Consider the following 72,089-nt stretch of genomic DNA (forward strand, 5'->3'; position numbering starts at 1 on the left):
AAATGAAGGCAAAAATAAAATGTTACGTTAGAGAGAAAAGAAAAAGAAATAAATTCTGAAAGTGTTGCAAATCTAAATGCCACTACTTTTACTTTAATTCAATTTGAAAATAATAGTTATGTGCAGTTTCTTTAAATGCCACACTAGTTTATTTAATCCAATTATATTGTTTAATCATAATTGGATTTGTTTTAAATTGATTGTCATAGGTAGAAAATAAAATTGGCTCAACAGTTTAATCTGAGCCAATGGAGAAATAAGGTATAGAAGTAGATTTTTTATAAAAAGAAATATTGGGTTGCTAGCTCAAATGCACTCTGAAAGGATAAGTGAAAATGTTAGGAGTAAAAGGGTAGGTAGAAATGTGAAAATTTGGAATATCGGGTGATTATTTCCTAAAGTTCAAAACATTGGGAAAAACATTTTGGTGACGGACTTCAAATAACCAAATTTTTCATAAGCCAACATTATTTCATATATATATATATATATATCTATCTATATATATATATATATATATATATATATATATATATATATATATATATATATATATATATATATATATATATATATATATATCGTCCATTTAATAAAATCTCATACCCACAGCCGTCACATTCGCCTATGATATTGTGACCCCACCATCATTCCCTCTCACATGTTAAAAACCCCCCATCTCACCTCTCATCCCACATACTCTTCCACAATTTGATGGCCCGCAACCCTCCTTGGCCCTCATTCACCGTATGAAGTTTATCGGCGGGGGGGCGAAATGGACAGTTTTCAATACCACCCACCAAAACATCTTTTTGTGCCTTTTAGTGTTTCGGGACTTAAAATCCTGAGACCACTTACCGCTCCATCTTACCCCCGAATGCGGTATGTCACATAACTGTTTACCACCACCCACATCATGCTCCATGTCACATTCCATCTCACATCTCCCATCCAATCAACTACTACCTAGTCGTTTCCCATTCATTTCCACTCCCGCACATTTATAACTCATACATTCGTTAATTAATCTGTTGGGTAATTAATGAAAATTCAAACATTCAGCACCACCCCCGCTCCACATTTTTGTTCATAAACATTGTATTATTCATCAAAAAGGTTACACAGTCAACCTCTATGACCAGATTAATCTTTCAAGCTTACCTGCTCAACAGCTCAGCCACTGTCCAACATCAAAGCAACCATTCATCCTGTTCGCAAACACATCATCCAGGTTCACTTGTCAGTTATCTGTTTTCACTGTGGTAACTCTTTTCACACCAATTCTTGTCATTTACAGTCTACATTTTGTTTGATAAAATTCCTCCCAGGGGAAAAGCAATTGCAGAGGTCCCAAATCCTTTAATTCACCCACAGTTCGACTTCCATCATGTCCCATTGGTCGACAAAGAATGTAAAATCGTTGAGACTTCTTCTCAATTCGATTTATTTGAAATCTATTGCTGGTGGGAAGATCGGCTAATAGACCAGACTGATTAAATTGGGCTCTGGGAATCTCAATTACCTCATTACATTTTTCCACAAATACACAGAGCACCAAAATTTGTAGGAAAATGCCATGAGTCTTATGATCCCAACCAGAGAGCAATTATCTCACCCACAGGAGAAATCCTCTGTCCCATTAATTCTAATTCCTTTGAGAAAATGTTGTAGGCCCTTGCCACTACACCAACCCATCCTTTTTCCCATGAAAACCTAATGGAAGCTTATCAGAAACTTGACTTTACCAAAAGATCCTAGACCCTGGAACTGTTTTTAGCAATTGGTAATCCTCTACCAAAAATAAATCCTCCTTATGATTCATCCATGTTTCCTGATAGAACCAAGCATATTACCACTATTCTCTCCTATTTGCTTGGTTAGAACTCTGATCATTTTGTCAATGAAGCCATCCTTAGTTTCTTATCCATGTTTTCTACTGATTCTAAGCCTACTATTATTTATGATTTCAGTCATTTCATAGCTGAAGCCATACATGAACAATTTGTCAAATTTAATACTGAAGAAGTATTCAAGTATGCTTCAGTACTTGTTTATCTTTTTGTATATTTTCAGGGAGACAAATTCCCATTTTCTTTATAGAAGCTTGATGAAGAAGGAAAACAACAATCAGTGATATTTTGGACCTCAATGGGGATGAAGGAGAAAGAAGAGTTCACATATAAGCAGTTCATAGAACTGTTTATTCATCCATCTATCAACCTTATGAGCAGCACTCCAGTAACAAGGATCAGTGAGGAGATTTTCAAAGAATTACAGTTCATAGATCAAGTTGCAATAGGGGATTGGTATTGTTACCAAAACTACATAGAAATCAGGGTTTATGGCTGTGAGCTTCCACCCTACAAACTGCCAAAGTACCTCCCTGTTAGAATCTTTGCACTGGAGTACTTAAGGCAAAGGTTAAATGCAAATGAAGTACACTTTGTGGCTACCAAGAAGAAGTCACAATTCAAGCTCAAAGCACAAGTTGGTCCATTCATTTGTAATACCAGGGCAGCAGGGGAGGAAGGAGACAAATTGTTAAAGGAGATGAAGTTTTCTCTCAGTTTCTCTTGGTCATATGACCCATTGGGAATCATCTCCAAATGCAATGTGGAGAATAAATTTACACCATATCATCATACATCCAAGCCTGAGATAGAACAGTATAAAAATCAGTTGGAATGGATAGAAAACACCCTCCAAGAGGCTGAGGAGCAGGCAGTTTCTGCATCGAATGTGCAATCTCCACTTGCACAGGAAAAGACAGCCAAGAAAGGGAGGGAAGAATAATCCTCACCTGCAACAGACACAACAAGCTATGGCATTAAGGTTTTTCACAAGAAAAAGAGACCAAGGATCTCTGTGACTGTTGGTGCACATTCTGGTGGACAGTTTACACAATCTCCAACTCATTCCACTACTTCTCATGAACAACAGATAGTTCAAACTAATAGAGGCATTCCAGAGAATAAGGAGGAAGACATTTTCCATGTCTTCAGTGAAATCAAAAGAAAGAATGAAGAATTGAAATTAAATACCTACACCTAGTTCTGGAAGCATTCTTCTAGATCTCAAGCTAGGCTTCTTTCAATCTTCAATTCTGAGAAGGGAAAGATGCAGATGGCTTTCTTACAGGCCCAAGTTCCTCAGCCTAGGACTACTGCACAATATCAAAAACACACTTCTTTTGAGTTCAATGTCAAGGATGTGCATCCAATTGACCAAATTGATATGCACAAAGAAACTGGGAAGATGATTGCTTCAACCTTCACAAACATTGTTATGAGTTTGTCAAAAATGCATGTTACATTGGCCAACACTCAGTCACAGCTAAAGTTGGAGAAGGTCTCCTCGTTATCAAAGGATACCAAGATTCAAACCTTGGAAAATCTAGTGCTCAAGATGGGATATGATCCCTCAAACATAAACGTTGTAGAGGAGCTCATTAAGAAAAAGAACACTGAAGTTGCAGCATTAAAGAAACAATTGAAATTTCCAGCCTTTGAGGATCCAATGGCCAAAGAAATCAAAAAGATAGAGACTCAAAAGTCTGATATGATGAAGCTCATCATAGAGCAGAATTTGCAAATTAAACAAATGGTGGAGCAGATGGAGAAATTGGTCAAGGAAAAGGAGGAAGTTGTCAAGAAGACTCAAACTTCAATGGATGTAGTCTCTCTTGCAGCAATTCTTGTCACAAAGGCTTCTACATCAACAACAGGTATAACAGAAGGAGCTGAACAACTTACTGAAGTTGTTCAAAACTTGTCTATCCAGACAAGAGAAATTAATAAACTAAAGGATGAACTCAAACAATTATAGCTTATGAAGTCCATAGAAGACAATTCACATGTAACTGAAACAAACAGACTTAAAGGCTAGGTGGAAGTATTACAGAGAGAACTCAAAGAGTCCTTCTTAGGAAACAAATTGGGTTTAGAAAAAGAGATTATGTGGGAAGTGTTAGTTTCAGTCTTTCCAGCCTTCCTCCAGTGATCAAATATGCTCTTACAAAGTGATTTTAAAGTTTCAAGGTCAAATTTTGTCATTTCAGTGAGTCTTCAAGCAAAATTTGGTCAGTAGACATTAGGTCTAGGGTTTGTTTTCACTCTTTTCAAAGTTGTCCAAATGTCGGTCCATGTCATCATTCAGCTGAGTCTATCATCATTCATAGGGTTTTCATTATCATGTCAGTGTCCAATGAGTCATTTTACACCTTGTTCATGCTTCAGTTGAGCCTAGGTAAGGTCATTTCCCTCTCCTAGGGTTTTGAAGGCAATTTCTCTTGGACAGTCAAATCATCAGCAAAACTTATATCCTGATGTTCATACACCTTCCCCTATCATTAAAGTACCATATCAAACACTTCCCATCTCTGAGATCCCGCAAATTCCTCATTTTCGCACAAACCCTAGTTTCTTGCTACAACCTGGCAATTTTCTAGGTTGGGCCTGTGTTTTTCCCTTTTGGACCCCTTCCCCTCACTCAATCTCTGATATTCCACTTTCCCCTACTTCCTAACATCCCTCCCTACTCCCAAAAATTTCCTCAAGAATTTAGAAGCCCCTTATCCCCTTCATTTCGCTTCATTTCGACAAAATCCCTTGTTCCACACATCGGGATAAGTCGCACTCAAATGATGTTTCAGAGCAATAAAAGATGAATTTGGAAAAACTGAGAACGGTTTTTGTCCCAAACAAGCCAAGGAAGAAAAACCTCCTTCACGTTTTACACAGGTGTCATGGTTTTAGAGAAATGTCAAAAATATTGTTGCCTCAGGAGAATCGAATGCACCTCTGAAGTGACCTTGGGAAAATCAAGTTTTCTCCTATCTTGGTTGGCCAAATGACTTTCTTGATGATTCAAATGATAACTAGACACCAAGAGCTTTCCAATGAGCTATCATGAGCTCAATTTTGAGTTGAGGAAAGCATTCAAAAGTTGGCTGCAACAGCACTCTGCCTTGAGGCAGCCTCATTTGGCACATTTTGACCAGTCTTGGGAGAGTTGATTTTTGACAGGGCAAATGAACTCCAAATTGAAAAATTCCAGTTGTGTTGGAAATTAGACTCAAATACATTTCCAACGAGCTATCCTACGCCCAATTTGGACACCGGGAAGGCCTCCAAAAAGCATCTGAAAGTCGCGCTACGCGTAGGGCTCAGGCGCGCTACCCTTAAGTTGGGGAGGTCCATTTCAGGAAAACTCAGCATTTTTGGATTTTTCATGACAAATTACACTTTCTCAGCCACTGCCAAGAAATTTCATGAAGATTTGAGCCCCCAAAAGGTCAAAAAACATGCAAAAAATGACCTTCTGCCACTTTTTGGACACACAGGAAGCAGTCTTGGGAGATTGCAATTTTGGAGGGGCAAATGGCCACCAAATTGAGAAATTCCACTTGGGCTGGAGAGTAGACATCCAGACCTTTCCCGCAAGCCCACTTGTGCCTCATTTGGATGCCAGGAAGTGCCTCAAAAGTGGGCTGAAAGGCGCACTACGCGTTGGGAAAATTTGCCAGTTTTGCACCTTCAACTCAGGAATTCGCCCAGCTTTGACCAGTTTTGACTTGTGATGAGATTTTTCACCCTCCTTGATGTAATTGATGTAATTTCATGTTGACATGACACTTTTTTACCTATTCTAGAAGATTCATTCATAAAATAGCAAACATTTAATGAATGAATTGGTTTCCTAGCTTATAGAGGCAAGTTGTTTTGATTGCCTAGATTGTAGTGCTTTGTTTAGAATTGGTTGAAACAACTCCTAGGATGATGAGCTCGACCCCTAGAGGCAAGGAAATGTGTTAGCTTGCCTATATTATGTATTTTCTCAATCATTTTCAGGGGTTGGAGAGGTTGGACTCTTGAGGGATAAGCTTAGACTGTTTTATACTTTGTATCTCTGCAATTTTGGCAAAGGAAAGACCAGGGTTTTGCAGCACTATTTGGGATTCCTGTGGTTATTTGTGTTGATGGTGTGTTTCTCTCATGTACTTGTAAGTTTTTTATGTGCATCATTTTCTTACTATTCTCTTCTGCAAATTAAGTAAATGAAGTGTTAAGGTAGAATTCATGGTTTCTATGCTCTGCCTTTAAGTTTGCTTAATATCAATGTTTTCATCTGTTTAAGGAGAACTCTCGATGGTTTCTTGCTCTCCTTAGCTCCTCACTGGTCATATCCATCCATTCACTTATTTCAAAGGCATCAAGACAATCTCTTACCTTGCCCCAAAAAGACCTCTGCAAAAACTGTGTCTCATCCCCCCACCCAAAATTGTTGTGCTCAATTTTCCAACAAAACCCTAAAAAATTAAAATCAAACTCCCTATCAGTTTACTAGCCTAAAATCAGCATTCTTTATTGGTCATCTCAGCCCTTTGAAGACCTTTTGCCGAGATAGACCTGGAGAGAGCCCTCTCCTGTCCCCGTAGGGCTAGCTACGAGGCTAAGTGGTTTGATGTTGCCTTGGATTTTGCCTTCTTCAGCCTGAGGCAAATTCGAGCGCTAACAGGAAGAAATCATATAAGCAATCAAGGAGATTTGACCCTGCATCAAGATAGTATTTAATCAAAAAGATCTCTTAGAAAAGGCTCAGGAAGCAGTGGAAACCATAACTAAGCAGCTGGAGGATATGCTAGAGACTACCTCTGATATAATCAAATTCCTAAATTCCAAGGATGACTATGAGATTGAGGAATTAAGAATAAGTGATAGAATTGCAATGATATTATAGGTAAAGAAGATTAGCACCAAGAAAAATCTCACCCTCTAGCTACAAGAAAAGTGCAGTAATGTCAACTCAATAGTTCAGATGTTTTTTAATAGGATAGAACCCTTGGTCAGCAAGGGCTTACCTTCTATGATGGTTATTAATGATAAATTAATTCCAATCAAAGATTATGTTAAGAAGCTAACAAATGTGGGCACCAATGCAGCTTCAATTTCAAATATCAGAGGGTCAGCGACACCAGCACTCATAGAAAAGGCACCCAGGGATACTTTTTTCATCCTAGATGAAATTAAACATATATTTTTAGTAAAACCTACTTTTACTAAATATACAAAGATGGATGAAATCTATAGGAGGGTAACCAAGATTTCTATCCCAGATAAGAAACGCTGGGAAGAATTGACAGATTTACTTGATTGAGGAATAATCGAACATCATTCAGCTTTTGAAGGGATAGTCAACCAACTTCAACCATTTCAACTTTTTCAACAATAATCATCAACAACCCAGCACCAAAATAGTGCCAGATCAACAAGCAATTTTTATTTTGATTTTGTAATAATCTATTTTTGTAAAAGCAGTTTAGGATATTTTCTCGTTCTACTGTTGTATAAATAACTCTCTTCACGAGTTATTAAGGGTTGCACCCTTGAAGAAGCATTTCTAGACATTTGATGTACTTAATTTTTCTGGATCATTAATGCAAAGCAAAGGATTCTGAATTCTGTTTTATACAGTTTGTGTTTCCTGTAAGTTTTTCCAGTGTTGCTCATTATGTTTTTCTTCATATACTTATGTCTTACAGAGATAATTAGGTAGGAATAATTGGATTTCAATCTATTCCTATAAACTTCTGAAGTGATAATCTATAAAGAGAATGAATTAATGGACTGTTTGTTTAATTAATTCCCTCTAAATTAATAAATCATCAGCATCTTTTGTAAGCTTAAGCATATTTTCTTAAACCTTTAAACATAGTTTAAAGGTTTTCATACTTGTGGTTATTTAATTTTTCAATTTGAAAACTGTGATAATCATATTGCTTTTCTGTTTCTTCTCACCATCATACAAGCTATATCATTGTGTAAATATTTATAGCAGCCCTCTACTGAGATATTAATATTATTCAAAAGGTTAGGGATTTCAGTTCTACATATGTTTCATCTATTGGTCCTCCAAATTAAAACAAAACCCCCCAAAACAATTATCTTAGATGCTCTGGCATAATAGCTGACCATTATTATCTCAGAGATACAACAGAAACAATTAATATCTATCAGTCTCCACTAGGAAATATAGAATTCTCTTTTCCTTCTAACATTCTGAATGATGTCTTTGAAGAGTTATGGCACTCATGCTCAACTACTTCTTGAATTTTATTTCTAAGTGTCGAACACAATGACTGAACAATCTATTTGCCTTCACCCCAAATTTACCACCATGAACATTTAAGAATGGAGATGTCGAAGGTGCCTCCACCTAAGTTGTAGTGGTGGGTTTGTTAATAATTTTCATTACACTAATACCAACAACATTTGTCGCATCTTTGGTACCTTGTAGTATAACATAATTGTACTATTGTAACCTCGTAGTATAACATAATTCAGATGTCATTAACTTAGTAATAATCAAGCTCACACATGTGATTATTACTTGAAGCAATATGAACTATAATATAGTCAGAGACAACTTTCTCCTATAATACAGCCTTATCACAGTGCCCTGAAATCAGTAGTTGTGATATATCTCCTAGATCTGGGTTATAATTTGACAAGAACCTTGCATAGAAGTAATGTTGACAAGGTTAAGTCTTTAGCACAGTAAACCCTGTAGCTGCTGGTATATGATGTAAATATAAATGGCACAATCCTGAGGGTGATGATAAATGATAGAAGTGTTCAGAAAATCATATAGGGTTTAAGTTGATCACACCCTTGCATTGTGTCAATCTTTGAAGATCTAATTCTATTAGTTGAAATACCTCTGTGGCTAAAATATGAATAATATAAGCTAAGGCAGTCCGTCAAAATATTTACACCTTGCGGAGATCACCCTTGGAACACTATGATGATTACATTGTTCGCTTGATCATTCATTGGTGGCTTACTACTATTGAATCTTGCTATATCCCTTCTGGACATTAAAATATTAAGTCACTCTGTAAAGAAATAGCTTGAAAGGTTACTTCAATTGCTTCTCCAGATATTCTATTCACAACACTTTCATATAGTTACATTTGTTGAGAGTAGGTGTTGTATGCCTTTTGCAAAGGCTAGGAATTGTGGAAGACTTGACATTGAGATATATCATAATCACTATACATGAGTCAATACTATTAAATACACAATTGTGAAATAATGATTGCAAGGTAGTATAATGCACATCAAGTTTGAGAGTCGATGTTCTTGGTGTTGCCTAGGATTTGACTTTGAGCAAGATTTGTCAAAATTCTGTATAGATGATTTACAATGTTGATAATTCATATGGCAAGATGCATGTGGAAAAATATGAAAGATGGAAGACTTGTTTATTAGGAGTTCGAAGGCTTAGTTGATAGCTTAAGCAAAGCCACTAAGGTTTTCAAAGTATTTTCCATATGTATACATTTGTACAGAATATTGTTTCTTTGATATCCTAGGAAGTCAGAATATGTTATTATTAGTATGATTATGGATGGCAATCAGGGTACATCTTGATGATGTGAGGGCTTCAGTTTTCTACGAGTACGGTACCTTCATCTGGCATATTGAACCTTGAATAAAATCTATTATTGAGATTCAAAATCTATTGAGCACTCAATATATCTCAGCGTCTATATTTGATGATAGGTTAATGTGATTTTAGCATACTTGCTCGGATAAATGATGTGTGCTAGGATTTGTTGAAGACCTGGGTTATATAACTGGGTTTTTGAACTAATAGTATGGAAAATGGTAAAAGCACATCTATATTTCTTAAGGTCCACCTTTATCTATAAATCAAAAGAATGAAGCTTGTTTTCTCAAAGTAATAAGCTTATCTTCTATGAAGCCATTTCAATTAGTTCTTCAGTAAGAAAAGAGTAGGCTTTAGAGAATTCGCTGAGAAAGTATTGTTGATGATTCTCACTATCTTATGGAAAGATACATTCCCTAACTAAGGCATATTTTGGTAGTGTTGTCTGAAGCTATACTTACGTGGCAATATTTATACACATTTTATGGCTCTTAAGGTTCAAATCAAGGTATAATTGTGTCAAGCCTTCAAACAAACTATTGTGGTCGATCTGAGGGTTTCATTTTCCAGGTCTCTAGCATAAGTGCAACCTTTTTTTTGGAAGGATTTCATCCTTCTTGCATCTAAATAAGGAAAAAATTCATAGTATATATGTTATAAGCCTCCTTGGATCTATACGTACAAATTTGAACTAAATTTGTTGTATGATTTTTCAACCCTCTTAAAAGTAGCATATTTTGGGACATATCTTGGTATTTTGGAGCAGACCATTGATAAAGAAAATTGTGCATATTTGGGAACTTAAAGAGAGGAATTATTTCTAAAGTGTTTTTCTGTCAGATTGCCTATGTAATCTAAGATCTAATCTAAGCCCTAATAAGAAATACAGTTACAATTTGGACACTTTGGTTTCCATCATCAGTGAATTTCAGCGACTCTTATATTTAATTGTGATTGATTTGATAATATGGACAATGAGAGTCTCATACCTGTAATGTGATTTTCTAAACAACAACAAAAAGTAGAAGGAATTAGTAGCAAATAAGTGGCATATTTGACATTAGCTCAGGTACAACAACAACACTCTATGTTCCATTATACTTAAGGTACTTTTAATTTGCTTTTGAGATGAGATTTGATGTAGAGGATATAGAGGAATGTGTCTAGGATTTTCCAGAATTGTTTGAGCTTGTGTGGGCATGTAGTTGAATTAAATTGATACTAGCATAATCTAGAAAGATTGTGCATGATCAAGAGTTCCTCTTGATACAAAAGCTATACATATATTGTTACAGAGCATTCAAAGAAGTAGAGTGACAACTAATGCAACTCACCAACCTCGATCCCACCTAATGCAAGACCATGGTGTTATTGGTGAAACCTATGCCTCTGTGACTACTGGCGTTAGATCAATTGATGAATCATAGCTATTGGTGCTGCAATGAAGGTTCAAAAATGAGCCATGGTCTAGACAAATGGAGATGTTATAGCCCTACTACCCTGGTGCTATTGGTGAAGCCTCTGCCTCTGTGACTACTGGCACTGCCTCTGCCTCTGCAACTACATCAACTATATCTATTACTACTAGAACCAAGGCTTGAAAACGAGTCACGACTTGCAACAATGGAATATGATTCTCTTGCAACGAGTCACAAACTGAGGAATGGAGACTATAAAATTTATACAGGCGAATCTCTGAATTCAACCTTGCCCTCGATTTTCAAACCAGGAAATCAGGGTGATTGCAACCAAATCCAACCTCCCAAACCAAAAAATCAGGCGATTGCAAGAAAATCTAACCTCCCAAACTAGAAAATTGGGCAACTGCAAGAAAATCTAACCTCCCAAACCAGAAAATCGGGCAACTGCAAGAAAATCTAACCTCCCAAACCAGGCGAATCAGGCTTTTCATTGTTTATCTGCCTTTTTTTTATGGCTAAAATGTAATAAATAATTATTTTTTAAATAAATGTTGGGCTAACTATAGAAAATGGGTGTATTATAAAAAAATCGCCCCTCCAAAATATAAAACCCCTTAAATTTCGCCCTTGGGCTAAGATTCGCCCCTAAAATTTTCTATGCTTATCATCATTAACAATACAAGTATGTAAAAATGGATGCTCCCAAAATAGCTTAAAAAGGGTGAATCAAATTATCTTCTTTCCTTTCAGGAACAAGTTGAGATAGGAAAAACACGATAAAACAACCACAAGGACAATACTAAGTCCACATATGGTGACACACAATTGAATCCCATGAAGACCTCTTTTCAAAAAGGAAGCCAAAAGACATTATGTTTTCTTTAGCACTTCCAATCAAAGTTAGAATTTCAAAACAAACTCACCTATCAAATTTGATGATTTTCACACCTCCCCTACACATTTCCATAGTTTCAAACAAGGGTCTTGACAATTTTGTACAATTTTTAAACTGTATTGACAAACAAATCATGTCGTCCAAATTCGATGCCTACTTCCAATCACCTAAATTAAATATGAAGATAATCAAGGCTTAATTCAATGCAAACACTGTCTTTGGAAAAGAGAGCCAAAAATATTTATGATATCTTTATCACTTCGAATCAACAAAGAGAAAGGTGATTTGAATCAAACACTTGGGAAAGGGATATTTGTAACAGTTATACCTAGAAACTACTTGAGAAAATTGATCATCCCAAATATTAGCAAATAGTGTTTAGCAACAAGAATGATAAATTGTGTATGGAGGTAGCCATCATGCCATATTTAAATATGTGGACCAAAATCAACACCTTGGCGAGCCCCAAACAAGTAACCAAACATATGAATCGATAATTACAAGTGTAATACAAATGGTTCCAACACCAAAACCATAGTGAAAATCTATACATGACTAATAACACAGTTATTCCTCAAGTGAAAATGAGATTTGTCCACTTGATAAAAAATCATTCGTGTAAATTAATCTTCATAAAAAATTGCACAAGAAAATAATAGTATCATATCCTTAAATGTTTCAAAAATGTGAATTGATATTCTCAAATGTTTCAAAATGAGGAATGTTTCAAATCTCCAAGCATCTTATAGGCCTTGAACAATCAATCTCGCATGAGATATGACAAATGAAATGAGAAAAAAAAAATTGTCAAAATTGGTTATCATTGGTTCCCAAATGTTTGAGCTCAATCAAACCGCACCTGTATTTCAAAGGGGTAGGCCAGTAAGTTGTTTTCATGGGGGGGTCTAAAATTGTCATGGAACCACCATTTCATAAAACATTTTTCTCCAGGTAGCTTATTTTAGACCTCCCCACCCAGTGCCATAAATATTAGATGTACAAGGGGGCCTGAAACCAAGTTTTTGCCCTTGATTTGACTGCATTGATATTCAGTGACCGTTCAAAGACGCACATGTGTTAAATGAATGTTTTATCCACAATTAAAATATGTTTTTCTAAATAAAACATTATATAAACAAAGCGACAGGGACTCGCTACTACATAGCGCTTATTAATATTACATCATGTGTAATTCATTTTATGCTCGATCGATATGTATATTTAACACAAAAAGTTATTAGCAACAAAAATACATTTCAATTTCATCCATAAATAAAATGGATATGTAACATATGGAGTTGATATGTAACATCTAAAAATATTAATAATTAAAGAAAGTTTAATGTGAAATATAAATCAAATATTTCAATATGCATGTTGAGTAAAAGATTTTAACATTAAATATATAGAGAGGAGGAGTGAGAGTTATTCTTCCATTAAGAGGTTCTTTCTAATTCAAGATATCAATGTGATTTTTAATTATTTTAATGTTTAATATGAATTGACATGTAACATCTTAAAAAATATTAATAAAAAAAATAAGTCGATATGCATATGAAAAATATTGACCTCAGTCTATGGCTAGTAGTGATTTGAACTATGTTCTCTACTTAAGAATATGAGGGGCATGTATTAACATTTTAATGTCAAGAATGTGAAACATAAATAAAATATTTCAATATAAACTATGTAAATATTATATAAAATAAGTCAAAAAAAAATCTGATAATGAAAATATGTTCCTAATGTGTTACTCAAAACAAACAAAGATATATCTTAATTCCATATCTAATAAGAGTCAAGAGGAATCAAATCTCTCGAGGTGCAATCCTTTCCTCAAAGTTTTCATTAAAAAAATGTTTGTATCTTGAGAGATTTGATCTCTTTTGAGACTTAGTAGATCTGGAGTTAAGATGAATCTATGTTGAACAACGTAAACTTTGAAACGGGAACTGATACTGTTATCCATTTTGTAGAGATAGCAAAAAAATGACCCGATTTTGAAAAGGGGTGATGCAGAATGCACATGTTTTTTTTAACGCATAGTTTTTGGCACTATAATTTTTTTTATGTACATTGTGTTTTAGAATGGTATTGATTTTTGATGTTGATTTTAAAAAGTTGTAATTCTACACCATGCCCTTTCGTGAAAAGGCTTTTTTTTTTTTTTACTTTTAATTTTATAATGTATGAAATGTAAATAATTATTTTGTAAATTTAATAATTTTGGAAGTGGTCTTCTTCTTCATATTTTCTTGTTTTTTTTTTTTTTTTTTTGTAGTGAGGTTTTTATTGTTTCGCATATTTAAAGAAGAAGGTCGATATTTTGCATTTTCGATATTCTACATATTTATACATCGTTAATTAAATTTTCAATCCACATGACATAATTGTCTCTAAAAAACATATATAAAAGAAACAAAAATAAAAAATCTTAAAAGAAATTATCTCATAAACCATAAAAGAATTTGAAAAAAAACACAAAATTAAAAAAGAAATATATATATATATATATATATATATATATTAAAAAAAAACAAAAATAAACTCAAATTAATTAATTAATTAATTAATTAATTTTATATATATATATATATATATATATATATATATATATATATATGAAAATTATTAAAAAAACCAAAAAAATTTAAATTTTTTTTTTTTTAAACAAGTATTTTTTTTATTAAAAAAAAATTATTATTACTATTTTTTTTTAAACAATATATATATTTTTTTATTTAAAAAAAAATCGTTATATTTTTTATAAAGAATTTCATATTTTAATTTAAAATTTTAAAAAATCATTTTAAAAAAATAATTAAAAGTTTTTAAATGTTTTTTATTGTATTTAAAATTTAAAAAATTTTAAAAATCATTTTAAAAAATATTTAAGTTTTAAATGCTTTTTATTGTTTTTCTTTTTTTATTAAAAAAAATTGCATGGTCGTCGCTCCCTTGCCGCCCGTGGTGGCACAACCGTGGGTGGAGGGACCTACACATAGGCCCTCCGCCCACGGCCGCGCCACCACGAGCGGCCGAGGGGCAGTGGGACAATTCCCAGAATCGGCCCACTGCCCCCCAGTCGCTCGTGGTGGCACGGCTGTGGGCGGAGGGTCCTGCACGACTGCGGGCAGGCCTCTCCGCCCACGACCGCGCCACCGCGGGGGGTGGGGAAGCGGCGACCATGCAAATTTTTTTTTTATAATAAAATAAAAAACATTTAAAAATTTTTAATTTTTTTTTTAAATAATTTTTTAAAGTTTTAAATTAAAATATGAAATTCATTAAAAAAAAAAATTATTGTTTTAAAAAAGATACTAATAATAATTTTTTTTTAATAAAAAAAAATAAAAATAAAAATTGTTTAAAAAACAAATTTAAATTTTAAAATTTGTTTGGTTTTTTTAATATTTTCATATTTTTTTGGTTTTTTTAATAATTTTGTTTTGTGTTTTTTCATTGTTTTATTTTTATTTTTATTTTTTTTAATGTTTTTCAGGGTCATGATAAAATATTCTAGGCAATTATTTTGAAATGTTGAAATTTTACTTTTGAAAAAAAAAAGCATTTTCCGAGCGTTAACACTTTTCGTTTTGAGGGTGTTTTCTGGACAATTTTTGTGCAAAAAAATGGTTTTCACTGCCATTTTTAAAACATGTTGAAAATTTACCCAAGAAGAAAAGATGTTATTCCTGTATCAACACTTTTCGTTTTTAGCACTGCTTTTGATGTTTTTCCAGGTTTTTTGGCCAGAGTTCCCGTTTTGAGTTTATAATTCCCGTTTCAAAGTTTACATTGTTGTTGATTATATATATATATATATACCATAAAAATATAAATGATAGTTATTTTCATTTATATTTTTATGGTAATAAAAATATTATAAAAAAATTTCAAATACGATTGTCTCTCTCTCACTCACATACACACACATATTTTTATTTCAAATAAAATTATTATTTATATGTAAAGATTACTGGTGGGAAACTCCATGGGAAAAAATCCAGCAATGCTAACAGTTGGTGTGGCCCAAGCTGGGTGCGATCCTCAAGCAATTTTTATGGCTTAGATGCCCTTGGGTCATGGCTACTCAAGCGACAAGTTAGGCATGGCAATCATATTTAGACTCACATTACCTAACAAACAAAAAAATACTACCTATCTAAATATTATTAAATTACAATTAATAACTATAATATTTCGTATATTTTTATTTTCAAATATAACTAATATATATATATATATATATATATATAAAACTCTCATTTGCATATGATTTATAATATTATAATATTATATTATAAAGCATATTTCAAAATAAACACACATCTATCTAATTAAAAATACTACCTATCAAAATATAATTAAATTATAATATTTTATATATTTTTAATTTAATATTATACTTTTCATTTCATTTATATTTTTATAAATGAAAAATATAACTCTCATTTATATAATATGATTTATAATAAGCCCCAAGGGTTAGCTCAACTGGTCAAATAAGTGCTTCACCGTTCGGGAGGTCACAGGGTCAATTCTCCCTGAAGCCCTTGGGGTCGGGAGGTCACAGGGTCAATTCTCCCTGAAGCCCTTGGGGTTAGGCCTAGCTATTGGCCGCGGGGCTTGATACCCTAGATCAAGCTTAGATATTTTTGTGGACGTAGCAGCCACCTAGTGACTGTGGGTGTCTGTGAACCACATGTGAAAAAAAAAATATGATTTATAATATAATTACGTCGTAAGGTGTTCCTCTAAGAAAAACTCTCCTAGGTTTCCACTCTACATTGTTGGACATCATTGGATTGAATGTTAGACGATTGAAAAATATTTGACCGTAATATCTCTCCACCAAATCTTACTTAACTTTCAACCAGTTCCCTCTGATGCATTCAATCCCAACTGACTCCTACATAACTGCCAACCGACTCAGTAGGTTTCTATTAAGAGAAATGTTATCAAAATTGTTCATACACAAATTTTGGATGACCACTCTCTGCTTATACAACTTGTAGTTGTATTTAATATAATGGTTATTAATTATGGTCTCAGTAGCGTGCTTTTATTTTTGTTGCATGAACTCGAGGGTTTCTATGTGAAAAGTTCTCTCAAATAAGAGACCAGTGGAAAACAAGGTGGAGGTCACCGATGTGCTTTGAATTAAATGCATACTCCAAAAAGGATGGAAGTGCCAACATGGGGATGCAGCAAAGGACGAGGGTAGGAGTCTCACAAATTAAATGCCCAAATAATATCAGATTATATCATGTTTTATTAGACATTTAATCAATTTAAAAACCCTATGAAGTTTAATCAGTTTAAAATCCCTATGCAGTTTATGGTTCATTTTAGACTGGGAGATAAAGGAGGTATGTTGTGTTCTCTCTTGTCCCATCTTAGTAAGTTACAGTCTCTAAAATTTGATTTATTTCACTTCCCCAACTCCTCAGTGGTGTCATCCATTTCATCTGTCTGTTTCAAATATTTAATATCATGAAGGACGTAGTGATAAACTAAATCCTAATGTGATTAGTGTATATATGCATGTATATTCTTTCATAGTGTGTGTGTGTGTGTGTGTGTGTGTGTAATCTGCCATTGTTTTTTTCACAAGCCTCACTTATCTCAGAACCTTAGATATTACTGGCATGGCGTATGGGAAAAATAATGTTTTTGTATTTTTTTTAAGAACTTTTGTGTCTCTGTTTTCAATGAATTTTTGTGTTTCTACATTCAATGAGACAAACTGTCCAGTTTTTGTGCAGTTCAATTGGAAATTCAGTAAACCCTTTACTTTTATTTTTCCATTTCACAGAAATTTGAAAAAAGGGTTGGGAATATGACTATTAAAAATGGGCATTTGTCCAAATAATATGTCTTGTACCCTCCTGCTCAACCATCTCTAGAGAATGACTTACTTTTATGGTTAGAAGAGGAGGAGAAATATGAAGTCTGCTCTTCACCAATCTGTACCCTAGATGCTACTATAGGACGGGGGCAACCTGATGAAGACGACCTAATTGAGAAAATCCTACAGAATCATCCCCCCAACACCATGTCTCTTGAGGAGTTAGTAAAGAAAGTTGAAGATAACCTATGGATTGATTTGTGCCTAACTAACTCAAATCATACTCATGTCAGGATGAAAGAATTTTGTCCAGAAAGAACATTGACATTCAAACCCTCTCTTTGCACATCAAGAAAAGGAGTTATGTGACATGTTAAGAGAGCATCTGGATGACTTTTCCTGTAGTTATAAGGAAATAAAGGGAGTGTACCCCTTGGTGTGTACTCACCACATTTACATCAAGGAAGGTTGTAAGCTAGTGTGGCAACCTCAGAGGAGAATGAACCCAGCCCTCAAAGATATAGTTAAAGAAGAACTGCAGAATTTGTTGGATGCATGGTTCATTTACCCCATCTCAGATAGTGAGTGGGTGTCTCCTCTGGTTTTGGTCCCAAAGAAGAATGGGAAATGGAGGATCTATGTGGACTACTGGGAGCTAAACAAAGCCACAAAAAAAGAGCATTTATTTTATGCAACCAACTCACAAAATAGAAGAAAGAGATATATCAACAAATTCAGAAGTTGCATCTTCAAGGGGGAAAGCTCCTTTACATTACACAAATGAGTAATTCTTAGATGATACAAATGACAAGACCTCCTTTCTATATATAGGAGTCTAAGGGTTCACAATATAATCAGAGCCGACATAAAAATAATAATGTAAGGGCACAACAATAACAATAGTGGGCTTCTATGCAGCACAATAATAACAATAGTGGGACAACATGAGCACAACAATAACAATAAAGGGTTACAATGACAATAATAATAAGGGAATACACTAGTATTATTGGGACCTAACATGCCCCTCTCCTTCAAAAAAGTGTTCTCCTCGACGCTTGAGTAGTTATGGATGATTCTGTATAAAATTTTCATCCTCCCATGTGGAATCTTCAGTGGGTAAGTTCTTCCACTTGATGAGATACTTTGAAATTGATAGATTTTGTAGTTGTCAATTTCTTGTTTTTATGACTACTTCAGGTTCCAATATGATTTTTCCTTCCTCGTCAAGTTCTAGAAATATTGTTTGAACTAGTAGCTTATCACCTATAACCTTTTTTAAGAATGAAATATGGAAAACTGGGTGCACTCGGGAAGATACAAGAAGTTCCAATTTGAATGCCATAGTACCAATCTTTTGCAACACCTTGTATGGACCGTAATACTTTGGTGATAATTTATTATCCTTCTTAGCTTGCTTGAGGGACATTTTTTTGAATGGTTGTAGTCGTATAAATACCGAGTCACCTACATCAAAACTTCTTTCACTGCAATGTTGATCTGCCCGTTGTTTCATTCTATTCTACACCAAAGTGAGGTTATCCTTTAAGAGTTGGAGAAATTTTTGTTGATGCTTGATGTGATGTTCCACTACTTGAACCTTAGAATTTTCTCTTAAATATGATGTGATGGATGGTGGATGATATCCATAAAATTCCATAACTGGGGTCATTTTTGTTGTAGTATGGAAGGAAGTGTTATACCACCATTCAGCCAGAGGCAACCATTTGACCCATTGTGTCTATTTATCAGATACAAAGAAACGAATATATCCTTCCAAACATTTGTTCACTATCTAAGTTTTCCCATCAGATTGAGAATGATAAGATGAGATATGAGCTAACTGAGTACCCGGACAAGAAAATAATTATGTCCAAAAATTTCCAGTGAAAAGAGGATCTCTGTCACTTAAAATAATCTTTGGGTTTCCATGTAGTTTTTGAATTGTTTCCATAAATGCAGTAGCAATTGTACTGGCTTTAAATGGATGAGATAATGCACAAAAGTGTGCATACTTGGTAATTCTATCAATTACCACCATGATGACACTCTTTCCTTCGGACTTGGGTAAACTTATGATAAAATCCATTGAAACCTCCTCCCAACGTTGACTTGCAATGGATAAAGGTTGTCATAGACTTGGGATCTTAATTTTCTCAACTTTATTTTGTTGGCAAACCAAACATTCCACCACAAACTTTTGAATATTAGATTTAAGGTCATCCTAGAAAAATCCTTCTTAACCCTGTGGTAAGTTTCTAAAAATCTTCAATGCCCTCCAAAGGGAGAGGTGTGAAAATCCAGAAGAATCTTTTGTTTGAGTTGGGAATTCTTACAGAGGTATAAGCAATCTTTGTAACAAAACGAATCATTTTTCCAGCTAAATGTATCAGATGTACTGGGATCTTGCTGCAAATTTTCAATGAGTGCCCACACTTCTTCGTCATTCTTCCATTCATCACTTGCTTCATTTATCCAATCTGGTTGGATAATAGAAATGGCACAAAACAATTCTTCCACATCCTCATCCTTTCTTGAGAGTGCATCTGCAACAACATTTTGCTTCCATTTTTTGTAGATGATTTCAAAGTCCTAACCCAACATCTTTGTGACCCATTTTTGCTGATCTTCTGAAGATAATATTTTTTCTAAAAAGTATATAAGACTATCATGATCCTTTTTTACCTTGAAGTGTCTTCCCATTATGTAAGGTCGCCATTTCTTAAGTGCATGTAGTATTGCCAACATTTCCTTCTCATAAATAGCTTTGTGCAAATACTTTCCCTTGATTGGACAACTTCTGAAAGAAATGGGTCTTTCTTCTTGCATTAAAACAACACCAATTCCATTTCCTGAGGCATCACATTCCATGATAAAGTTTTTTGTGAAGTTTGGCATAACTAAGACCGGTGCCTGGCACATTTCCTCTTTAATATGTTCGAAGGCCTTCATTGCTTTTAGAGTCCAAGAAAATGCATCTTTATTCAGTAATATTGTTATAGGTGCTGCTATTCTCCCATAATTCTTAACAAACTTGCGATAATACCTTGTCAACTCGAGAAATCCTCGCAGATGCTTTATGGATGTGGGGATTTTCCATTCATTAATGGTTGTAATTTTGCTAGGGTCTACCTTAACACCTTCATGAGATATAATATGACCCAAATATTCCACCTCTCGTACTCCAAAGAAACATTTGGAGCTTTTTGCATATAATTGTTTCTCCCCCAATAGTTTGAGCAATCTGTCAACATGTTGAACATGATCCTTACAAGGCTTGTTGTAGGTTAGTATTACATCAAAAAACAATAACACAAACTTTCTAAGGAAGGGTTTGAAAATGGAATTCATCAAACCTTGAAATGTAGAAGGTGCATTTGTAAAGCCAAAATGCATGACCAAAAATTCACAATGACCCTCATGAGTTCTAAATGTTGTTTTCAAAATGTCTTTAATATTCATTCTAATTTGATGATATCCTGAATGAAGGTCCAACTTGGGGAAGTAAATTTCTCCATGCAATTCATCAAATAATTCATCAATGATAGGAATGGGAAATTTATCTTTAATAGTGAGCTTGTTGAGCTTCCTATAATCTGGACACATGCGCCATGATCCATCCTTCTTGTGCACCAATAATACTAGATCAGAGAAAGAACTTTGACTAGGTTGAATTATACCAGCCTCTAGCATTTTTGCAACCCGTTGTAGTGGCTACAACCACCCTCCAGAATTTTTCCTTAGCTTTGTTTTGGAGCCTCCCTTCCAACTTTTCATAGCAACTTGCCTTACTTCATCAAGTTCACAAGCTCCAGTGTTTTGTTTACACAAAGGCAGCATGTTGATCATAGCTCGATGTGTTATCCTCACACGCTGATCACCCAGACTTGGTCTAGCTGCAAGCTGAGCAGCTCCCCCAAGAAATTGTGTAATTCTAGAGGGAAACTAGCATTCCCTCCAAAAATTGCACAATCCTGACTGGCAGCCTACTGGGCTCCAGTATTGCGCAATTCTAGTAGTCAAAACTCACAGTGAAAGTTGCACAATTTTCTCTAGAAGGGTTGCTCAGCCTAGAATTTGTGCAAATCTGGGTAGAAATTAGCTACTCTGCTAAGAAATTGCGCAAATCCCCTGGGAAACCAACCCAGCTCCTATCCAGAAATGTGCATTTTCTCCCAACGGTTGAGCAACCTCTTACATGTGCATTTGAGTTGATCAGTTCCATTCGGGACCGAGAAAAACTGACTTGCATGCATGAGTTGCTTCTCCCAAGGCAGCATGTAAAGGCATCCCTTGACTCAAGGATCTATTTTTGGCAGTTGGGTGTTACATGCAAGGATCATTTCAGAAACCTCCCACTGAGTGTCGCTTCCCTTAGATTTGTGGCATGCACGTCACAACCCCGATGTTATCAAAACTCATCAACTGGACACTGTAGAGCTCAATTCTCACATCAATATTGTATCTCTGACATCCCACATCACATATAGGAGTTGTCGACACATTTAGCTCAATTGTTTTGGGGTAAGCTCGATTTCCATGACTTATGTTGCATTTCTGTCGCTTTTTGTGTTTTCGCTTGTATGAGTATTTTTTACTTGTTTTCTTTGAATGCTTGCTTTCGTTTACATGTATATTAGCTTTTCCTAGCACTATCTCAGTTTTCGTTGCTATCTCACTGTTATCACATGCATGAAACTATTTTTCACGAACAGTCGTCGATTCAGTGAATCACTTCACCCCCATGCATGCTGATCTATTTACAAAATCTTTCATTCATGTTTGCATGCACTATCAATCACTTCTACTTTCACTAAGTTTCCTCATGCATCCACTGTCATATTTGCTTTCAGTTGCCCGTCGGCGAGTCAGACCAACCTTGGTCCGGACTCTGCCTTCATTGAGACAACATTGTGCAATATGGGGAAGGAAGGCTCTATCTTCCTCTCCAAAAATGTGCATTTCTGCCCAGGCATAGTCCTCCAGGAATGTTTTGCGCATTTCCGAGGGACAATGACTGTTGGTCCAGAAAATTGCACAATGCAGTCACTGAGCTTGCAACCATTGCCAACTAAGATTGTGCATTGCGTAATTCCAGCAGTCAGTATCCAGAATGGACTATGAATTGCGCAATTCCAGTAGTCATCCAGTCTCCTAGCAAGCTAGACTATGCCTTTCACAATCTTGGCAGTCAGTCTCCCGACCTCCCGGCCGAAATTGTGCAACCATCATGATCAGTCACACAGGTATGTTGAAAGTCAGTTCTCAAGTTCATTTTGGTTTTCGACTAACATATTGCTTGCCATGAGTGTTTCCATGTCTCAAGGTATTGTAGGTGTACATCTGCCTCTCAGTAGTGCAGGTACAATGGTTTCCAAGAGGGCAGAGTTGAAGACATCGTTTAGAGCACACATAGAGATACAGTCGCTCAAATATCTATGAGCTTGCCTCCTCACGAAGATATCAAGTTGTTCATAGACAAGAACATAAAGATATCACAGTAAGTAGCATCATGAATAATAGCTGAAGTCAACATACCAAATGCAGTGAACACAATGAATGCAGCAAATACAACGAACGCATTGAATGCAACAAACACAACGAATGCAATGAATGTAAGAGGAAAGTTGTTGACAACACAGAGGCGAAACAAAGTTGCAAGATCAAGAAGATCCACTGATGATGAAAGCAACTTTGGAGACTCAGGATATGAGGTGATAGCGCGACATGAAGATCGCACGAAGAGAGAGAATGGAACAAAGAAGGAGTTGCATGTGTTGAAGCAACAACTCAAGGAAGAACATGAAGCTACATAGACAAACGAATGAGTTGCAGTAGGAACAGGAACAAAAGTGGGTGCAACATGCACTCACGAATGAAACTGTGCCTGTACAAGTTAAAGATCCATCCTAGAAGCTGGAACGGAGCAGACATAGTGAGAAGTTTTGTTGATCGCATGCAAGGGATTCAGCAGCATGCATGTCATTGTGCACACACATGCAATCTAACCCATTCAGCACACTCACCAAGGCGAATACAAAAAGCAAGTCCAACTGGAGTTGAACACGTACTTCAACAAGTTGATGCGCATGACCACCAGCACACTGTTATGAAACCAAGTCACCAAAAGATAGAAAGGAGAGATCAACGCCTTAGAATTCAGCCTCTTCGAGGGGGCAACCTCCTTTACATTACATAAATGAAAATTCTTGGATGATTCAAATGACAAAACCTCCTTTCTATATATAGGAGTCTAAGGAGTCACAATATAACCCAGCCGACCTAACAATAATAATATAAAGCCACAAAAATAACAATAGAGGGATTCTATGGGGCACAGTAATAACAATATGGGGACAATAGGGGCACAACAATATTAATAAGGGATATAACTACAATAGTAATGGGGTAATCACTAGTATTATAGGGACCCAACATGCCCCTCTCCTTCAAAAAAGTGTTGTCCTCAATGCTTGAGTAGTTCTGGATGCTTCTGTATAAAATTCTCATCCTCCCATGTGGAATCTTCAGCGGATAAGTTCTTCCACTTGATAAGATACTCTGAAATTGATCGATTTCGTAGCTGTCGAGTTCTTGTTTCTGTGACTGCTTCTGGTTCCAATATAATTTTTCCTTCCTCGTCAAGTTCTGGAAATATTGTTTGAACTGGGAGCTTGTCGCCTATAACCTTCTTTAAACATGAAACATGGAAAACTGGGTGCAATCGAGAAGCTGCAGGAAGCTCCAATTTGTATGCCATAGTACCAATCTTTTGCAACACCTTGTACGGACCATAATACTTTGGTGATAATTTATTATCCTTCTTAGCTTGCTTGAGGGACATTTTCTTATATGGTTGTAGCCGTAGGAATACCCAATCACCTACATCAAAACTTCTTTCACTGCGATGTTGATCTGCCTGTTGTTTCATTCTATTTTGTGCCAACACGAGGTTATCCTTTAAGAGTTGGAGGACTTGTTGTTGATGTTCGATGTGATGTTCCACTGCTTGAACCTTAGAATTTTCTCTTAAATATGATGTGATGGATGGTGGTTGATATCCATAAAGTGCCATAAATGGGGTCATTTTTGTTGCTGTATGGAAGGAAGTGTTATACCACCATTCAGCCAGAGGCAACCATTTGACCCATTGTGTCTGTTTATCAGATACAAAGCAACGAAGATATCCTTCCAAACATTTGTTTACTATCTCAGTTTTCCCATCAGATTGAGGATGATAAGATGAGCTATGAGCTAACTGAGTACCAAGACAAGAAAATAATTCTGTCCAAAAATTTCCAGTGAAAATGGGATCTCTGTCACTTACAATAATCTTTGGGTTTCCATGTAGCTTTTGAATTGTTTCCATAAATGCAGTAGAAACTGTACTGGCTTTAAATGGATGTGATAATGCACAAAAGTGTGCATACTTGGTAAGTCTGTCAACTACCACCATGATGACACTCTTTCCCTCAGACTTGGGTAAACCTGTGATAAAATCCATTGAAACCTCCTCCCAACGTTGGCTTGGAATGGATAAAGGTTGTAATAGACCCGGTGTCTTAATTGTTTCAACTTTATTTTGTTGGCAAACCAAACATTCCGCCACAAACTTTTGAATATCTGATTTAAGGCCATCCCAAAAAAATTCCTTCTTAACCCTGTGGTAAGTTTTTAAAAATCCTGAGTGCCCTCCTAAGGGAGAAGTGTGCAATTCCATAAGAATCTTTTGTTTTAGCTGGGAATTCTTACAGAGGTATAAGCGATCTTTGTACCATAACGAATCATTTTGCCAGCTAAATGTATCAGACGTACTGGAATCTTGTTGTAACTTTCGAATAAGTGCCCACACTTCTTCATCATTCTTCCATTCCTCCCTTGCTTCGTTTATCCAATCTGGTTGGATAATAGAAATGGCGCACAACAATGCTTCCACATCCTCATCCTTTCTTGAGAGTGCATCTGCCACCACATTTTGCTTCCCTTTTTTGTAGATGATTTCAAAGTCATAAACCAACATCTTTGTGACCCACTTTTGTTGCTCTTCAGAGGATAATCTTTGTTCTAAAAAGTATTTAAGGCTATCATGATCTGTTTTTACCTTGAAGTGTCTTCCCATTAGGTAGGGTCGCCATTTCTTAAGTGCATGGAGTATTGCCAACATTTCCTTCTCATAAATAGCTTTGTGTAAAAACTTTCCCTTGATTGGACGACTTTCAAAAGCAATGGGTCTTTCATCTTGCATTAAAACAACACCAATTCCATTTCCTGAAGCATCACATTCCACAATAAAGGTTTTTGTGAAGTCTGGTGTAGCTAAGACCGGTGCTTGGCACATTGCCTCTTTAAGATGTTCGAAGGCCTTTGTTGCTTCCGGAGTCCATGAAAATGCATCTTTCTTCAATAATGTTGTTAGAGGTGCTGCTATTCTCCCATAATTCTTAACAAACTTGCGATAATACCCTGTCAACCCGAGAAATCCTCGCAGATGCTTTATGGATGTGGGGATTTTCCATTCCTTAATGGCTTTAATTTTGCTAGGGTCTACCTTAACTCCTTCATGAGATACAATATGACCCAGATATTCCACCTCTTGTACTCCAAAGAAACATTTGGATCTTTTTGCATATAATTGTTTCTCCTCCAATAGTTGTAGCACCCTGTCAACATGTTCAACATGATCCTTCCAAGACTTGCTGTAGATTAGTATATCATCAAAAAATACTAACACAAATTTTCTAAGGAATGGTTTGAAAATGGAATTCATCAAACCTTGAAATGTTGAAGGTGCATTGGTAAGGCCAAAAGGCATGACCAAAAATTCATAATGACCCTCATGAGTTCTAAATGTTGTTTTTGGAATGTCTTCAGTCTTCATTCTGATTTGATGATATCCTGAACGAAGATCCAACTTGGTGAAGTAAATTGATCCATGCAATTCATCCAGTAATTCATCAATGACAGGAATGGGAAACTTATCTTTAATAGTGAGCTTGTTGAGCTCCCTATAATCCGGACACATGCGCCATGATCCATCCTTCTTGTGCACCAATACTACTGGAGCAGAGAAAGAACTTTGACTCGGTTGAATTATACCAGCCTCTAGCATTTCTGCAACCATACGTTCAATTTCACTCTTTTGGGCATAGGGATATCTGTACGGCCTGATGTTTGGAGGAACACTTCCTGGAATCAGATGAATAGCATGATCATGATCACGAATAGGTGGGAGACCTTTGGGAGTCTCAAATACCTTGGAATGATTGTCCAAGACTTTTTGGAGATCTGGAGAAATAGATGATTCCAATGTGGAAACATCTAGCGAACATAATTGTGCAATTACACCTCTTTGTTCCTTTTTTAGAAGCTTTGTCATACCATTAGAGCTGATTATCTTTCCTGGTTTCCCTGCAATACCCCTTAATTCAACTTCCTTTCCTTCCACAGAAAATTTCATGAAAAGTTCTTGAAAATTAAAAGCTATTGTACCCAAGGATTGTAGCCATTGGACTCCTAGTACAACATCAGCACCTCCCATTGATATTATGGCACTTTCCAGAGCAATTTATTGTTCCTCCATTTGCAATCCATCACTTGACACTCTGGTGCTGGATATAGAAGCAATTCAATTCTTTTGCTACCTTACAATGAATAAAATTGTGGGTACTTCCTGAATCAATCAACACTATTACCTTTTTCTTCTTGATTTGTCCTTCTATCTTGATGGTTTGAGGAGTGGTAATTCCCGCCAATGCATTACAAGATATGGTCGGATTCATTTCTTCTTTATCTAGGCTTTGTTCCTGGAGTATATCCTCTTCTTTTGACCTTTCTTGCTCCTTTTCTTCTTCCTCTTCACAATCTATGTAGAATAATTTCTTCTCAGCACACTTATGACCTTTAGTGTATTTGCTATCACAACTGTAACAAAGCCCTTTTGCTCTTTTTTCTTCCAATTTTTGTGGTGTCAACCTTATAGGTTGTGGAAGACTAGGGGCAACAACACTTCCATCTTTATAGTTGTGAGTGGTATGCTTCCTGGTTGCCATAATTTTGCTTTCCATTTTTCTTGCTAACCTGAATGCCTTCTCTAATGAATCAGGTTCCCAAAGGCGAACATCATGTTGGATATTATCCTTTAAAGTCCCTATGAACACATCAATCCTATGCTCCTCTGGAATATTTTTTACCCTTATGTTCAATTTTTGGAACTCCTCAATGTGCTCCATTATTGAACCCTTTTGTTTGAGACTTATCAATTGGCTAAAAAAAGTGTTGCTTTTTGTATCCTCATAATGTGCTGTCAATTTTTCCGTAAAAATTGCCCAAGTGATAATTTTTTTACGAGAGAAAAGCCATTGATACCATACAAACTGATTTGGTTCCAAATATAAAGTTGCAATACATACCTTTTGTGTGTTTTGCACATTATTGAGATCGAAAATTGCTCCATCTGTAATATCCATGTTGCGGGATCCTTGCCATCAAACTTCCTCATATCGATTTTTGGAATATGGTGGGTCTTCGATCCAACATTAGAGTCTATGGAATCATGATTAACATTTCTTTTGTTCTCATCATGAGTTTCCTTTACTACCCTTTCACCATTAGTGACCATTTCTTGTAGCAACTTATTCATATTTATCTTCAATTCTTCCATCTTATCATCCATGCCATCAATTTTAGTGTCCATGCCATTCATCTTAGCTTCCATGCCATCCATCTTAGCTTCTACACCTTTCTTTAAACAATCTATCTTAGCTTCTACACCTTTCTTTAAACCATCCATCTTAGCTTCTTCATCTTTTCTTAAACCATCCATCTTAGATTCTGTTTCTTTTTGTGCAAGTGACACTTGTTGCACTTGGTCTCATAATTTTGATATATCATGTTGCATTTCTTCCTCTTCTTCATGAGTCATGCTAGAGATTTCAGGTTGCTTACTAGGTGTTTGCATTTTCTTTCCTCGGGGCATCAATTACTGATTCAAACTAATTTTTCAAACCAAGCTTATGCAAAAATTTTAAAAAAACTACACACCTTTTTTTCACTTTGTAGAAGCTTGATATTGAATCTGATGTATCTCTGCAATTTCAGATCATCCAGTTCTGAAATTGCGACCTGTAGTAGCCCTCTATGTCCTCTTTCCAATGCCACTAGTCTGATCCAAATTGGATTCTCCAAGGAAGAGTTATGCACAATCTCCCAAGATGACTTGATTATAGACTAGTTTAGTAGAGCGAACTTGTATGACGTGCCACGAGTCACTGTTTCAACCTTTGGCTCTAAAAAATATATACAAAAAACTACAGTCCATCCTCTTTCTGTATCTTCTTACAAAATTTCAATCTGATGCTCAGAGAGAAAGTTATGACGATTTTCCCTAGGTCACCTGTTTGGAATGTAATTCAAGAGTCTGCAAAAAGACCAACTTCCTCAGATCATATCTTCGCAAATATAGAGCGAAAACCACTGAAATTTGGACCCGAGATTTAACGCAATTTATTCTAAAATGGGTTTTTTTTAACTTCTGAAACGTCGCAAAAAAAAGTTATAGTGAAAATGCCACGATGAGCTGTTTGGAGTAGCGAAACCCTAGAATCCAAAGCTCTGATACCAAATGTTATGAAACCAGCTCACGAAAAGATAGAAAAGAGAGATCAACGCCTTAGAACTCAGCCTCTTCGAGGGGGCAACCTCCTTTACATTACACAAATGAGAAATTCTTGGATGATTCAAATGAAAAAACCTCCTTTCTATATATAGGAGTCTAAGGAGTCACAATATAACCCAGCTGGCCTAACAATAATAATATAAAGCCACAAAAATAACAATAGAGGGATTCTATGGGGCACAGTGATAACAATATGGGGACAATAGGGGCACAACAATATTAATAATGTATACAACTACAATAGTAATGGGGTAATCACTAGCATTATAGGGACCCAACACACACACTATACATCAGTGTGTTTCTAGTTCAGTCACACCCAAGAAGACCATGCGCATGTTAGCAAATGAGTTGGATGAAGGAGCCGAACCAATGCGCCAATTTCAAAGAAGGAAAGAGTTCTCTTTAGAAAGATGTCACCAGGAGGTGCATGCACACCATCATAGACAACCAAGCTTGGCATCAGCTCGCCACCTTCACCATCACAAGCATGCCAAAGAGTTGGTCTCATCACAACGGACCAAGTGTCAATGATGTCTTTTATGGCTTGCTCAAGCCATGTTGTCTCATATGAGTACATGTGCATTGTAATGTAACATCATTTCAAGTGTAAGTCAAGTGTTAATAGTTGGATGTAACAGTCATAGAGTACATGAAGAGTCATGAGGGTAGATGAACTGTCACAAAGGGGAATGTCCATGGTCACCCCACCCTTTGCTATAAATAGTCCTGCATAACTCATTGTATAGGATCTTGGTCAGCCAAGCTTCTGATAAGACTATCTTGGAGAGAGCTTGGACAATGTTGTAACACACCTTGGCTTCTCCACTGCACAGAGCTAGTACATCTCTTTGGAGGAGCAGGCGGATGTGGCTGTAACATTCCACTGTTGGGGCTAGCGGTTTTACATAGATGTTTTACATGATTGGAACTTACACTTCTTTATATAATAAGAGCCAGCACGTTTTCATGCATATGTTGTTATTGTAGTTGGACTATTCCGGTTGTTGTAGTAATGTATGTTGTTTAACTTACGTAGTTGTGAATGAAGTGTTTTATATGCAATTATATGAATCTTGTTGTAGATGTGTTGTTGGTTTAACCATCACTTTGGATTGTTGGCTGACCTACTTTCTAGCTTGTGATGCATCTTCACTCGTGTGTTCCCTTTCCAGCTGAGTACTATTACAGGTTTCCAAGGGGGGCACACTCATCTCAACCCCCATGTGTTAGGACCTCTCATACACCTTCCTTGACTCACTACAGCGGTCACACCCTTGCTACTGACATAGTTATCTTACTTGCCTCTGTGCGACATCACAGTCAAGGAATTGCTTTACGACCCACTGTTCGGAATCCTACACCAAATGGTCTGATGTCTAATTGGGCCTTCTTATCAGGGAGATCCCTTACATGTTGGTGTGTCTAGCATTGTCAACACAACCATACATTCAACTTCACTCTTTTGGGCATAGGGATATTTGTAAGGGCTGATGTTTGGAGGAACAATTCCTGGAATCAAATTAATAGCATGATCGTGATCACAAATAGGTGGGAGGCCTTTGGGAGTCTCAAATACGTAGGAATGGTTGTCCAAGACTTTTTGGAGATCTGGAGAAATAGATGATTTCGATGTGGGAACCTCTAGCAAACATAATTGTGCAATTACACCTCATTATTCTTTCTTTAGAAGCTTTGTCATGCTGTTAGAGCTGATTATATTTCCCACTTTCCTTGTGATACCCCTTAATTCAACTTCCTTTCCTTCCGAAAAAAAATAAAAAATAAAAATAAAAATAAAAATAAAAATAAATAAATAAATAAATCATGAAAAGTTCTTGAAAATTAAAAGTTATCGTACCCAAATATTGTAGCCATTGGACTCCTAGTACAACATCAGCACCACCCATTGGAATGGAAAGCATTGGAATATTCAACACATATTATCCCATGGATAGCTTGATATTATGGCACTTTCTAGAGCAATTTATGGTTCCTCCATTTGCAAACATCACTTGACACTCTAGTGCTGGATATAGGAAGCAATTCAATTCCTTGGCTATCTTACAATGAATAAAATTATGGGTACTGCCCGAATCAATCAACACTATTATTATCTTGATAGTTTGAGGAGTGGTAATTATGGCCAATGCATTACAAGATATGGTCAGATTCATTTCTTCTTTCTCTAGGGTTTGTTCCTGGTGTGCGTCCTATTCTTTTGATGATTCTTGTTCCTTTTCTTCCTCCTCTTCACAATCTATGTAAAATAATTTATTCTTAGCACACTTATGACCTTTAGCGTATTTTCTATCAGAACTGTAACAAATCCCTTTTTTTCTTTTTTCTTCCAATTTTTGTGGTGTCAACCTTGTAGGTTGTGGAAGGCTAGGAGTAACAACACTTCCATATTTATAGTTGTGAGTGGTAAGCTTCCTTGTTGCCATAATTTTGCTTTCAATTTTTCTTGCCAACTTGAATTCCTTATCCAATGAATCAAGTTCCCAAAAGTGAACCTCATGTTGGATGTTATCCTTTAAAGTTCCTATGAACACATCAATCCTATGCTCCTCTAAAATATATTTTACCCTTATATTTAATTTTTGGAAGTCCTCAATGTGCTCCATGATTGAACCATTTTGTTTGATATTTATCAATTGGACAAAGAAGTGTTTATTTTTGTATCCTCATAATGTGATATCATTTCTTCCATAAAAACTCCCAAGTGACAATTTGTTTACGAGATAAAAGTCATTGATACCATACAAACTAATTGGATTCCAAATATAGAGTTGCAATGCATACCTTTTGTGTGTTTTTCACGTTATGGAGATCAAAATATTGCTCCATCTATAGTATCCATGTTACGGGATCCATGCCATCAAAATTCCTCATATCGATCTTTGTAACATGGTGGACCTTCAATCCAACGTTAGAGTCTATGAAATCGTGACTAAAATTTCTTTTGTTCTCATCACGAGTTTTCTTTACTACCCTTTCACCATTAGTAAGCATTTCTTGTAGTGACTTTGTCAATTCTATCTTCAAATATTCCGTGTTGCCTTTAAGTTTTTCTTCTATATCATCCATCTTGGTTTCCATGCCATCCATATTGTTAGTGTTGGTATCTTCATCCTTCCGTCAGAGATCAAATCCTCTTGTTGCATTTCATATTAGGTGTCCTGCCCAGTCATTTGCATTCCATTAGGTGCATGGATTTTCTGAAGGTAGTGGCTTTCCTACAGTTTCCCTCATGTCATTTACCTTCTGGTTCATGTCTGTTCATTAAAAAGCATATACAGCCTTCTTTTTATCTTAAAGATCGCAAAGGTTGTCTTTAGGGTTTTATTGTCAATTAGGTCTAGGGTTTCATTAGGTTTTCGTCAAAAAATGTTTCAAAGTGTCTAATAACAACCAGCAGGCCATGAGGAGGTTTCAGCATCAATAAATTTCATCACCAAGTGTTCGAAAATGTGTTTTTCCTCAAAACTCTGTTTTGAGGAAAAAACAGAGTATTTTTGCTTTTATTGTACAAAAATCATGAAATTTTGTTTTCTTCATCGTGTATCACTCCATCTGCAACCCTGGTTTCTTTCCTTAGCCACAGTAGCTCCAACACCTGTAAAACAAGTAGAGCTCACGTCATTTAATTCATCACAAAGCTCAAATGAAGTGAAAAAGTCCAAAAAACAGAGTTTGAAAATAAAGTCATTTTCAAAACATTATGAAAATGGGTTTTATGAGCCAAAAATTTAAAAGCTCCTTGTTTATAAGCCATTTCTTCATTTCAAGAGTTCATTTGCAAAATAGAAGCAAGGCAAAGTGATTTTGGTGAGAAAGTGAGGATATTTGGTGAAAATTGCTCCAAGTCACAAGCGTGGCGCATTGGGCAGGAGGCGCAGCACACATATCAGGCGTGACACACTAGGCCTCAGACTCCATTTCTATTTTTCACGGGCGAGGCACATTGGGTTGGATGTGCGGCGCACATAGCCAACAAGCCTGTAAATTGCCAAAGCTCGCTCCAAATCGCCCAAAACGCACGGATTTGTCTTGGTACGAGTAGGTAGAGCCTCCATCTTTGTTTTTTATCCAGGTTTGGTGCTTGTTTCATGGTGGTTGATGAATGGTGATTGTTTAAAGAAATCAAACCCTACTTCTTCAAAATTTCCAAAGCAACAGTGCTAGGGTTTTGATTGACTGTTTTGCTACCAAGTCTATCCTTTAAATTCCTCCATCACTCCCTTATCCCATTTGTCCATTGATTTCCTTATTCCCTAAGTTCTCCTACCCCCTAAATTCACTAATCCCATAATCCCCTATCCCAAGTTCCCTTTCCCAAAATCCCAAATGCAAATTCCCAAACCCTAGTCTCATTCCCTGTTCCCTAATTCCCTATTCCCTTAACTAACCCTACCCCCCTATTTCCCTAAATTACCCCTCCACATTCCCCCATTTCACTATCTTCCCTTGGTGGCAGAGGTCAAACACACCATCAAGACAGTTCAAGACATCACAGCTCACCTATTTCTCATCAAGGCAGCTCCAAGACAGTTTATCCACCAATAGACATGGCATATGATCCTTCATATGATTATGAAGAGGAGACCCACAGTGACTCACCAACAAAGGGACATGCACCCAGGAGGCCTCATAGAGGTGGCAAACATATTAGAGAAGAACCAACCACTCTTGCTGAATTACAGGCTTGCCCTCTTGCCATCTTTTGTTTCCAACATCAGTCATGTTATGAATTTTGTGAGAAAGTTGCTAGCATTCAGTTTCATCATGAGTTGGCTCGTTTGTTTATACTGCATTTACATGGTGATCAAGCCACTCTAGCTGGTGTCACTTTCACATTAACACCAGAATCCATTTCACTAGCAACCGGTATTCCCAACATTGGAGAGCAATGGAACAAGAGGCAGAAAATTGATCGGTAGCATTATGAACCGTACATCAAGCCCAGCTTTTTGAGATAGCTCAAGAGAGTGTTTCCTTTTCGGTACCTTAAAGATGAATATGCTCCTTTAATGAAACTGATCATGAAGTATTTCAGCTGTGAGGGCCGGTTCTCCCATCTATATGCTTATCATATCAGGCTGCTGATGCATTTTACCTGGGTACGGATGATGAACATCCCTTACTTCATGTACCGAAACATAGAGAAGATGACCACCGTAGTATAGTGCGAGACTCCTCAGCAGCAGTTCAACAGTATTTACCATTTTGCTCTCATCAAAATTGTGTTCATTCATCAGCTTGGCTTACAGGGCATCACTTGGGAGGACTTCATCTCTCGTGAGTTTTTCAGAGCTCAACAAGGACCTTCAGAGGCTTTGCATGAGACAGGTGGACCTTCTTATCAGCATGAGGGCCATGAGACACAGACCGCTAGTGTGCCGGTGTTCATCACCTATCAGAAGGGCACTAGACAGTTGTTTGCAGCAGCAAAGCGAGTGTTATCTCCACCCAGGGTGGAAGGGGCCTCGCTTCCATCATCAGCACAGCAGGTTTAGGACTGAGGCAAGAGGCCACTACAGGAGGAAGGACCATCAGGTGAGCGGGAGACTGATTTCATTCTCATTGAGGGTGATGATGTTGATATGGGCCCGCAAAGCACCAATCTTAGGGAAATCATTCAGGAGCAGCAGGTGGACATTGATGCCTTGTCTACCAACTTGGATAGAGCCCAATGGACAATACAGTACCTAGAGCAAAGGAATAAGCAACTTGAGGACCAACAAGTGATTATGGAGTTGCAAAACGTCAGGGAGAATCGCCAAGCTGCCTAAAGGAGGAGGGTGGAGTTCACTCCATTGGAGAAATAGATCAATGCAGATAGGGAGTCATGGCTTGAAAGAGCCAATATCCACTTGGAGAGGAAGCTAGAAAAGGCCAATAAGGAGAAAAACTTGTTGAGACACATGGTTGTTCATTACATGGTGAGGAACAAAGTTTGCAAGGCGAGAATCAAGAATTTGAAAGCAAAATTGAAGAAGGCATCTAAGAGGCAAAAGGAGCATGATTGACTTCAGATATTGGTCGAGGCTTCCTTGGCTCAACATAGCTCTTGATAGAGAAGACTCAGCCCAAATTTCAAAAAATTTGGAGCAATTTTTTCATTTTGGAAATTTTTTGGCACAAAAATAGGATTTTTTTCCCTATGCGCCGCGCCACATGGCGCTCGCTTTTGCTAGGAGCCTCCAAATCACAAAAACTCAGCATTTTTGGATTTGGCATGAAAAATTATGCTTGCCTACCTATGGCCAAGAAATTTGGGCAGGTTTTGAGCCCTCAAAAAGGTCAAAAACACTCAAAAAATGACCTCATTGCCCTTATTTTGACACACAGGAAGCAGTGTTGGGAGAATGGACTTTTGGAGGGGCAAATGGAGACAAAATTGAAAAATTCCACTTGTGTTGGAAAGTAGACAAGTAGACTTTTCCAGCAAACACACCTAGAGCTCATTTGGACACCATAAGGCCTCCAAAAGTGGGTCCAAACAGGAACGACGCATAGAGAATCAGGCGCGGCGCATAGAGGAAAAATTGCCAGTTTGACCAAGTTTTGCTCTGTTTTTCACCCAGCTTTGGCTAGTTTCATTTTTTCACTTTCCTAATGGAAAATTTGTGATGTAATTTGATGAAAATTGATGGATCATGATGTAAATATGTTAAATTTTCACTTGTAGAGGTAGATTCATCAGTTTAAAGGCTATTTGAAACTGAATGAATCAGTTCCCTTGTTTCTAGAGGCATGTTGTTATGTTGCCTAATTTCTAGTTCTCAGTTTAGAATCAGTTGGATCAGCTCCTAAACATGTGAGCTCGACCCCTAGAGGCAGGGATGAGCTATTTTTGTCTATATTATGTTGTTTTTCAGTCATTACCATGGTGGGACTTTTGAGAAAGCCTTGAGCTTCATTGTACACTCATATCAACATTTTGGCTAAGGAATTGAGACCAGGGTTTGCAGCACTCTTTGGGATTCATGTGGCAATTTGTCTTGGTAAAGTGCTTTCTTTTGTAATTGTGAATTTGCTTATGTATTATGTATGCCATTTTCTATCTTGTTTCTTCTTAACTAAACAAACAAGAGTGTAAGTAGAATCCATTTAAATTGCAGTGCTTTACTTGAAGTTTGCTTTAATTGCTTGATGTTTTTTTCTTTTTGGAGAGGATCCATGACTTTCCTTGCCCTCTTCAACTCCTCACCTGTCTAATCCCTCCATCACATTCAATTTGAAGTGCAAAAATCAATTACCTACCTTGCCCCATTGAGACCTCTGCAAGACTGAGCCTCAATCCCCGCACCCAAAATCAACCTTTCCATCTGAGCCAACAAAAACATCATTTGATTCAATCAAACACTTTTGCACATATACCTAGCCTAAGATTAGTATTTCTATCAGTCATCTCAAGCCCTCATCGATCATAATTTGCTGAGATTGACCCGGAGAGAGCCCTCTCCCGACTTGGTAGGGCTAACTACTAGGTTAAGCGTGGTTTGATGTTGGCCCTGAATCCTACCTTTCTCAGCCTAAGGTAAATCTAGGCACCAACATAGTGGCGACCATATTGGGGATAAATTGTTTGTTTGTTAGTGTTCTTCATTTTATAAACTACAGACAGATCCTGAAGATTAGCTAGGTAGCCTTCGAAACACTTTTTCTTTGCATTCGCGCAAGTAGATAAACGATACTTCAGTCAATCTCTGGTCTAGTCTTATAAACAGAGTATCTAACTTGCAGATCACCCTAGTACATCTAATAATTCTAAGCTTTTGGATGATAAGTTTAGGATTTGATAGGCTGAACAAGTTGTTAATGTCCATTTGATTTCTTGGAAATAATAGCACACTAGCTTCCAGAAGACATACCAGAGCAAATTCGGATCCTGATCCCCCTCCTGTCTACGAAAATCCCAATCTTATTCCAAGAATCCTTTGCCAAGGAAGTTCTATCATTCCCGTGTTCAAAGCTCAATCGTGTCCTGTTGGTTTTGAGTATCTCGAAGATCTTGAGTTTGATGAGCAGTTTGAGTTGTCTTTGTTTGAAACCAAATCTGAAAGTGCAGTTGCTTCAACTGCCTTAAATCCTGAGTTTGTTAGAAATCTTGAAACTGAAAGGGCTAATAAATCTATTGATGATTATATCTAGAATCAGCTCCAGACTTCAATTGTGGCTTCTAATATTGCTGATTTCTTAGAGACTGCTTCTACAACCCTTGGGTCATCTACAATTGCATCTATTTCAAGAATTCCCACCGAACCTCCTTTCATTCCTACCATTCATGTGCAGCCTACTATTTCTAATCCAAAATCTGCAGGAGTGTCGCCTCCATCTACTCCTACTCCTAAAACATCCAAGATTGCTTCGCCTCTGCATACACCTCCTCATACCCCTCATACATCAGCTCCACCCACTCCCCCAACATCCCCAAGACCGATTGCAAATCCACCAAGAGCAATGGCTGCTCGTTTTGCACCTCTTGCACTGCCTCAAAATTTGGATGATATGCCCGCCAACTATCAAAGCAAAATTCCTTTGTTTGATGGCACTCCTCATAGTGTTACAGCTCAGCAACATGTGGACAGAATGACGGATTTCTTCGATCTCCATGAGATTGATGCAGAAAATGTAACCATGAGACTCTTTGTACAAACATTTGGTGGTGAAGTAAGGAAATGGTTCAAGGCCTTGCCAGCTACAAGCATCACTACATTGGCCAATCTACAGAGACAATTCTTAGACCGCTAGGAAGTGAAGAAAAATCCCCTTCAGATCCTTTCCGAATATAAGCACATCAAGCGAAATGCTGGTGAGTCTGTTCAAGATTCCTGTATTAGGTTCAATTCAGTTTACAATGAAATACCTGATCATATAAAGCCACCCATGGGTCTAGCCTTGATTAAGTTTCCGGACGGTTTTGATACTAATATGGCTTATCAATTAATAGAGAGAGAACCGGCTACTTTGGAAGACATACAGAAGATTTCCATCAGCGTTGAAGCAAATTTGCTTGCCAAGAGAGCTAAAGCAAGAGCTGAGAAGAAAGTCACAATAAAAGAAGAGTCTTCCTCGTCAGATCAAGTGCTTCAAAAGGTGGAGCAGATGCTTGATAGAATGAAACTTGACAAGTCTGAACCACAAGTCAGAAATCTTAACTTTCGTGGCCAGCAGCAGCCCCAATATAGGATCAAACAAAGAGAGCAGTGAGCCTAAGATCAAGCAGCAGCAAGTGCAGACACCCCTACAACAGAATTTTTTACATGGCCCGGAATCAGAAGAGGAGGAGAATGTGATTAGGGAAGAAAATCATTTCTTTACGCCGGATGACATGCCAATTTTCATCACAGAAGATGAGGAGTACTCTGAGAATCCAGCTGAATGAAGGGATGAAAAATTTATTTTGGCAAATGAGACAGTTCTTGAGGAAAAGTCCAATGAATACCAAAGAGGATACATGAATTCTTTGTCAACTCAGCAGCAGCAATATTCACTTCGAAATAGAGATGTGCCTGTGAATCCAATTCAGAAAAGGAAGGAGGCAACAGTGTCAAAGAATGATCATCCTAACGTGCATAAAAAGGGAAAAGAGACAGCTAATCCTAGCACCAGCAAAATGACATCAGCAAGTGAAAGACCAAATCAACCAAATGTGTCAAAGGAGAAAACGAAAAAGAAGGATGTTCCAGCGAAAGAGGTAGAAAAAGTTTTAGTTTTTAACTTAGAAAATGAAATTGCTAAGTTGAAAATATCCATTCCTTTGACTGAGTTGATGAAGAACAACAATTATAAAAATCAGGTGTCTAAAATTTTGAGTTTAGATCCATCATCTGACATGGTAAATGTGGAGGATGACAGTCCCGAGCTGATCTTTGGGCTAGCATTGGAAGGTCAGTCCCAAGATAGTGATGTCACTCCTTTCTATATCAGTCTCAGGGTGCATGACTTTGTATTACATAATGCTATGTTTGATTCCGGAGCCTCTCATAATCTCATGCCGAAAGCCATCATGGAGAAATTGGGATTGGACATCACTAGAAAATCCCATGACCTTTACTCTTTCGATTCGGGTCGAGTAAGGTACATTGGTCTCATCAAGGATTTGGTGGTCAGTTTGGATCAGATTCTGGCCAAAAATGTTTTGATGGACATGGTGGTCACGGATATACCTCCTAGATTTGGCATGCTTCTTTCCAGATCTTGGGGAGCAAAGTTTAAAGGGACAATGCAACTTGATTTCTCCTATGCTACCATTCCCGTGTTCGGTCAGATGAGGAAACTATACCGGGAACAGAAAATGAAGTACATGATCACTAGCAAGGAGAAACCGGTAAATCATCCGATCAACTATGTACATACTGATCTAGAGTCATTTGTTTTGTATTCAGATAGTTTTAATGATGTAAATAGCCAAATAGTTGAAGTAGAAGACATTCCCGAGATCACTGAAAATTTCAGAGACGTCTTAAGACAAGAACAGAAATACTTGATGGTACTCCTGAGAAATTAGCTGTCTGACAGTAGCAACATATTGATGGACAGCAAGAAAAAGAAAAAGAGTTTCAGCATTTGGAAGAGGATGAAACAGGTCTATGGAGCATGGACTTTGATGGTGCGGTAGGAAGGGAAGGTGCTGGAATTGGTATTTGGATACGCAGCCCTGTTTTCGCCCCAAACAAAGTGCCAAGCAATGTAAGGGTCTGCTCTTATAAACTAGCTTTTGACTGTTCAAACAATGAGGCTGAATATGAAGCTTTGATTGTTGGTTTGAAAGTTCTTAGAAAATTGAATGCTAAAAGGATTTCAGTGTATGGCGACTCCGAGCTAGTTATCAAGCAAGTGAAAGGTGAATACCAAGCTAAGAATCCTCGAATGTGGGCCTACCGCAATGTGGTGTTGGATATCTTGAAAGTATTTTCTAATTATACTATAACTTGTGTGCCCCATGCTCAAACTGTCATTGCAGATTCACTTGCAACAGCAGCAAGTAATTTGAAAATTTCAATGACTTCAAACAACAAGTTTGAGATTCACATGAAGCATCGCCCAATTGTCCCTGACAATCAAAGGTATTGGCAAGTGTTCCAAGATGATGATGAGATCGATGAATTTCTGCAAAATAAAGGTAAATTCAAGGACACTTCTATTGATGTGGAGTATGATGATGGTGATGAGGATATGGAAGTCAATCAGATGGAAGTTTTGCAGCTCAAAGACAACATCATTCCTAAAGGTCTAATACCTTTAGAGGAGCTCTTCGATCAGGATGATGTGGCTAGAAAACTGAGCTTGCTGCCAACCGAAAAAGGAGTTGAGGATGTGAACATTGGATCAGCTGAAAATCCCAAGATGGTGAAATTATCAAAGGCGTTGCCCCCACAGGTAAAAGAAAAGTATATCAGTTTGTTATCCTCTTTTACTGATGTATTTGCTTGGGATTATTCAGATTTGAAGGCATATGACACGAGCATAATTCAGCATGTGATCCCGATCAAGCCAAATCAAAAGCTTTTTCACTAAAAGCTAAGAAATCTGGTTATGCATTGATTTTAGAAATCTAAACAAAGTTTCCTTGAAAGACAATTATCCATTGCCCAAGATGGATCACATACTTCAGAGAGTAGTGGGAGTATCACGGATGTCACTACTTGATGGTTATTCGACTTATAACCAAATTTTGGTCCATGAGAATGATTGTGACAAAACAGCTTTCACCACTCTGTGGGGAACTTTTCATTATGCAAAGATTCCATTTGGATTGAAAAATGCTGGTGCAACCTTTCAACGGGCGATGGATATAGCATTTGCCAATGAAAAGGATGTTTTTATTGTTGTTTATCTTGATGGCTTAACAATTTTCTCTAATACAGATGAAGAGCACCTCTATCATTTGAAGATTATTTTTCAGCGGTGTAGGAAGTATGGCATCTCGCTCAATCCAAAGAAAAGCTTGTTTGCCATGGATGAAGGTAAGCTTCTCGGGCATATTATCTCAAAGGAGGGAATCCACATCGATCCAGCTCAGGTGGAGGCCATTCAAAAGATTGATTTCCCACAAAGTAAGAAAGAAATCCAATCCTGCATTGGTAAAATAAATTTCTTACGTCGCTTTGTGCCCAATCTTGCAGAACACTTAAGAGAAATCACAAACATGCTGAAAAAGGATAGTGTAGTAAGGTGGACAGAGGAAGCAGTTAAGTCTTTTAATTTGGTGAAATTAGCTCTTTCTTCAGCTCCAGTTTTGATCAGCCCGGACTATACTCAGGATTTTATTTTGTTTTCATTTGCCTCGGATCATACTATGGCAGCGGTCTTGATGCAGAAAAGAGACCAGCTCGAGAAACCAATTGCATTCTTCAGCAAAACCATAAGGGATGCGGCATTGAAGTATAATATTATTGAAAAATAGGCCCTTTTGTTGGTAAAAGCATTGAAGGATGTCCCTAATGTTGTTGTCAAGGATGTCTTAGTGCAAACAGATCCGGAGGGAAGAAGAGGCAAATGGATTGCCACTTTGCTGGAATATGACGTGGAAATCAAGCTGACAAAGCTCATTAAAGGACAGGGGTTGGCTAAACTAATGGCTGAGTCAAATCTACATGCCTTGTACATTAATCTAATTATTGCTATGTCCGAGGAAGATGAAGAAAATCTACCCATTCACATATCAGAAATCTTCCTCCTCTCTCCTTAGTATTCGGACATTGTTTATGTACTCCAAAATCTGTCATCACCACCTGGAATGGCCAAGAACAAAAGTAGAACACTGAAATTGAAGCTACAAAATTTTGTATCATGAATGGTGCACTTTATTGGAAAGATCCAGATGGTGTCTCGCTGAATTGTTTAGTAGAAGAAGAGGCAAAACAAGTTATGGAAGATATTCACAAGGGAGATTGCAAAGGCCATCTTTTTTGGAAAACAACAGCCAATAAAATCTTGAGAGCGGGGTATTATTGGCCAAGTCTATTTTCTGATGTGTACAAAACAGTGGCCAACTATCACAAATGTCAAAATTTTCAAGGTAAGCGGAAGTTGCAGCCTTTACCACTCAAGCCCATTGAAGTAAGCGCTCCATTTCAGCAGTGGGGTTTGGATTTTATTGGTGAGATTCATCCTTCTTCTTCAGCATAGCATAAGTGGATCCTCACAGTGACAGATTATTTCACCAAATGGATTGAGGTAATTCCTACAAGGCAGGCCACCGATTCGATAATTATCTCATTTCTTGAAAACAACATTTTGTCTCATTTTGGATGTCCAAATAAGTTGATCACTGACAATGCAGCAGCCTTTAAATCGAAAAGAATGATTGACTTTTGTCATAAGTATCAAATCACTTTGGAGCATTCAACTGCCTGTTACCCACAAGGTAATGGTTTGGCAGAATCCTCAAACAAATCTCTTGTCAACATTATCAAAAAGTTGCTGGAAACTAACAAGAAGAGTTGGCATAAAAAGCTGGTCAATGCACTTTGGGCAGACAGGGTAAGTCAAAACAAATCTATCGGAATGTCTCCTTTTGAGCTTGTGTATGGTGTGGACATAGTCTTCCCGACCTCTTTGGCAATCCCGGTGGTAAAACTGTTGCAAGAAGCTGGTAGCAAAGATGATAGTTTGCAGCAGAGGATTAATCAAATGATACATTTACAGCAAACTAGACAGGAGGTATTTCAGAACACTTCTAAGCTACAGGAAAGAATTAAGAGGATATATGACCGGAAAGCAAAGGCGGATAGGTTTGAACTTGGAGACATAGTGTTGAAATGGGATGCAAGGAATGAAGAGAAAGGTAAGCACAGCAAATTTGAAAATCTTTGGAAAGGACCGTACAGGATTGATGCACATCGGGGCCAGAATGCTTTCCTTTTGCAAGAGCTGAATGGCGAAGATTATCCTGGCAGGCCGGTCAATGGTAGGCTCCTCAAACGGTATTATGTGTGAATTGTTTTCTATTGTCCTATTCATCATTGTATATACCGGTCTGTTTAAATTCCATTGCAAGAGTGTACTGTTTTCATTCTTCAATTTGGGGCCCGAGGTGAAGGCTATAAAGCTAAGGTTTGATTTTAGTTTTGGTTTAGTTTGTCAGAGTCAGGTCTTTCAGTCAATTTCAGTCTTGAAAATGAGTCCATTTGAGTCATACTCAGTCTTGAAATTGAGCCTTTAAGTCAAGAGTTCAGTTTTGTTTTGTCAAAGTTATTGACTCCATAGCCCAATGGACGAAGGCACTGCCTACTTTCCCAAAGATCTGTAGTTCTTGGCACCTCCAAGGAGCTACCATCCCCATTGGAGCCAATGTTAGTGTCAGTATCTTCATCCCTCCGTCAGAGATCAAATCCTCTTGTTGCATTTCATATTAGGTGTCCCGCCCAGTCATTTGCATTCCATTAGGCGCATGGATCGTCTGACGGTAGTGGCTTTCCTACAGTTTCCCTCATGTCATTTACCTACTGGTTCATGTCTATTCATTAAAAAGCATATACAGTCTTCTTTTTATCTTAAAGATTGCAAAGGTTGTCTTTAGGGTTTCATTGTCAATTAGGTCTAGGGTTTCATTAGGGTTTCGTCAAAAAATGTTTCAAAGTGTCTAATAACAACCAGCAGGCCATGAGGAGGTTTCAACATCAATAAATTTCATCACCAAGTGTTTGAAAATGTGTTTTTCCTCAAAACTCTGTTTTGAGGAAAAAACAGAGTATTTTTGCTTTTATTGTACAAAAATCATGAAATTTTGTTTTCTTCATTGTGTATCACTCCATCTGCAACCCTGGTTTCTTTCCTTAGCCCCAGTAGTTCCAACACCTGCAAAACAAGCAAAGCTCAGGTCATTTAATTCATCACAAAGCTCAAATGAAGTGAAAAAGTCCAAAAAACAGAGTTTGAAAATAAAGTCATTTTCAAAACATTATGAAAATGGGTTTTATGAGCCAAAAATTTAAAAGCTCCTTGTTTATAAGCCATTTCTTCATTTCAAGAGTTCATTTGCAAAATAGAAGCAAGGCAAAGTGATTTTGGTGAGCAAGTGAGGATATTTGGTGAAAATCGCTCCAAGTCACAGGCACGGCGCATTGAGCAGGAGGTGCGGCGCACATATCAGGCGTGGAGCACTGGGCCTCAAACTCCAGTTCTATTTTGCACGGGCATGGCGCATACACTGGGTGTGCGCATTGGGTTGGATGCGCAGTGCACATAACCAGCAAGCCCGTAAATTGCCAAAGCTCGCTCCAAATCGCCCAAAACGCAAGGATTTGTCTTGGTACAAGCAGGTAGAGCCTCCATCTCTATTTTTTATCCAAGTTTGGTGCTTGTTTCATGGTGGTTGATGATTGGTGATTGTTTCAAGAAATCAAACCCTACTTCTTCAAAATTTCCAAAGCAACAGTGCTAGGGTTTTGATTGACTGTTTTGCTACCAAGTCTATCCTTAAATTCCTCCATCACTCCCTTATCCCATTTGTTCATTGATTTCCTTATTCCCTAAGTTCTCCTACCCCCCTAAATTCACTAATCCCCTATCCCAAGTTCCCTTTCCTAAAATCCCAAATGCAAATTCCCAAACCCTAGTCTCATTCCCTGTTCCCTTAACTAACCCTGCCCCCCTATTTCCCTAAATTAACCCTCCACATTCCCCCATTTCACTGTCTTCCCTTGGTGGCAGAGGTCAAACACACCATCAAGACAATTCAAGACATCACAGCTCACCTATTTCTCATCAAGGCAGCTCCAAGACAGTTTATCCACCAGTAGACATGGCATCTGATCCTTCATATGATTATGAAGAGGAGACCCACAGTGACTCACAAACAGAGGGACATGCACCCAGGAGGCCTCATAGAGGTGGCAAACATATTAGAGAAGAACCAACCACTCTTGCTGAATTACAGGCCTGCCCTCTTGCCATATTTTGTTTCCAACATCAGTCATGTTATGAATTTTGTGAGAAAGTTGCTAGCATTTAGTTTCATCATGAGTTGGTTCGTTTGTTTATACTGTATTTACATGGTGATCAGGCCACTCTAGCTGGTGTCACTTTCACGTTAACACCAGAATCCATTTCACTAGCAACCAGTATTCCCAACATTGGAGAGCAATGGAACAAGAGGCAAAAAATTGATCGGCAGCATTATGAACCGTACATCAAGCCCGGCTTTTTGATAAAGCTCAAGAGGGTGTTTCCTTTTCGGTACCTTAAAGATGAATATGCTCCTTTAATGAAACTGATCATGAAGCATTTCAGCTGTGAGGGCTGGTTCTCCCATCTATATGCTTATCATATCAAGTTGCTGATGCATTTTACTCGGGTACAGATGATGAACATCCCTTACTTCATGTACCGAAACATAGAGAAGATGACCACCCTAGTACAGCACAAGACTCCTCAGCAGCAGTTCAACAATATTTACCATTTTTCTCTCATCAAAATTGTGGTCATTCATCAGCTTGGCTTACAGGGCATCACTTGGGAGGACTTCATCTCTCATGAGTTTTTCAGAGCTCAACAGGGACCTTCAGAGGCTTTGCATGAGACAGGTGGACCTTCTTATCAGCATGAGGGCCATGAGACACAGACCGCTAGTGTGTCGGTGTTCATCACCTATTAGAAGGGCACTAGACAGTTGTTTGCAGCAGCAAAGCGAGTGTTATCTCCACCCGAGGTGGAAGGGGCCTCACTTCCATCATCAACACAGCAGGTTCAAGACCGAGGCAAGAGGCCACTACAGGAGGAAGGACCATCAGGTGAGTGGGAGACTGATTTCATTCTCATTGAGGGTGATGATGTTGATATGGGCCCGCAAAGCACCAATCTTAGGGAAATCATTCAGGAGTAGTAGGCGGACATTGATGCCTTGTCTACCAACTTGGATAGAGCCCAATGGACAATACAGTACCTGGAGCAAAGGAATAAGAAACTTGAGGACCAACAAGTGATTATGGAGTTGCAAAACATCCGGGAGAATCGCCAAGCTGCCTAGAGGAGGGTGGAGTTCACTTCATTGGAGCAAAAGATCAATGCAGATAGGGAGTCATGGCTTGGAAGAGCCAATATCCACTTGGAGAGGAAGCTAGAAAAGGCCAACAAGGAGAAAATCTTGTTGAGACACATGGTTGTTCATTACATGGCAAGGAACAAAGTTTGCAAGGCGAGAATCAAGAATTTGAAAGCAAAATTGAAGAAGGCATCTAAGAGGCAAAAGGAGCATGATCGACTTCAGATATTGGCCGAGGCTTCCTTGGCTCAACATAGCTCTTGATAGAGAAGACTCAGCCCAAATTTCAAAAAATTTGGAGCAATTTTTGCATTTTGGAAATTTTTTGGCACAAAAACAAGATTTTCTGCCCTATGCGCTGCGCCACGTGGCGCTCGCTTTTGCTAGGAGCCTCCAAATCACAAAAACTCAGCATTTTTGGATTTGGCATGAAAAATTATGCTTGCCTACCTATGTACAAGAAATTTGGGCAGGTTTTGAGCCCTCAAAAAGGTCAAAAACACTCAAAAAATGACCTTACTGCCCATATTTTGACACACAGGAAGTAGTGTTGGGAGAATGGACTTTTGGAGGGGCAAATAGAGGCCAAATCGAAAATTTCCACTTGGGTTGGAGAGTAGTCAGGAAGACCTTTCCAGAAAGCACACCTAGAGCTCATTGGGACACAAAAAGGCCTCCAAAAGTGGGTCCAAACAGGCGTGATGCATAGAGAATCAGGCGCGGCGCATAGAGGAAAAATTGCTAGTTTGACCAAGTTTTTCTCTGTTTTTTGCCCAGCTTTGGCTAGTTTCACTTTTTCACTTTCCTAATGGAAAATTTGTGATGTAATTTGATGAAAATTGATGGATCATGATGTAAATATGTTAAATTTTCACTTGTAGAGGTAGATTCATTAGTTTAAGGGTTGTTTGAAACTAAATGAATCAGTTCCCTTGTTTCTAGAGGCATGCTATTATGTTGCCTAATTTCTAGTTCTCAGTTTAGAATTAGTTGGATCAGCTCCTAAACATATGAGCTCGACCCCTAGAGGCAAGGATGAGCTATGTTTGTCTATACTATGTTGTTTTTCAGTCATTAGCATGGTGGGACTTTTGAGAAAGCCTTGAGCTTCATTGTACACTCATATCAGCATTTTGGCTAAGGAATTGAGACCAGGGTTTGCAACACTCTTTGGGATTCATTTGGCAATTTGTCTTGGTACAATGCTTTCTTTTGTAATTATGAATTTGCTTATGTATTATGTATGTCATTTTCTATCTTGTTTCTTCTTAACTAAACAAACAAGAGTGTAAGTAGAATCCATTGAAATTGCAGTGCTCTACTTGAAGTTTGCTTTAGTTTCTTGATGTTTTCTGTTGTTTGGAGAGGATCCATGACTTTCCTTGCCCTCTTCAACTCCTCACTTGTCTAATCCCTCCATCACATTCGATTTGAAGTGCCAAAATCATTTGCCTACCTTGCCCCATTGAGACCTCTGCAAGACTGAGCCTCAATCCCCGCATGCAAAATCAACCTTTCCATATGAGCCAACAAAAACATCATTTTATTAAATCAAACACTTTTGCACATATACCTAGCCTAAGATCAGTATTTCTATCAGTCATCTCAAGCCCCCATCGATCATAATTTGCTGAGATTGGCCCGGAGAGAGCCCTTTCCTGACCTGGTAGGGCTAGCTACCAGGTTATGCGTGGTTTGATGTTGGCCCTGGATTCTACCTTTCTTAGCCTAAGGTAAATCTAGGCACTAACACATATTAGCTTCCATTCCATTCTTTAAACCATCCATCTAAGCTTCAGTTACTTTTTGTGAGAGCGAAATTTTTTGCAGTTGGTCTCGTAATTTTGATATATCATGTTGCATTTCTTCCTCTTCTTCATGTGTCATAGTAGAGATTTCAAGTTTCTTACTAGGTGTTTCCATTTTCTTTCTTCAGGTCATCAATGAATTATAATTATGCTTCACAATTCCCTTTGACTCACTTCAAACTAGTTTCTCAAACAAAACTTATGCAAATTTTAAAAAAACTACAGATCGGTTTTTTGTTTTTTTCCACTTTGTATGAGTTGGATCTTCAAACAACTGTAACTCTGTAGTTTTTGATCTTCAATTTCTGAAATGTTGTCTTGTGATAACCCTATACGTCTACTTTCCAACCCCACAAGTATTATCGCGATTAGATTCTCGAAGAAAGCGTTATGCCCAATCTCCCGTGGTGACCTAATTATAGATGGGTTCAATAGAGCAAACTTGTATGTTGTGCCATGTGTCACTGTTTCAACCTTTGGCTCTGAAAATGATACCTAACAAACTAAATTCCATCCTACTTCTATAAAGTTTTACGAAATTTTAATCTGAGGTTCAGGGAGAAATTTATGATGATTTTCCCAAGGTGAGCTTTTTGAGATCGAATTCGAGAGCCTGCACAAACCCTAAATTCTTTGGTTCATATCTCAAAAAATATAGCGATGAAAGATCTTAAATTAGGTACGATGTCAGCTCAAATGGGTTTTAAGTTTAGTGTTTGAAGCTTCGTATAAAATTTTTTATAGCGACAATTCCATGATGACCTGTTTGAAGTAGTGAAACCCTAGAACCAAAGCTCTGATACGAATTTTTATGCAACCATCTCACAAAATAGAAAAAAGAGATAGATAAATGACTTCATAAGTATACTTTTTGAGGGGGAAACCTCCTTTATATTACACAAATGAATAATTCTTGGATGATACAAATGACAAGGCCTCCTTTCTATATGTAGGAGTCTAAGGGGTCACAACATAATCAGAGCCAACATAACAATAATAATGTAAGGGAACAACAATAGCAATAGTGGGCTTCTATGGGGCACAATAATAACAATATGGGGACACATGGGCACAACATTAATAATAAGGGGTTACAATGAAAATAGTAACAAGGGAATACACTAGTATTATAGGGACCTAACAATTTCCCTCTACTTTTCATTGACCAAATATTAGATGGTTTTGCAGGAAATAAATTCTTCTCTTTCTTGAATGGATTCAGTGGCTACAATTAAATCTAGATCATACCAAAAGACCAGGATAAAACCAAATTCACTTGTTCTTGGGGTATCTTTGCTTATAGGGTCCTTCCTTTTGGATTATGCAATGCCCCTACCACTTTTCAGAGGGAAATCCTGGGCATCTTTGCATAGCTAGTCCATGACTCTGTGGAAATTTATATGGATGATTTCACCCCCTATAGGTGTGATTTCCTTGAGGCTCTCTCTAACTTGGGGAAAGTATTAAACAAATGCATTGAAATGAACTTATCCCTTAGTCCTGATAATTGTGAGTTCTTGATGAATGTAGGGATTTGTTTAGGTCACTCAATATCCCATGAAGGACTGCAAGTGGACCCAAATAAATTTTCTATCATAATGAGGGTCCCTACTCCTCAGAAGGAGAGGGATGTCAGAAGTTTCTTGGGCTTAGCTGGATACTATAAGAGATTCATAAAGGACTTCAACAAAGCAGTCTCACCTTTGTTTGGACTATTGGCCAAGGAATTCGAATTTCTATGGTCAGAAAGTTGCCAAGAGGCCCTAGAAACCCTAAAGGACAAGTTGAATACTGCACCTATACTCCAAGGCCCAAATTGGGTTTTTCCTTTCCACATCCATGTTGATGCCTCTAACAAAGCTATAATAGGAGATCTAGGCTAGATAGATGACAAGTTACCTTATGCAATTTACTTCATAAAAAAAATCTATCCAAGGCTGAACTGAACTATATTGTGACTGAAAAAGAGCTGCTAGTTGTTGTCTATTCCCTGAATAAATTTATACATTACATCACTAGTTACCAGAACTTTGTACATACTAACCATGGTGATATTAAATATTTAATTAACAATCCTGATGTGAATACCATAATTATTAGATGGTTCCTTTTGTTACAAAAGTTTGATCTAGCTATCATTGATAAGCCTAGTAGAGAAAATGTAGTTGCATATTTTTTGTCTAGACTTTTTTTGCCTATAGGTGAGGAAGGAATGGTTGATGATCATCTTCCAGATGATAATTTATTCACTATTCCAATCCTGTCTCCATGGTTTTTTGACATAACCAACTAATTAATGGCTACACAATTCCCTCCAAATATGTCCTTCAAGGAAAAGCGCGGACTTATAAGGAAAAGCTCACCATACACTTGGATTGGGGGGAATCTCTTCAAGCTAGGCCCAGATCAAATTATGAGGAGATGGGTCAGGGAGGAGTAATTTTTTGACATCCTTCTGGCCTATCATGATGGGCTTAGTGGAGGTCACTTTTTAGCTAAGAGGACAACCTTCAAGGTACTAGAAACTAGCTACTATTGGCCCACTCTCCACCAATATGCAAGAAGATATACCAGTCGATTTGGCCAATGCCAAAGAATGGGGAAACCTACTCCCAGGGATGAAATTCCTTTGCAACCTCAAGTAACTCTTCATCCATTTGACAAGTGGGGCATGGATTTCATTTGGCCCATTGATCCACCGTTGGGGCAGAAAAAGTAAATAATTATGTTCACTGATTACTTGACAAAGTGGGCTAAAACCAAGGCTTTCAAGGCAACAAGAGAAGAGAAAGTGGTTGAGTCCTTAAGGGAGAATGTGTTTTACAATTTTGGGTACCATAGAGAACTAGTCATTGATCAGAGTGCTAAATTCACCTCACACCTGATTGAGAATCTGTTGAGTTAGCATAAGATCAAGCACAGGAAGTCAAGTTCTTACCATCCTCAGGCCAATGCACAAGTAGAGGTTACCAACAGAGCATTGGAAAGAATTGTCACAAAAGTTGTGAGCAACAAAATGAAATACTAGGTTGGCAGACTAGTGGAGGCCACTTGGGCCTATAATACAGCTTGGAAGACAACCATTGGCTTCACCCCTTATGATCTGGTCTATGGGAAGAAGGCTCTGCTCTCCACTAAGTTTGAGTACAACACTTTGAGAATGGTAGCACAATAGGATTTGAATGTTACAAGGGCACAATAAGAGAGGTTTCTCTAGCTCAATGTGTTAGATGAATTCAGGATGTAGACCCTCCTACACACAGAGGTGACTCAAGTATAAAGAAACTTTTGGCATGACAAAAACATCAAAGACAAAAATTTTCAAGAGGGTGACTATGATTTTCAAGGAAAATTGATGACCATATGGTTGGGCCCATACATGACAGAAAAGTGACATGACAATGGGGTTTTTTAGATCAGAACCATTGATGAAGAAGGTATCCCCTTACTTGTCAATGGATACAAATTGAAAGCCTACAAGAGGCCTTTGTTAAAGGGAAGATTTTATCAATACTATCAGTAAGGAATTGAATGTGATTGGAAGTATCTCAACTTCCAACTCACCGAATTCTTGAAGAATGTTTTATTTTTGAAGAAAAAAATGAAAAAAAAGAGAAAAAACAATAAGGGGCCAACGTAAAAACCTCCATGAGGTGCCTAAGGCGAACTTTTGGGTTGAAAACCTCCATGAGGCATCCCAAGAGTGAAAAAAGGAAAATAAAATATCTCTAGGTGAAAACCTCCCTTGAGGTGCCTAGGGCGGGCAAACAGGTTGAAAACCTCCATTGAGGTGATGTGTTTGTCTTTAAAAAAAATATAAAACAAAATGCTATGGTAGGGACCTCAAACCTACCCACTAATAAAATTCTTTGATTTTTGCAGGTTTTCAAGGCAACAAAGGAAACCAAGTTCAGAGGGAAGAAAGCCAAGAAAAACCCCATTCTTCCTCCATTCACTTCATATCTCCCATTACTACCATGTCTCCATCATCCATCCTCATTTCCAAGCATGAAAAACTAGTTTGAATGCAATTTTATGACTTCTACAGGATTTCCTGTAGTTATTACAGGAGTTTCCTGTAGTATTATAGGATGTCTTGAAACTCTAAAAGAATGGAATTCTGGTTGAGAAATGATGATGCATGCCTATTCTGGGTTGAAAGAGGGGACCATTCACCTCACCACATCTCACCCAACACCAACTCATGACCATGCCACCCTCTGTGTCCATCAAAAACCACTAAAAAAGAAAAATAATATATATATATATATATATATATATATATATATATATATATATATATATATATATATATATATATATATATATATATATATATATATATATATATATATATATATATATATATATAAGTCCAAGGGCCATACCATCATTGGCCTCACTCACCTACCACTCCATCTCCCCCATTTCCACCCCTTCCACTCCTACCTCACCACCTATTCCTCCTCCAAGTGAAAAAAAAAAAACAAAAGAATTATGAAAGAGGCAGCTACAGGATTTCCTGTAGTACTACAGGAAACCCTGTAGCAGCTTGTGTTATGACAACGTCATTTATCCATGCCTCCTCCTTCAACATCCATGCATAAAAAGAGTTTTAACACCCCTGCAGGCACTATGGCACCTATCTAGAGCTCAACAGCAGTAGAAGAGGCCAAGCACCTGCACACCACAAAAAATAAGACAAATATATTAGCTGGGTGAAATCAAAAAAACAAGAGCCAATGAAAAACATGTACCTGAACAAGAAAAATCACAACATAGCCGCCCTCCAGTATGCATCGACCAAGCAAAGGAAGGCACAGGTATGGCACCTCATCCACACTCTTTCCTAAGTACGAATATGATAAAAGTGTAGGAATATCACAAAGTTGATTTTATAAGATGAAGGTTGGCGAGTTAACCTGGCCACCCTCAACATGGAAACAAAAGGTAAACTCCTAGTCCGCAGGCCATGTGGCAAGGTCACATCAAAGCAAATGAGTCAAACAGGTGGTTGAGTTAAGTTATACAGGAGTGGGTGATGATTACAAGGTAAGGTTGCATGATAACTAACAGTGGGCCAATGGTCCAAAAGGGGAAATCATGTACACTACTAGCCAACACAGTGCTCCAAGGAATCAACCATAAATAGAAAAAATTCCTAACTTTCATGCACACATCGTTTATTTTGAGATCAAGAGAACTAGGACCACCTAGAAGTGTCGTTTGAAGAAGAAAACCAGTTTTGGCCATCCTACAGGAAACAACACTATAGGGAACACCTATAGGAAATGTAGAGAACTATAGGAAATTGTGGGAATTGTCAAAAAATTGTGCAAGGGGGTTCCTAGGGCCCAGCTATTCAGAAATTCTCCTCACCTAGGGCATCACAGTGAAAGGTAGGTGGCCCATATCCTCTATGTTTTGACTTGATAGCTAGGAAAGAGAAAAAAATGAAATCTGCATTTTTCTCCAGTAATTATAGTGGGCCTAGGGGTAGACAACATTGTGTGTAGTAATTTTGTGGGGATAAAGAGATAATTGTAGTCACCCTACTACACTCTAAACCCTCAGTCAACTTGGAACTCACTAGATCTAGGCCACCAAACTCCCTACATTCAGAATTCTAGAGAGGAGAAAATGATAGGAGGTTTCAACAAAAGGGAACCGTAGGGACATCCAGAATACACCTCCATCCCCCTATGGTAGAGATATTTAGAAGGCATCAATGGTTGGGATTCTTCAAGATTCTTAGAGGATATGATGATGATGTAGCTTGAGAATTTTCCATGTCACTCACCCCTCATGCTAGAATCAATGCTACTTTTGTGGTAAGAGGATTGTCAGTAACAATTACCCCTGAAATCATTAGTAGAATCACTACACTTCCTCTAGGCATGCAATGGAGAAAGGAGGATAAAGCTAGCAACACTTTTGCTAAGAAGAATTTTTTCTTGAGAGATGAAGAGCCAATTGAGGACAAAAATGGGATTAGAAGGGAGAGCCTTCCCTATCCTTGGGATGAAGTAAGCTATCACATTCTCAAATATATTTCTTGTGAAGGAAGGCTCAATATAATCTATGGTTACCAATTTAGACTCCTCCATGAGCTGAGATTTGGAGAGGAGTTACCCCTTAACAGAAGACTTAGTGTACCCTACTTCTTGTTGCAATCAATAATAGACATGAGCCTAAAGGTATAGGAAGGAAAACATCAATAGCTGGCACATCATGGACTCATCAAGCTCATACTAGAAGATGCCTTGAGCCAGTTAAGAGTCCCTATTCTATGGTCCACATTTAGGGACATGGATAGGGAGGCTGTAATTGAAGCAATTGAATATGAGAGGGACCCAACCTCTAGTGGTGAGGAGGAAGAAGAAGAAATTGAGGAGGAAGAAGAAGAACTTGAGGAAGAAGAGGAGGAACTTGAAGAAGAAGAAGAACCTGAAGAAGAAGAGGAAGAACCTAAAGAGGAAGAGGAGGCAGAGACAAATAAAATAGAGGAAGAAGAAGAAGGAAAAGAGAACAGTGGGGAGGAAGAACAGAAGGATGAGGCAAGCCCTGAAAAACATACCAAGGAAGGGGAGGAATCTCCAAGAGTGTCTCCTGAACCCATAGAGAGGGAGGCAGTTGCTGCCTTGACTACCCTAAGAACACCCATAAAGTCAACAGGAAAAAGGAAAAGGCATACTCCCCTATATTTCAAAACAAGGAGGAGCACTAGGATCAAACAGGGGAGACCAAAAACGCCCACCAAGGCTCCTGTCATTATTGAGGACTCACCAAACGAACAAGAAAAACTAGTCTCCCTGAAAATGAAAGATGAAGAGATTACATCAGAAAAGGCTTCCCCAAAGTCATCAATCACCTATGTTAGGAGGCCTATCACTAGGTCAGCATCAGCAAAGCAAATCAAAGAACCTTTGACCCCATTTCAGAAGGGAAAAATCCTCCTACATGAAACACAAATAGTCCTACAGGAAACTCTGTCAACACTACAAGAAACACAGAAAAAACAGCAGGAAGGACAACAAGGATAGAGGAAAGGCAAGGAATCATACAACAATCAACACTCAATTTCTAGTTAGTACATGCATACAACAGTCAAAGTAGTTTGAGGTTAATTTCCATGCCTACTTAGTCTAACTAACTAAGATGTTAGAATACATGGTTAAATTAGGTCCCTTTTTCAAGTAATGTGTAAATTCTCAGCTAGATAATTTCATGTCACTTCATGGCACTTTCCCATTTGACATTTTTATTTCCTAAGATAGGTGGAATTTCCTTTCTGCACTATAGATAGTTTTTCATTTGCTGTTAGTAGTCAGACTCCTAGCCAATAGAATATTGGTTTGAAAAAGCCTAGTGGTCTATCGCCCTAGTTGAAAAGTGACAAGAGTAGACCATTGCATCTACTGTGTATAAATCACTGTCACCTCCAAGTTTATATGAACCCCGGGTTGATGAAGTAAAGTTGGTAGCTCTAGGAGTTGCAACATCCTTGCTGCAATATTGTAGCTCATTGGTAAGATACAACATTTTTTTTTGCTATTAGCTTGGATGGTATAAATATTTTCTTTCTCTTATTAACTTGGATCGTATTATACCCATTGGTTATTTCTTTCCACTAATTTAGATGGTACTATAAGCATCCCTTCTCAATCACACTAACTCTAGGAGATGATTTCTTGAGTGTACATATTCAGAGATTCGATGATTAGAGAAAAGAGCTAAAAATGTATTTTCACAGGTATGAAAAGTGTGTCCAAGTTCCTCAAATTTTCTTCTCTAAAACATATAAAACTTATGGTGGATCCAACATTTAATTTCACCAAGTGAAAAGAGCGATGTGAGTATAGTTTGGGTGGGGTATGTTTGATCCTTCAAGGGTAGGGTGATTCATTGGCTATGTTCTTTTATCCATGTAACAATGCATTGAATGTACATTGTCATTAGGTGTATTGAATATGGTCCTTAATTTAGATCCACTAAACCTAGTTCTGATTATTTATATACAACTGCAAGTTGCATATTTCAGTTCTTATATACCATTTCTGTGAATTGGAGATATGCATCGTTGAACTTCTCAGCCTCTAAAGTGCATATGAAATTGATGGCGACGAAGCAGGTGGTAAATTCACAAGCACTACAAGGTGTCATTGCTCAAAATGAAGTTTGATTTTCACCCATATCCTATTTTGTTCTTTTTTGGGCCCAAAATTCCAAGTTATAGAAGAAATTGGTTTCACCAGAATGGCGAGAATTTAGATTATTGGGTTTCCTATTAGTTTGAATGAAATATTCAAAATTTGCAGGAAACTAAGAGTGAAAGGATCTATTAGAGTACAGACCACTAGTAGCAAGTTGGTTGATATTCCTCCATATGATTATTCTTGGAGAAAGTATGAGAAAAAAGAAATAAAACTTCTGGAGGATCAAATATTTAATTGCACCAAGTGAAAATGATGCAAGTTGCAACTGCCTACAAATTCTAATCCACAAATTTAAAAACCCACACAACAACTACACTAAAAAACTCAGATATATTTCATTAAGACAAAAATATTTACAATATAATATTAGTCTGATTATCATTGGCCAATTACTCATACTCCACACCTCCCCCATACTCTCACACACATTTTTTCATTATACATTTCATGATTAATATATACAAATATTACATTCAATAAACCTTGTTGGTGTCCAAGTATGAATCATGAAATTCACCTAATCCACATTTAATTGTCAACCTAGGGTTCTACTAGTTGTTTCAAGGCTATCATGCACTATATGTGTAGGCCACAGTTTCCCTAACCAACAGTGAGCATTAACTATAAATTCATCAATGTGTAACCGCAAGCAATACTATAGCAACAATAAGAGTAACAACAAGTAATAATTGTAATAGAAATAAGAGTAACAACAATAAGGACTCACAACAATGCACTGCTAAACATTCACAACAATAATAAACTCACAAAAATAAACCTAACACACATCTAATCTAGCAGCACCTAGTCAGGAGAGTGGGCCCAACTCCCTGATCAAGGTTGTGACGAGATCAAAGAATCACGATATGCTCAGAAGATCAACTTGTTATTAATAAAAGAAATATGAAAATTGTGTTGTTACAGACTCAAATTTAGAGTATTCTCTTGCAAACTTAACGACTCTTAACAGTGTGAGATTTCACAACCCGCAACTCTACTTTATACAATTTTTCAATGATACAAATCCTAGAATTACGGCACTTTCTGCCCTTAATTACATGGTGGTTTTCAAAAAGAAACAAAATGTTAAAAGATAACAGTGTGTCAATCGAAGGTTTGATTCACCATTGCATCCAGTATTCAAGAATAGCACTACTAGTTTGATAACATCGTTTAGTGAATCATGGTCCTGGTCATTCTCCCTTTAAATCTGTAGAAATAATTGAATTAGTAAGTCACTTAGGTAATAATCCCCTACGACTATGATTCATTGACCAATAATCCATAAATACATGACGAGAGGTATACCTGTGCAATTTAAGATATCGATTAACCACTATTGGTGTGAAATGGATAAAAGAATAGGGTAAAAAGGGTGAGTAAAAGTATGAAAATCTAGCCACCAACATCTCCCCCCAACTGGCCTTACTACATGTTCTCATACAATTCATCGTCTACGCAAGTCTAGGTTCAAGCTACGATGATCAGCGTGAAGTTGTGCAAGATCATATTTTTCAGACATCTCTCCCTGGAGGCTTATACCCATCTGTTTGGATGACTTCTTTCCACCAATCCTCGCTTACCTCGTAAGCTGGAGTGTACTGATCAGCTGGCAGCTAGATGATGGGAAATCGAAACCTCAAATCCATCCATCGTAACGCACGAAACCGCATGCACACAATATACTAGGGTACCCTATTTAGATCCCGAGAAAAATATGGGGCCCCAAAAGGATCACATATCCTGACAGATGATGACAAGAGCATCCACCATTTCTCGCAGTTGTCCAGGGCCTCCTCCTGACAAGTGAAGATCTGTTTTTTGCATATATCAGCACACCATTGTTGAGTTTCCAACATCTGTTCTTTCTGTCCTTCGATCCCCAAGAGGGTTTGGTGTCTGTTATAAACATTCACAGACTGACAATTCTCCATCCTGATGACAAGTGGCCTATTTGCCTGATTTTATTCAAACATATCAAAACTCTTTTTCCATTTAACCTAGTTGATAGTGTAGGAGGTAAAGGCTCTGATTTGAATATCTCCTACATATGGAACTGGGTTAAATCATTGATAATTTTCCAGGAAATAGTCATGCATGTACAACTCACACATCAAATGTTGATCCAAAATATTGTGGCATCTCATGATGCGCAAAAACTACATTGAAACTTTCATATCATGACTGCTAGGTCCCTATACTACTAGTGTAACCCGTTATTGTTATTAGTACAACCCCCTTATTATATTGTTGTGCCCATGTAGTCCCCATGTTGTTATTATTATGCCCCATAGAAGCCCACTATTGTTATTATTGTACCCTTACATTATTATTGTTATGTCGGCTCTGATTATATTATGACCCCTTAGACTCCTATATATAGAAAGGAGGTCTTTTCATATGTATCATCTAAGAATTATTCATTTGTGTAATGTAAAGTAGGTTTCCCCCTTGAAGAGGCTTATTTCTAAGGCATCGATCTATCTTTTCTATCTTTTTGTGAGCTGATATCATAACATTTGGTATCAGAACTTTGGATTCTAGGGTTTCGCTACTCCAAACAGGTCATCGTGGAATTTTCGTTATAACTCTTTTTCTGCGATGTTTCAGAAGCGAAAAAAAACCCATTTGAGACCAAATATTTCTAAACCTTAGGTTCGAACTTCATATCTTTTCTTGCTATATTTTCGGATTTATGAACTAAGGAAGTTAGGGTTTTTGTAAGCTCCAGAATTTCATCTAAAACAAGTCATCATGGAAGGTTCGATATAACGCTTTCTATACAAAGTTTTAGAAGCTAAAATAAAAACTCATTTGATAAGAAATCAGTATGAACCTCGGCTCCGAATTTTAGATCATGTCTTGCTATATCTTTGGAGATGTAATCTAAGGAAGTTAGGGTTTTTGCAGACCCCCGAGTTACATTCCAAAGAGGTCACCTTGGGAAAATCGTCATAACTTTCTCTCTTAGCATCATATTGAATTTTTGTAAGAAGTTGCAAAAAGTGGATGGACTGTAGTTTTTTGGGTACTATTTTCAGAACCTAAGGTTGAAACAGTGACCCGTGACATGTCATACAACTTTGCTCTACTGAACAAGTCTATACTCAAGTCATCGTGGGAGATTTGACATAACTCTTCCTTGGAGAATCCAATCTTGATAAAACTTGCAGTGTTAGAAAGAGAACTTAGAGGGCTACTGCAGGGCGCAATTTCAGAACTTGGAGATCTGAAATTACAAAGTTACGGTTATTTCAATATCGAGCTTCTAAAACCAAGAAAAGGAGATATGAGGAAGTTTGATGGCAAGGATCCGATAAATTGGATACTACAGATGGAGCAATATTTTGATCTACATGAGGTGCAACTATTACAAAGATACATATTGCATCTTCATATTTAGAACCAAATTAATTTTTATGGTATAAAGGGCTTTGTTCTCGTAAACCACTTGTTACGTGATCAATTTTCACCGAGGAAATGATAGAACAATATGATGAGACAAAGAGCAACACCTTCTTTAGCCAATTGATAAATCTAAAAAAAAAGTGCTCAATGGAAGAGCACATTGAGGACTTCCAAAAATTGAATATAACGGAAAATGATATTCCAGAGAAGCAAAGGATTGATGTCTTCATAGGGACTTTAAAGGATAGCATTCAACACGAGGTTCGTCTTTGGGAACCTGATTAATTAGAGAAGGCATTCAGGTGGGCAAGAAAAATTGAAAGCGAAATTATGGAAACAAGGAACCCCACCACTCATGACTATAATTATGGAAGTACTTTTTCTCCTAGCCTTCCACAACCTACAAGGTTTACACCACAACAATTGGAAGAAAAAAGAGAAAAAGGGCTTTGTTACAATTGTGATAGAAATTGCACTAAAGGTCATAAGTGTGCTAAGAAGAAATTATTTTACATATATTATGAAGAGGACGAAGAAAAGGATCAAGAAACATCAAAAGAAGAGGATACACACCAGGAAACAACCCTAGATAAAGAAGAAATGAATCCGACCATACCTTGTAAAGCATTGGTAGGAATTACCTCTCCTCAAACTCTCAAGATAGAAGGAAATATCAAGAAGAAAAAGGTTCAAGAAGTGAAAGATGACGTAGAGAAAGAAGAAATGAATATTACCATATCTTGTAATTCATTGGTCGGAATTACCACTCCTCAAGCTATCAATATAGAAGGACATATCAAGAACAAAAATGTTCAAGAAGTGAAAGATCACATGAGCATCAAGAAATGAATCTAACCATGTATTGTAATGCATTGGAAGAAATTACCACTCCTCAAACTCTCAAGATAGAAGGACATATCAAGAAGAAAAAGATTCAAGCATTGAAAGATCACATCAAGCATCAACAACAAGTTCTCCAACTTTTAAAGGATAGCGCCGCTTTGGTGTAGAATTGAATGAAACAACAGGTAGATTGACATCGCAGTGAAAGAAGTTTAGATGTAGGCAATTGGGTATTTTTATGACTACATCTCAAGCAAGATATTTATGAGAAGGAAATATTAGCAATGCTACATGCACTTAAGAAATGGAAAACCCACCTAATGGGAAGACACTTCAAGGTAAAAACGGATCATGGTAGTCTTAAATACTTTTTAGAACAAATATTATCCTCTGAAGAGAAACAAAAATGGGTCACAAAGATATTGGGTTATGACTTTGAGATCATCTACAAAAAAGGGAAGAAAAATGTTGTGGCAGATGCACTCTCAAGAAAGGATGAGGATGTGGAAGCATTGTTTTGTGCTATTTCTATTATCCAACCAGATTGGATAAACAAAGCAAGGGATGAATGGAAGAAGGACGAAGAAGTGTGGCCACTCATTCAAAAGTTGCAAAAGATCTCAGTTCAAACAATATTGCCAGAACTTGACGAGGAAGGAAAAATCATATTGGGGCCTTGAGTAGTCACAGAAACAAGAACCCGAAAACTACGAAATCAATCAATTTTAGAGTATCTCATAAAGTGGAAGAACTTACCCGCTGAAGATTCCACATGGGAGGACAAGAATTTTATATAGAAGCATCAAGAACTACTCAAGCATTGAGGACAACACTTTTTGAAGGAGAGGGGCATGTTAGGTCCCTATACTACTAGTGTAACCCGTTATTGTTATTAGTACAACCCCCTTATTATATTTTTGTGCCCATGTAGTCCCCATATTTTTATTATTCTGCCCCATAGAAGCCCACTATTGTTATTATTGTGCCCTTACATTATTATTGTTATGTCGGCTCTGATTATATTATGACCCCTGAGACTCCTATATATAGAAAGGAGGTCTTGTCATTTGTATCATCTAAGAATTACTCATTTGTGTAATGTAAAGGAGGTTGCCCCCTCGAAGAGGCTTATTTCTAAGGCATTGATCTATCTTTTCTATCTTTTTGTGACTTGGTTTCATAACAATGACTAAGCTCCTAGCAGATGATTTCTAAACAAGAGAATAGATATTGTTCATGGAGGAACAAGGCGTAGCTATGAGTAGGGGGATAACAAGACATTACCTTCTGAGCCAAGGTAAACATCTCTTCCTTATCGGCCTTTAGTAGCTTCACCTGTTCTTCCAGGCCCTCAATTTACTCAAGCTACTTCTCCTCCTTCTGCTTTTCTTTTTCTATCGGTTATATGTAACTAGAGACTATTTTCATAGCTTTCTCATGAGTTTGCCTCATTCCTTCCTGGCCTGCCTCTAAAGGAATGGACCCTCATTGAAAGCAGGTTGTTCTAGCTTGACACTTCTGAATTTATGCAGACATGAACAACTCTCGTGCCTCGATCATATGCAAAAAAACTTTGTCTTTGTAGTTGTTGAAGTCGTTGGCATGTCTTCAGTATGTGTTTCCACTGAAACAGTTTCATACCAAGGCTCCACATCATTTTTCTTGTGCTTTCTCACTTTTCTTCGTAGGCTTCGCAACCGTTTCCTCAATTTCATGATATCCATTTTCAACTACATATTTTATCTGAATTGTGCCTGATATCGTTCCTTAAGAGGAGGTCTCCTCACACATTTCTCGACAAACTCTTATTTCACATCTACTTCTTCCACAGGCCTCACATATGGTCCAGGGCCTGGTGGGTTGATGTTGACAAAATCGTCAACCGGCTCTTGTTTTACTCTGAATTCTTCTGTTTGTTTCTCGAATAAGGGAATAGTTCGGCCATCTCCTTCTTTAGGTCTTAAGACATCTACATCTTCCCTATTCACTTCTAGATTCACTACAGGGTCTTGTTTGGTAGTGTCTTTGACACCCACCTCTTGTAATTTCTCTGCTTCCTGACCATCCTCTTCCACCTATGTAGGAACGTTTCCTAACCCTTGTTGGTTAGTTTTGTCAGAAACGTCCTTTTTCATTTGCTCAAGAATGGTTTCTAGCCCTTGCAGGTTAGTCTGATCAACAATGTCCTCTCTCATTTTCTCCAGAATAGTTTCTAACCGCCGCAGGTTAGTCTCATCTACAACAGTCTCCTCCATCTTCTCAGGAGTAGTTTCTAACCCTTGCAGGTTATTCTGATCAGCAACATCTTCCTCCATCAGCTCAGGAACAGTTTCTAGCCCTTGCAGGTTAGTCTATTCAGCTTCATCTACCTCCATCTACTCAGGAATAGTTCCTAGCCCTTATGTGTTAGTCTATTCAGTTTCATCTTCCTCCATCTACTCAGGAACAATTTCTGCAGGAGTAATGCCGGCCAAAGCTTCTTCATTTTGTCGTTTGGTCGACATTGGTTCTTGTGTGGTAGTGACGACCTATAACCCTTCAATTTTCTCAACTATTTCACTAATCAATACTGGTTTTTGAATAATCGTGTCGATAATGGTTCCCTTAGCTTTACCCAAAAAAAATTAGGATCAGAGGAGAAGCTTCTTCTTTCTCGATGTGTCTATAGGAATGGATTTTCCTTGCCCCTCTAGAAAAAGATGCAAGAAAATGAGAAGGAATAATGATTTCATCAATTTTGGTTCTCTCAATTCCTAATGACGTAGACCCTCCTTCCTCTTCTTCTATATCCAACGACTGTTCTATGTTCCTGTTTTCTTTTCCTACCTGTGCTTCTTCTGGGTTTTCCTTCTACCCAACAACCAACATTGTCTCTTGTAGAGTGGTGTCAGCTCTGACCCCTATTTCCTTCGAAGGTTCCACATCCAATTGAACATGTGGTGTTGGTTCTTGTGTGACAACACCACCTACATTTTCAACCATTGGTTCTTCAACTATTTGAATAGGTGGTGTTGGTTCTTGTGTGTCAGCACCACGTACATTTCTAACTAGTAATTCTTTAATTGCTTGGACGGATGGTGCTAGTTCTTGTGTAACAACACCACCTACATTCTCAACTGTTACACAAAATATTGTCACCATGACTATTTGCAATCAGTATGGGTCTATCATCACTCATACTATCCTCCTTAGCAAGTCTCAAACCTTAGCTCTTCATGTCAAGCTTTAAAAATGAGAGAAAGACTTTGAAAATCAATAAAGCTCTGGTTCTGCACTTTCTCTCACTGTTACATGTGGTACCGCACCCCTGGTTCATGTTACTTGCGGACCTGCCCGCTCTGTCTCTAAAGGAGTCTGTGCGGACCCCTGTGAAAGTCAAAAAGGTGCAAGTTTATTCTTAAAAACTCACTTTGGGTTAATTCTAGATGCTTCTAGAAGGAATTTTGACATGGATGGTTCGCTCCTAGGTGGTTCATGCATCTCAGAACTAAAGGAGCTAATCCCTTGATGAGAGGAGCTTATCCCTTTGAAGGAGGGCTTTATCCCTTTGAAGGTGGACCTAGTAACTTCCCTCCATTGCACTATAAATTAAGGCATTGGGCTGGTTGCTAGGGAGGTTGGAAGCTGAACATTTTTTAGGGTAAATGCTGGTGGAATTGAGACTTCCTAGTAAAGCTTGAGAGGAGAGATTACATACCTTTTGGCTTCATTGGGAAGAGAGTGAAACTTGTCAAAGTAGAAGAGACTTCTTGCTGGAACCTGGGAGGAGCTTGTACAACATCAAGGCACAGGTTGTAAAGCTCTTCTTTTGATTTGTTTGTTAAGGAAAGATTTGTTTTTACAAGCATTTGCATTCTCAACTCTTTCTTAGCTAGAAATCCATTGAAAGGAAAGGATTGTTTTTCATCTTAAGTGCATTTTTAGTGATTTCAAGTCGAGTCTTCACACCATAAATTTCATCTCCGCACCTCTTGACTTAAAGAAAAACCAATAAAAATAACGCTTAAAGTAAAATCTATCTAGTAATCTTTTTATTTCTAGGGCTCTTTATCACCAACATAGCTTAGGCTAGTATCTTGGAGTAGGGAGTAATTAACTCTCAAAGATAGTAAAACAAACAAGTAGCTGTATCTTGTGGTAGGAGATAAATTCCAATTGTTACATCTATGCTCTGGGAAAGCTCCTCTTAAAGGATATGCATGAGATCGTGTCCGAACCAGTGGGGTAATCAATCCTTCCTCATTGGGAACGACGCTAGATATTCACGTATTAAAAATGGTAAACCTCGAATTAACCATTGTTGAGGAGCCTGGGGTCACTTGTTGGTAAACCTTGGATTATGTCAAGGAGCCTTCAAGGGGATTGAGCTTGTTACTCTACCCTTGCGTGCGTATCAGATCGTAGACTGTTCCCCCAGGTATATTTGTTTCCGTTGGTAACCTTAGTGACCATATTCTATAGGCTTCTTTCCTAAGGTGACGGTGGAGCAAATATCCCACTGTACCTGGAGCAGACGTCGGCTAGACTCACTTGGATTTTCTGGGGGGTTCTCTTCACTCGAGACGGTTTAGTGGAGAAACTTGTGCCAGTCTATTCATTATGCAGGTTGTCGGGGTAACTGTTCCAACCACCATTTTTGTATTGAATTCTGCGACATTGGATTTCATCACCAACTAGTGTTTTCGGTACGGAAAGTCACTGTTTGTGTGTGGTTTGACCTCCTAGATTCTTTAGGCGTGTGATTCAAAATTGTTTGGTTCTTTAGAGGCTTTAGGTGGTTTTCATTGAGATTTTTCTTTGTTTGCGTGTGAAGTAGTTAAAATATTTAATCGTGGCTGAATTACCGAGGAAGTCTCGTAGACTTCGGGGCCAACCTCTTAAGTTTTCACCGAGCCAGCTTGAAGGGCTTTGAGTCCTTGTAACTCCTAGTGATAGTAGAGTTGGGTCTCCTGAAGAAGGAGAGTCTTCTTTAGTGGTACATCCTGATTATCAAGCTCTAGTAGAAGATTATAATCCACAATCTATTTCTGTTTCCGAAGTTACTGGTAGTTTTTCTTCTACTAGTGATTTAGCTGAGGAACCTGAAACTGAATTTGTTTCTACTCCAACATCAGGATTTACCTCTCCAACTTCCAGTGGTCCTAGTTCACCCAGGGTAGAAAGAATAATTACCCAAAATCTTCCTTCTGGACTTATATCTATTGAAGAAATTGTTACTCCGGAAGAAGAAGGTATCCCTATCCCTGAAAATCAACCAGTTATAGAAATTAGGGAGCGTGAATCGATCTTTTACAGTCCACCTAGGAGGGACGCTTGGTATCTTTCATTAACCAATTTTTTGGAAAACCTGGGACTAAGTTTTTCACCACCTCATATTCCTTTTCACCCAACACCTAGGGGTTATTATCCTCCGTTAAATATGTCAAGACAGTCGTCCATGTTTTCTCAATCTCCAGAAACCTTTTTATACGGCGGCCCTTCTGTTCCCTCTGGGTATCAGTCACTTACTGGTACTTTTTCGGGAGCATCTCCTCAACCTATTGAACAAGGGTTATTAACTAGTAATAACAGAACTAAGCCGTTGAGTGTAGAAGATATTCTTATGATGTCAGGTACTATTCCTAATCCGCAACCTCAAGGTGGCCAGTTACCGCCTGGGGGGCAGCCTTAAGGTCCTCAATTATCGCCTGGGGGGGAACCTCAAGGTACCCAATTACCGCCTAGGGGGCAACCTCAAGGATAGTACATACCTACAGGACAGTACATTCCTCAAGGTCAACCCCAGACTCAGTATGTACCTCAAGGTCAACCCCAGTATCAATATGTACCTCAAGGTCAACCACAGTATCAGTACGTGCCTCAAGGTTTCCAACCACCTTCCGGTCAGTCATTTGTTCAAGGAACTGGAAATGTACCTTTGAGTTATCAACCCTACCGTCAACCCGGTTATGGTCCTCAATATGCTCAACCTGCTATGGGTCCATACCCCGGAATGAACTTAGTGTGGGATCCATCTCAATCACAACAAATCTTGCAACCGAATGTGCAGTTGTCATCTCAAACTGGACAACCTTTGGTTTCTAGTTCAACCCAGCAACCTTTCCAGTCTACTATTCAAACTTTTGCACCTTCTGTAGTTTCTTAGCCTGGGCCTAGTACGCCTCGTACTCCGCCTCAAATGACTGCTACAATATCTATTCAATCTACCCCACCTACTTCTAGAGTATCGACAGCTCCGGTTTCTATTGTTCCTGTATCAACTCCTCAAGCATCTTTACCTCAGTCTGGATCCACAATTTAGACCTTGGTTAAAATGCCTGTAGGACAACCTGGTCCAAGTACGGTTGTCACAATTCAACCTCAATTTACTTATCAACCGTACAAGGGACAGTACCAATTCGGTCTTGCTGTGCTGTGCAGCATCCAGTCTATCAGTATCAACCATACCCTGGATATACATATCAACAACCTCAATAACCCCAATATGGTCCAGTTAATCCTGGTGTTCCGGGAGAATATAATATCCCAAATGCAATTCCAATTCCTAGTTATCCTGGATATCCTCCTCCTGGGCTGGTCACATGACTCGGGGTTTCAGGGACCCTAATCGTTAGTTACCATTCATCGCAACTTTGGACTTGCCTGACTTTTCGTGCCTTATGAACAATCCAATTAACTATCTTCCATTTTGGCCGCCAATGCCGAATAAGTTGCCTAGTGATATTCCTAAGTTTGAAGGCAAATCAGGAGAGGACCCGTCGAACCATGTGATGACTTATCACCTCTGGTGCGCGTCTAATTCCATTTCATATGATTCAATCCATTTAAGGCTTTTTCAATGCACTCTAATTGGTCTTGCAGCCAAGTGGTATATTGAGTTACCACGAGCCACTTTTTATAACTTTAGTCAGTTAGCTACTTCATTTTTAACTCATTTTCAGTTGCCAATCAGATATGACAATGGCACGGAATTATTAACTTCATTAAAATAGTCAACGTCCACTTACATTTCAGATTACATTCATGAATGGAGATGTCGAGGGCGTTTAGTGAAGTTTTTTATTCCGGATCAGATCTTAGCTAAATGGTTTGTCAAATCTTTATTACCGAAAATCACTGAGGATGTAGCTAAGGCAGGAGTCATTACTGAAGAGAAATTAATTGCTCAAGCTCAGTACCTTGACTTAGTTTATACGCAATCAGGTACGCTACACGATAAAATCCCCGACCTGCCTAAACAAAATCAAATCACTGTGGCTCCTTCAGGGTCTCATGTTGCTGATGGTACGATTGGTACGGTTAATACCAAAAGTAAGAAGAAATTTTCCAATAATTCTTCTCCTATCATAACTTTACCAGATTCCTCGACAGGAGATTCTTCCGCGAAAATTTCTGCCGATATTCATGTTGTAGATTCATCTACGGCCAAATCAAAATCCGGCGGTAAAAAGAAAGGGAAGAAGAAAAATAAAACAGATAAAAATTTGAAAGAGAAACCAGAAAAAACGGAATCTACTGATGAGAAACGCAAACCTCGTCTCATTTGTGATGAAGAGCATTTTACAAGAGACTGCCCTCATCGCGCTGAGGTTGCAAAAATCATCAAAGGTTCCCAAACGCCTGTTGTTTTGAAGGATCCTTTTCCTAGTCAAGACAGTAAGATGATAGGTTCTTCCTCAAATGCCTCAGAAGAACCCATAATGATGATGTCCCATGTTAGGATTGTGACTCGATCGCAAGATTATGGAAGTAAAAGTTCTGTTGGTGGTAAGGAAGCAGAATCTTCTAATTCGAACCCATCAACTTCAACTCCCGGTTCCGATCCACTACAGATCGAGAAACCTAACCCAGACTTAGTAATCAAACCACCCGCCAAGGGTATACTTCGAAAGTCAGCTTTCAATCCACAAGCGAGAGTGGCTAAGAACTATAACATTATTGAAGATTTGGCTATTTCACCTTCAGCAATGTCAGCTTTGGAAGTGTTGTAATCATGTCCAGCACAACGTAAATTGCTATTGTCGGTTATAGGAGCTGTTGACGTTCAGGACTCGAACCTTATAATTTTTGATCTAGAAAGTAGTACACTGCACTTACCTCATCAAATGGCTTTCCAGATTCTAGTGTTAGTAAAAAACAGACCGTGTTATAGGACTATGATTGATGAGGTAGCCTCAACGTGTATTATGTCGATCCAGTGTTGGAGATCGCTTGGTTCTCCTACACTTAATCAATCCCCGACGATTATAAAGGCCTTTGATGGCCGTGGGTTCCATCCCCACCATCTCAGGATCCTCCTTCAGCTCCTGAGCTTCCAAAATGGGTTCGTGCTACTCGAGATGCAGCAGGTGATCTTGCCGGTGATCCTACAGATCAGCGATGCACACGTTCTCAGTTCGAGAGAGCCTATTCTTTACTGGTTCAAGCTCCAGTAAATTATGATCCTGACACCTTTGCAGAAGCTTCGGGCCATCCAGATTGGGAAGCAGCTATGAATGAAGAATATCATTCATTATTGGCAAATGATACATGGGATCTTTTTCCTCTACCAAAGGGATGAAAACTTGTTAGATGAAAATGGGTTTACAGAACCAAGTATGGACCAGATGGGAAAGTTGATAAACATAAAGCTCGTCTTGTTGCTAAGGGTTTTTCACAGGTTGAAGGAATTGACTACACTGAAACCTTCTCCCCTGTTTCCAAAATGAACTCTATCCGCCTTGTTCTTTCCCTTGCTGCCTCTTTCAAATGGGAAGTCCATCAGACGGATGTCAAATCTACCTTCCTGCATGGAGACTTGCATGAAGAAATCTATATGGAACAACCCATTGGCTTCATACAAATAGACTCCAGCCTTGTATGTCGACTTAAGAAATCCCTTTATGGTCTCAAGCAAGCTCCTCGGGCTTGGTATGCCAAAATGGATAGCTTTCTTTTAGAATCTGGCTTTTCTAGGTGTCATTCTGACAATACTGTCTACACCAAGAAAGTGGGCAACTCTCTTATCATCCTTGTTCTTTATGTTGATGATCTTATCCTTACTGGTAGTGATCCCAACCTTATAAACCATGTGAAGTCTAGCCTTAAAAGGAAATTTGAAATGACAGACTTAGGACACTTACACTATTTTCTCGGTCTTCAAGTCTTGCAATCCAAGGAGGGTATTTCCCTTTCCTAGTCCAAGTATGCTTGTGATATTCTACGTCATTTTCACATGGAATACTGTAAACCAGCCCCTTCTCCCTTTCAGTCTGGAGTCAAACTTTCATTCACTTGTAATTCTCCTGAAGTTGATGCTACCTTATACCGTCAACTTGTAGGAAAACTTTTGTATCTAACCCATACTCGTCCTGACCTTTCCTTTGTTGTTGGCCTTGTTGCTCGGTTCATGCAAAACCCCCGTGAAAGTCATTGGAAAGCAGCTAAAAGAATACTTCGTTATGTTCGAGGTACAATTCAGTTTGGGATTCATTACAGTGCCGAAGCAGCTCCTCTATTGGTTGGTTTCACTGATTCCAGTTGGGCTGGTGACCCTGATGATCGGAAGTCCACTGCCAGTTATGTGTTCACTCTTGGTTCAGGACCTATTACATGGGCTTGTAAGAAACAAGCTGCCATTTCTCTTTCATCAGCAGAAGCAAAGTATCGTGGTGCCGTAGAAGCTAGTAAGGAAGCCTTGTGGCTTCGTCAAATCTTGTCAGAGTTTGGCTTTCAGAAGCAGCATCCGACTACACTTTGGTGTGATAATCAAAGTGCCATTCAGCTATGCAAAGATCCAGTCCAACATCAGCGCAACAAACACATTGAACTGCACATGCACTTCATCAGAAAGCTCATTCATGACCATGTTCTTGAAGTGCAATATTGTTCAACAGATGATCAAGTGGCAGACATCTTTAGAAAGGCTCTCACAGAGGCGAAGTTCACTAAACTTCGATTTCTGGTTGGAGTTCAGGAATTTGTCACTAAGGGGGGATAGGCTCTAGTGCCTCCTTCCTTCTCCTATTGTGTCATATTTGTAAATCCTTCAATCCTATCCCAAGTTGTTCTTAAGGGGGGATGTTAGGATATTCCGACACATAGGAAATAGTTAAGTACAACTTGGTCTAATGTAGAGTTAGGTATAGAGTTAGGTAAAGTGTGTTTCTTTACCGTTGTACATTTTTTAACTTACAATCCGAAGGTCACGATATGTAGTGATCCGACGGTTCATTCTCTCCTCGGTATTACCGACACTTGATCCGTGGCTTGACACCCGATTGGTCCATGAATTCTATTTAAAGCGCATGGAGGGTCATTTGTAGGGTAATCTATGCATGAGAGAAACATATGTAAATTATCATTCTTTTATTAATAAATTTCCTGAAGTGGCCGCGTTGGCTCAGGCCATGGACTGTTTCCCTCTTTGAGGGTTTTAACCACGTCAAAATACTGGTGTATTGGTCTGCGATCTGGTTGTGAGCAGTGTCCTTTTGGTGTTCTGTCTGAGGAACTTACCCTGTAAATTCCTACACTTTTGGCATTCTACAGGATTTACCTATAGGGGTTGAAGGCAAAACTGTTAATCTAGATGTGGAGGTGGTTGATGCCCCTCTAGATTACAACCTTCTCTTGGGTCGTAGTTGGTCTTATGCTATGACAGCTGTTGTTTCATCGGTCTTTCGGCTCATAAAGTTCCCTCATAATGGAAAGATCGTAACTATAGACCAGCTAACTTACTTTTCATCCAACCCAGCCTCTTCTGAAAGTATTCATCATGTCGGTAAAACAACTATCCTTTATAAGGATGTTGGAGTATGACTAGTTAAAGATTATGGTTTTCTAGGAACTTTTCCTTTTCCTCCTCTCAACGCATCGTCTTCTACTGCAACCATTCATATGATTTCGTTAGACACTATTGTTTATGATGATCCTTGGATCGTACCTTCCGAATCTAAGATAGATTCATTTGGTGATGATATGCCTTTGAGTCCATATGAAATTGTATCAAGCCGTGCAGTCGTTTCCCACCCTTCTTCAACCGAAATTGACTTAATGAATGTGGTCCATGAAGAATCACTTTCAACATCAAACTCAGATTCAACAACGTTTTCCGAACTTGTTCACATTGATGAGCAAATTTTTCAAATCCTATGTGTTGATAATTTACCATGGGAAGATCTTCATCATAGATCTTCATTTTTACCTGAGATTGATCGCTTTGAAAATGATTTTTCATCTATTTTTACAACTGAATATGTCAAGGAACCTCAGAATCCAATGAAAAATCCTGATTCTAAGTTAAATTTGGGAAACATTTCTCGAACTATTCCTATTGACATTTCAGTTAAGCCCGGAATTGTTGAAAACATTCATATAGGTGCCTCTTGTACGGAAGATGAAATTCAAACATATAAGGCCCTATTTCAAGAATTCTGTGACGTGTTTGCCTGGTCATATGAGGAAATGCCAGGAATTGACCCAGCAATTGTTGTTCATGAAATCAAAATTTACCCGGATGCTAAACCCTTCCAGCAACGTTTGC

The sequence above is a fragment of the Pinus tabuliformis genome, chromosome 3_1, assembly GCF_031772625.1.
Source record: "Pinus tabuliformis cultivar Carrire ecotype Pingquan chromosome 3_1, CPIR1, whole genome shotgun sequence".
Lineage (NCBI taxonomy): Eukaryota > Viridiplantae > Streptophyta > Pinopsida > Pinales > Pinaceae > Pinus > Pinus tabuliformis.